We start from the raw sequence: 72089 nt of genomic DNA, 5'->3' as shown, positions 1-72089 counted from the left end.
CTTGGACTGCAAGGAGATCCAACCAGTCCATTCTGAAGAAAATTAGCCTTGGGATTTCTTTGGAAGGAATGATGCTAAAGCTGAAACTCCAGTAATTTGGCCACCTCATGCGAAGAGTTGACTCACTGGAAAAGACTCTGATGCTGGGAGGTATTGGAGGCAGGAGGAGAAGGGGCCGACAGAGAATGAGATGGCTGGATGGCATCACTGACTCGATGGACGTGAGTCTGAGTGAACTCTGGGAGTTGGTGATGGGCAGGAAAGCCTGGCATGCTGCGATTCATGGGGTCACAAAGAGTCGGACACGACTGAGAGACTGAAATGAACTGAGCATACTGCATGGTTACTATGGCTTTATTGTATATTTGAAAATTGCTAAGACAGTAAATACAAAACTTTTTCAACAAACACACACACATACAATTGTGACCATGGACTTGTTAACTAACATCGTGGTCGTCATGTTGTTATATAATATGTCAATTATATCACAGAGACAGTGGCAGTGTTAGTTGCTCAGTCATGTCTGACTCTTTGTGACTCCATGGGCTGTAGCCCTCTAGGCCCCTGTGTCCATGGAATTCTCTAGGCAAGAATACTGGAGTGGGTTGGCATTCCCTTCTTCAGCCAATGAGTGATAAAAAATAAAATACAGGAATGTCTAAATTCAACTATTTCATGACATGTAATTTCAGTTTATTTCCTATTTTCCCCATGGCTCTCAGTCCCTGGTTGTTATCTTTAGTATTTGTGCTTGATTGATGGAAAGTTTGGTCATGGATTGTCAAGATACAGTCAATTTCCTTCTATGTTTTTGTGTAGTTGAAGAGCTATGAATGGATTTTACAAGCTTACATCTTTTAACAGTGGAGAAAATGCAAAATAAGGAAGACATTTTTACCTATTATAAAATATAAATATATGATATATAAATTTTTGAATATATAAATATATATATTTTGATCTAATATAAATTTTACAAAATTCAAATTTAGTATCCATAAAAAAATTTAGTGGAACAAAGTCTCATACATTTGTTTATGTACTAGGTACTATTGGAACAAAGTCTCATACATTTGTTTGGTTATGTAATGCTTTTGCATTACACAGAAGAGTTGAGTTGCTCCAATAGAGATCATATGTCTTTGAAATCATAAACCAATGCATTCTAGAAAAAAGTTTGTAGATATCAGCTCTCTGTTAACTTCTATGGTATTTATTGATTTGGTCCAAATAATATTGTATCTGAATGATAGTTGGATTTTTTTAAATTTTCTGATTTCAAATTAGAGAAAGTACCCCCTTTTAAATTTTTACCTAATTGTGTCCAAGTTTATTCATTTCAGTATAGTGAAATATGCCAAAGTGTTCTTTACCTCTTTCTTGGAACTCGTACTTGTAATTTTCTAAATAGACTAAAATTATTGTAATCATTTCCTCTTTGACCCACAAGGTATTTAGAAAGCTTTCATCTTTCCAGATACTTCAGATGTTTTTTTTTTTAAATTTCTTATTCTGTTCTTATTAATCAGACTTATTTTGCTCTGAGTTCAGAAAATGAGGTTTGGATAATTTATCATCCTGTAAAAATAATAAATGATGCTTTTTTCAAAATGAGGAATTTGAAAAGAATTTTCAGTATGCATTTTCATTAGAGCTAGATTTATATATTAATTATATGCATATAGCCTGTAATCTTTCTTTAAATTTTGATTAACATCTCTCAAAGGTAGATGACATTATTTTAATGTTCTAAGTAAGCTTATTTTAATATCAGAGTTTACACACATAAATCATTTAAAATTCACTCACTGTATATTTTAGGAGGCCTTAAACTATAGCAGACAAAAAAATAAAAGAGAGAGAGAGAGCCCCTGTTCTCAAAAAGCTATCATGATGAGAAATATTTTATTGAAATCAAAGCAATGTAAAACAAGAACAGAAGGAAAATTTCAGTATCAGTTTGAAAAAGGATAAGTAGAAGATACTATAGTTTTCCTGGTAGCTCAACTGGTAAAGAATCTGCCTGTAATGCTGGAGACCCTGATTCTATTCCTAGGTTGGGAAGATCCCCTGGAGAAAGGATAGGCTACCCACTCCAGTATTCTTGGGCTTCCCTGGTGGCTCAGAGGTCACAGAATTCTCCTGCAATGTGGGAGACCTGGGTTTGATGCCTGAGTTGGGAAGATCTACTGGAGGAGGGTATGGCAACCCACTTCAGTATTCTGGCCTGGAGAATTCCATGGGGGTTTCACTTAATTCTTCTAAGTTGGTATTAAAAAGGATAAGTATAAGATACTATAGATATGCATTAGGGGGTTTTATTCTAAGGACATTTTTCCAATGTATTTTTATCTTAGGTGTTATTTGTATTTGAATGGTTTGGTTTCCTTTTGTATGGTTCTGTATGATTTTCTACTTAGTGTGTGTGTGAAAAGTGGTAGCTTGGAGAAGCAAAAGTGTGAAGGTGTTAAGTGAGGAGAGAACCAGAAACTGTGAATGAAAGGAGATAAATAGGGTTGGAGTGAACAGAAGAGAAAAGAGTGGCATGAGGCACCCAAGGCTGGTCCTCTGTCTGGAGGACCAGAGTACTGATGATTCTGCATTACTTCCTAAAAGACAAGGAAAGATTTTAAACAAGGAATACCACGGTCCTATTTAAAATTTCTCTCATTTCAAATACATTTGTTTTCTTCACTGGAAAGGCTGATCTGGAAATGTTGGGCAAGATTTCATAGAGGAATAAAATTCAGGACGCTAAACTCTACCACTGTTTACAAAAGGGAGGTATTTGCTGTTTCTGCTTGCAAACTTGAAATCTATCGGTTTTATAGTTAATGTTATGATCTGTTTTGCTTGTTTGTGTCTATAGTGAGATTCCCCTGAATTTTCCTTGTATTTGTCTGTATCTCCAGAGTCATCATTATTTTTTAAAAAAGTATATATATGTGAATGCACATTTTTATTTTATGTGAATAATGTTGTGTTACTTATTGATTGTCTTTTGCTGCTTTTAATCGCTGCCTAATTCTACATAATGTCCATCCATCTCATTTGACAGCTGGTGACTGCAGCCATGAAATTAAAAGGTGTTTACTCCTTGGAAGAAAAGTTATGACCAACCTAGATAGCATATTCAAAAGCAGAGACATTACTTTGCCAACAGTCTAGTCAAGGTTATGGTTTTTCCAGTGTTCATGTATGGGTGTGAGAGTTGGACTGTGAAGAAAGCTGAACACTGAAGAATTGCTGCTTTTGAACTGTGGTGCTGGAGAAGACTCTTGAGAGTCCCCTGGACTGAAAGAAGATCCAACCAGTCCATTCTGAAGGAGATCAGCCCTGGGATTTCTTTGGAAGGAATGATGCTGAAGCTGGAACTCCAGTACTATGGCCACCTCATGTGAAGAAGTGACTCATTGGAAAAGACTCTGATGCTGGGAGGTATTGGGGGCAGGAGGAGAAGGGGATGACAGAGGATGAGATGGCTGGATGGCATCACAGACTCGATGGACATGAGTCTGAGTGAACTTAGGGAGTTGGTGATGGACAGGGAGACCTGGTGTGCTGCGATTCATGGGGTCACAGAGTCGGACATGGCTGAGAGACTAAACTGAACTGAACTGACTCTATAGGAATTAAACAGTATATAATTTTAGAAAGGGCTGTGAAGTAAAAATTCAGGAGAGTGTCTGGGGCATGATACAATTTATCTGTGACCTATCAATCTGAGAAATCAAGCATGTTGAATGGCTAATATGATCCTGCAAAGAAAAAACTCATGTGGAGGTCTATAGAAAATTTCATTTCTGTGTTATGTTCTCTGTGGGTCTGATGCCATGCTTCTCTTGGAAGGCCTGGATCTGCTGTTGGCTAAGAAGGATGAGCATTTGGGAAGATCTGGACACAGAATAGAGGAGTGAGGGAGACTGCCCCTTCCCATCTATCTGTCACAATGCCTGATCTTGGTGACCATCAGAGAATAATGGCTTCTGCCTGAGTGCCACCTCCAAAATGTCCTGCAAATTCTTCTTTGGAAAACTATCTCAAAGACTTCCAGAGAGTGTGATTCTGGAGAAAGAACTAAACTAAGTCTACATACATCGTGTGAAATGCCAGATTGGATGAAGCACAAGCTGGAATCAAGATTTTCAGGAGAAATATCAACAACCTCAGATATGCAGATGACACCACCCTTCTGGCAGAAAAGAAGAGGACTAAAGAGCCTCTTGATGAAGATGAAAGAGGAAAGTGAAAAAACTGACTTAAAACTCAACATTAAAAATCTAAGATCATGGCATCTTGTCCCATCTCTTCATGGCAAATAGATGGGGAAACAATGGAAAGAGTGACATTTTATTTTCTTTGTCTCCAAAACTGCTTCAGATGTTGACTGTAGCCACCAAATTAAAAGACACTTGTTCCTTGGAAGAAAAGCTATGACAAACCTAGACTGCATATTAAAAAGTAGAGACAATACTTGGCTGACAAAGGTCTGTCTAGTCAAAACTATGGTTTTTCCAGTAGTCATGTATGGATGTGAGAGTTACCCATAAAGAAGGCTGAACACTGAAGAATTGATGCTTTTTAACTGGGGTGTTGGAGAAGACTCTTGAGAATTCCTTGGACAGCAAGGAGGTCCAACCAGTCAACCCTAAAGGAAATCAATCCTGAATATTCATTAGGAGGACTGATGCTGGAGCTGAAGCTCCAATACTTTGGCCACCTGATGTGAAGAAATGAGTCATTTGAAAAGACCCTGATGCTGGGAAAGATTGAAGGCAGAAGGAGAAGGGGGTGACAGAGGATGAGATGGTTGGATGGTATCACTGACTCAGTGCAAATGAGTTTGAGCAATTTCTGGGTGATGGTGAATGACAGGGAAGCCTGGCAGGCTGCCGTCCATGGAGTTGCAGGGAGTTGGACACAATTGATTGACTGAACAATAGCAAAACAGGAGGTTGACATGGGTAGCATATTGTGAGAGCACTTTAAGTAGTAAGATAAAGAAGGTAAAATGGTAAAAATTATGTGAGATTTTAATAAAAAAGAGGGATTATCAAATATATTTTTGAGGTAAATGCAGATAAAGAAAAATATTAAGTATTAGGATAGCATAAATTATGAGTTAGTTACTTTCGGTTCGTTTTTTCTGTTTCAATCAATTTTTCATTACATTACTGATAAAACAATAATAACTTGAATTCAGGACTATTTTTGCCTTTTTCAGACAGGTATGCTATCTGAGTGAGTTTAAGAAATGAGCCCTGAGATACTGGATTGGGCAGTGATGGAGTGTGTGTTCCTAATGCACTTGGCAATTGCTTTGAGGGAAATTACTTTGTTCTTACTCAGACAAATATCATTCTGTTCTCCCTAAATAAAATGTCTATAACCAGTCATTACTGTGTGAAGAAGAGGGATGGTCAGTATTGAATAAGAAGTATACATTGTTGAGATTTATTAAGAAGAGATCTAAGTGTTGAAGAGACACACACTGGTGCAGTTTTGTGTGTTTTTTTTTTTCCCCCTGGTAGCTCAGCTGAATTTTGCATTCAGAGATCCAATTGGCCTTATCGTGTCTATCCAAGGATGCCACATCATTAGGAAAATGCCTACGGCTCCTAGGAGAGGAGGGTGGAAGCTTGCAAGCGGAGAACTAGAGCTTTAAAAAAAAAAAAATGTTCTCATAGGAAATGCCACTAAAAGAAAATACCCTTCAGTAAAGCTGTGTTTCTTCCCACAACCAACTGGCAGTGTTCCATATTGTGCTTTCTGAAGAATATCCTACAGGGAAGAGAGGAATGAAGTAGGTACAGCTCCTACCTGTTAATTTTTTAGAAGAGTAATTTTATTTTATTATTTATTTATTTATGCCTGTGCTGGGTCTTCATTGCTACTCAGGCTTTTCTCTAGTTACAGCAAGTAGGGGCTACTCTCTAGCCTCAGTGCATGGACTGCTCCTTACAGTGGTTTCTCTTGTGGAACAGGCTCTAGGGTGTGCAAGGCTCAGTAGTTGCAGAATATGGACTCAGTAGTTGAGGTTCCTGGACTCTAGAGCACAGGCTCAATACTTGTGGCACAAAGGCTTAATTGCTCCTTGGCATGTGGGACTCTTCACAGACTAGGGATCAAACTCACGTCTTTTGTATTGGCAGGTGGATATTTTATTACTGAGCCACGAGGGAAGCCCATCTACCTGTGAATGATAGGGAAACACATAATTTAAGCCACAAGTTTTGCACCAGAGACTTTGCTCCTTCTACAGAAAAAGAATCCATATTTGACAGCTGGATATGTGTCTGCCTGAAGACTCTATATTATCCAGTGTCCCTTAGGGCTGGATGTGGCCACGCAATTAAGTTCTGCTAAGGAAATGAAAACAGAAGTGGTGAGGGTAATTTTCAGTATTTGCCTCCAAAGGAAGATAGCTCACTCTTTTCCCTTTGCATTTCACCTTCTGGTTAGGTGCAAACACAGGTTATCCTCAACCAACAGATTATATTAGGAAAGGATGCCAATCATACAGATAACCTTAAATTTAAAAAAAATCTGGATTCTTGTGGTAAGGGCCACAAATACATTCCCACTGCTCCCATCAAAACTTGAAATCTATTCTACATTTCCTTGAATGTAGGATTTTTCCAGTTTCAAGGAAACTGGAAAATGTCAGTTTTCATTCCAATCCCAAAGAAAGGCAATGCCAAAGATTACTCAAACTACTGCACAATTGCACTCATCTCACATGCTAGTAAAGTAATGCTCAAAATTCTCCAAGCCAGGCTTCAGCAATATGTGAACCATGAACTTCCATATGTTCAAGCTGGTTTTAGAAAAGGCAGAGGAACCAGAGATCCAATTGCCAACATCCGCTGGATCATAGTAAAAGCAAGAGAGTTCCAGAAAAACATCTATTTCTGCTTTATTGACTATGCCAAAGCCTTTGACTGTGTGGATCACAATAAACTGGAAAATTCTGAAAGAGATGGGAATACCAGACCACCTGACCTGCCTCTTGATAAATCTGTATGAAGGTCAGGAAGCAACAGTTAGAACTGGATATGGAACAACAGACTGGTTCCAGATAGGAAAAGGAGTATGACATCAAGGCTGTCACCCTGCTTATTTAACTTCTATGCAAAGTACATCATGAGGAACGCTGGGCTGGAAGAAGCACAAGCTGGAATCAAGATTGCCGGGAGAAATATCAATCACCTTAGATATGCAGATGACACCACCCTTATGGCAGAAAGTGAAGAGGAACTAAAAAGCCTCTTGATGAAAGCGAAAGAGGAGAGCGAAAAAGTTGGCTTAAAGCTCAACATTCAGAAAACAAAGATCATGGCATCTGGTCCCATCACTTCATGGGAAATAGATGGGAAAACAGTGGAAACAGTGTCAGATTTTATTTTTGGGGGGGCTCCAAAATCACTGCAGATGGTGATTGTAGCCATGAAATGAAAAGACACTTACTCCTTGGAAGGAAAGTTATGACCAACCTTGATAGCATATTAAAAAGCAGAAACATAACTTTGTCAACAAAGGTCTATTTAGTCAAGGCTATGATTTTTCCAGTGGTCATGTATGGATGTGAAAGTTGGACTCTGAAGAAAGCTGAGTGCCGAAGAATTGATGCTTTTGAAATGTGGTGTTGGAGAAGACTCCTGAGAGTCCCTTGGACTTCTAGGAGATCCAACCAGTCCATTCTAAAGGGGATCAGTCCTGGGTGTTATTTGGAAGGAATGATGCTAAAGCTGAAGCTCTAATACTTTGTCCACTTCATGCAAAGACTTGACTTATTGGAAAAGACTGATGCTAGGAGGGATTGAGGGCAGGAACAGAAGGGGAGAAAAGAGGATGAAATGGCTGGATGGCATCACAGACTCGATGGACATGAGTTTGGGTGAACTCTGTGAGTTGGTGATGGACAGGGAGGCCTGGAATGTGGCAGTTAATGGGGTCTCAAAGAGTCGAACACAACTGAGCGACTGAACTGTACTGAACTGAATGTAAGATGGCCCCATAGTTGGCCATAAGCGAGACACTGTGCTAGAAGTGACTCTATAATTTCTAATATCAACTTCTAAAGGAATCACATTTCAGCTTTTGCACTTTTGTGACATTCCCTTTTGGAAATCATTTGTGTAATACATCTTATTATCCAGACACCACCATTCTTTTGCACAAAAGTGTTAGTTGTTCAGTTGTGTTCAAATCTTTGAAACCCCTTGGAGTGTAGCCCACTAGGCTCCTTTTCCACAGGATTTCTCAGTCAAGAATACTTGAGTGGGTTGCCATTTCCTTCTCAAGGGGATCTTCCTGATCCAGGGATGGAATCCATGTCTCTTGCATCTCCTGAATTTGCAGGTAGATATTTTTTACTGCTGAGTGACCAGAGAACAGAGCCCCAAATAGCTGTGCTAGAGGCTCCATGGACACACAAAAAATGCTTGACTAACTCCTAGCTGTTTGAGCTACTCCAGGTGAAACACAAAACATGAGTGAGCAAGAATACTGGGACCTTCTATCCCTGGCATACACCACGAGAAACAGAAGACCAAATTAAAGAACTATGAGGAATTATGAGAAATAATAAAATGGTTGTTGCTTTAATTTCATAAAGGAATGTTGGCATAGTTTATTATGGAGTATAAACTATTGGAACACTTTTTCTTCTTCTTCTTTTTTTTTTAGTAATCCCACCTACATTTCACCCAGTGGCCACTGGGGCCTGACGCTATAAGGACAGACACTATGGAGCAGGATTTTACCTCCTTCCTATCCTCATTCCTTTCCTACTGGTTGGGAAATACCATATTTTGAACCTTAACAGAAACCCAATAAGAGAATTGGCTCTAAAGCATTTGCCTTGATATTCTTCTTCTTTTTTTAATTGAAATAACTTTGGTTTAATGAAGTAGCTATTATATAAGATTCATGTGTACACCAATATATTTCTACTTCTCTGTACATTACAGCATCCTCACCACCAAATTAGTTTTAATTCCATCACCTGATATAACCACACTACTTTCTCTTTGAAAACCACTCAGAGAATATCCGCCTGAACCACAAAGTATTAGGTAGGAAGTTAGGCATGAGCAAGGAGAGGTGGCCTAGCAGAAAAAGATTCAAGCTAATCTCTAAACCCCAGCCCAGACACATTTCAATGTGGCCCAGGGGAGCTCACAGACCTGCATCAAACTAAGCATAGGGACTTCTCCAACTCTGGCACAGGCACCCTTGAACAGCTGTGCCCTCAAGTGACCTTAGGAAGCCAGGAGCCCATTAAAGATTCATAAATATTCTATACATACATATATATGATTATAACAGAATTAAGGGAAAGACGTGCAATAGAGGCTATTGTTATGTAACTTGTAACTATCAATCAAAACTGTCACTCCACACCCACCTAGATGAATATGTAAATGCCCTGTCTTGAAAAACCCGGTACCTCACCATTCTGGGGCCACTGCCTCTCTTGGCTTGGCCCACCTCTCCCTTGAGTTGTTCTTTCTATTATTAATAAACTTGCTTTTGCCACAAATAAAACCTCAGATCCTTCTTTGTGTCCTTACCAAGACCTGAGAGGCCTACAAGGGAGGGTCTTCTTCAGCACTCCCCAAATCAGGTAACAGAAGCTTGATTATCATGGTTTAAGCCATTGACTTGACAAGACCTATTTACAAATGATGATTGTAAATCTTATATTTCTCCCTCTTGACCTCAGATCTCAGGTCTCTTACTCTCAACCTACTTTTATTGATTCAAAAATATATATTACTTATGTTCCAATTCAGCTATATGACAACCAATGATTTTTTTAAAGCATGAATGATTTTACTGTTGAACTGTGAAGCTTATAATTTTTAGTTTAATTTGAACACATTTTAAAGATTGTACTGGGAATTTTAAATAGATGTTTTTACTGTCAATGACATCACAGGTTTTATTGACTATACTGGGGCTGCTGCTAAGTCACATCAGTCGTGTCCGACTCTGTGAGACCCCACAGATGGCAGCCCACCAGGCTCCTGTCCCTGGGATTCTCCAGACAAGAATACTGGAATGGGTTGTCATTTCCTTCTCCAGTGCATGAAAGTGAAAAGTGAAAGTAAAGTTGCTTAGTTGTGTCTGACTCTTCACGATCCTATGGACTGTAGTCTACCAGGCTCCTCCATCCATGAGATTTCCCAGGCAAGAGTTCTGGAGTGGGTTGCCATTGCCTTCTCCTTATTGACTATATTCTAGTCTATTTAATTGCTGAAAAGCAAATATGTTGAACTTGTTAAGTTTTTCGGTTCTGACATGAGCTGTACAAATGGCCAAATACTTCACTGTGCTATCTAGCATTTTATATATCTCAAAGCTTAACATTATTACTTATTTTATCATAATATATTAAATGAATGAAATTCCCACAATATTATTATTTCTATGGCAGATTTTAGTTTTTCTTAGGTATTGCATTCTTTTTTCCCATATTATAAATTTATTATTCTGCTCCTATGAGTTTTCTGGTGTCTCAATAATCCTACCCCATCATAAATGCATTATCTCCATTCTTGGAACTTTTCTATCCACCCTATGGAGAAGCAAGAATATTAAGGCATCAATAGTGATTCAATCCTTAGTGCTAAAGAAGGTATGATACATCATATAAAGAGAAAAATAAATATATGTTAATGCTCAACTTTCACAGTGAAATGCAACCAAAATCTTGAAGGAAAGAATGAGCACATGTGCATGCTGTCATGGCCAACTCTTCATGACCCCATGGACTGTTGCCTGCCAGGCTCCTCTGTCCATGGAATTTTTCTAGCAAGAATACTGGAGTGGGTTACTATTTCCTGCTCACAAGGATCTTCTCAAACCAAGGATCAAACTCATGTCTCCTGAGTCTCCTGCATTGGCAGGCAAATACTTTGCCACTGAACCACCTGGGAAGCCCTCAAAGAAAGAATATCTACACTTAAAAATGGAATTCATAGTATAATATTCAATGGCCCCAAACCTTTGAAAAATCAGTCCCTGAGACTCTAAATGTCCTCTTACTTCTTCACTGAAACAAACACAAAAACTCTTCCAAAACATTTATTCAAATGAAATTTAAGATTCTGATGTTTTGTGAAATATTTGCTATGTAACATCACTGAGTACTTTTCCTTTGTGTAGACATAAAAGTATAGCATTCAAAAGTTGTCAGATACTATACATACTGTCTTGTTCAAAGCTCTTTCTTTGTAAGGAAAAATACATGCGTAGCCTGATGCAAACAATGTTTTTTTCTGTTAACACACATACACATGCACACATGTGCACACACAGAGATCTTCTACTTAACCTCTACAAAACTCTAGATTCTAATTAGCTAATCTTTGAAATGTTTTATAGCAGTGAATTGCCTTATAACTATATTTTCTTTGCATCATATTTGTTATAGCATATTCACATACATAACTTCTTGAATAATCCTGCCAAATCCTCTTTTTGTTATATCATTTTCTACTCTCAAATGAAGTTTCCAGTACCAAGATGATCAAGGTCATAAGTTCTAACATTAAAGATGATGTAATAACTATTCTTGTTTTGAAATATTTTGGTTCCATTAATTTGAAAAGAAAGTTTCTGATCCAGAATGGTCAAAATGCCTTGTTATACACACCATTTTTAAACTTTTTAAATACCTTCAAAGATCTGAGTTATCCTCATCTTTATTTATAAATATACCTAATATGTATAGGGTGAAGGATGAGAGTGTAAAAAAAAGCTGAAAACTCAATTATCTAAAAAAAAAAAAAAAAAAGAATCCAAGATCATGGCACCCAGTCCCATAAATTCATGGCAAATAGAAGAGGAAAATGTGGAAGCAGTGACTAATTTCCTCTTCTTGGGTGCTAAAATCACTCTGGATGGTGACTGCGGCCATGAAATTAGAAGAGGATTCCCTCTTATCAGGAAAGCTATGACAGACCTAGACAGTGTGTTAAAAAGCAAGTTCAAGGGAAGTTGTGATGCTCACTGGCCTTGTAGGAGTCTACATTGTGAAGAAGTACTACATTGTGAAGAAGTACTGTGGGAAGGACATATTAGTAGCCATCATGTCTTAGGTCCTCTGGATGAGCTACTGCAGGAGAAACAGATTTTACAAATAAAATTTTCCATATATACTCTCAAAAAGTTTTTAGAATACATTCAGTAAGGTTGAATAATTTGATATCAGTGGTGTATCCATACACTAATAATAATCAGAAACAAAAATTAAGAAAATCCCATTTATAATTGCATCAAAAAGAGTAAAACATCTAGCAACAAACTTAACTAAGGATATAAAAGATCAATAGTCAGAAAACTAGAAAGCATTGATAAAGAAACCAGATAAAACACAAATAAACAGAAACATATTCCATGCTCAAGCACTGGAACAATGAATAATTAGAATGTCCATTCCAACGAAAGCCATCAGCAAATGCACTGACTACAATCACAACATAATATACAATGGAATTTTTCATAGAAATATAAATATTCCTAATATTAGCTTTCAGCAAACTAAGGACCTTGAATAGACAAAAAACTCTGAGAAAGAAAAACACACCTAGAGGCATTTTCCTCTTTGACTTCAAACTACATCATGGAGCTGTAGTAACCACAGCAGTAAGGAACTGGCACAAACACAAACACACAGACTACAGGAATAGAATAGAGAGCCCAGGAATAAACCCACATGTATGTGGCCAGTTAGTTCATGAAAATCAACCCCCAAAAATGCAAAGAATAAAGGACAGTCCTCTCAAGAAACAGTGACAGGAAAAATGTTGACAGGCCACCCTACACTAAAGAACATCACCTGTCATCCTCTAAATCATACAGAAATCTAACTAAAACCCCACAATTTTCCACATGGAGCTCTTTCCCTCCTGAGTCCTCTGAGATGGACCTCCAGTCAGCACTCAGTAGGACACAGGAAACATCTACTTTGTCCTCATTTTTCCCTCTTGCAGCACCTCACTGGTGGTGGGTACTAAGGCAACTGTGCTCCTCTCACCATGGACCCAGCCCCATTATCCAGAAGCCTGAGCCCTGATGGTCCTGAGGAGACAAAGCCCCTGCCAGCTGGTCACAGAGCCAAGTCTGAAGTCAAAACATGCCTGTGCCTGCTAGTCAGAGGAGGGTTTCGAGCCCACTGTGGGCCACCATGCTCGCAAATGCCAGAGGTCTCATCCAGAACGTAGCTCTGCTGTGTACACTAAGACTGGAAGCCCAAACTGAAATGGAGCTGAATATCTCCACGACCCTTCTCAAAACATGGCTAAGGAACAATTAAAGACTATATGGAATTCAGCCATAAAAGGAACATTTTTGAGTCAGTTTTAATGAAGTGGATGAACCTAGAGCCTTTTAAACAGTGAAATAAGTAAAAAAGAGAAAACAAATATTGTTTTTTAAAGCATATATATGGAATCAAGAGGGATGGTACTGACGAATCTGTTCACATAGCAATGGAGATGCAGAAATAGAGAACAGATTAAGGGACAAGGGTGGGGAACAAGAAGGAGAGGGTGAGATGAATGGAGAGAGAAGCATGAATGCATATGCTCCAAAATATGTAAATAGACAGATAATGGGAATTTGCTGCATGATTCAGGGAACTCAAACTGGGGCTCTGTAATAGCCTAGAGAGGTGGGAATGGGTAGGAGGTGGGAGGGAGATTCAAGAGGGCGGGGACATAGGTACACCTATGGTTACTCCATGTTGATGTATGACAAATCAAACTAATATTATAAAGCAATCATCAATCAACTAAAAATAACTAACTGTTTAAAAAACAAAAACAAAAAAAGCAAAGATATCACCTTGCCACCAAAGCATATAGTCAAGGCTATGGTCTTTCCTGCAGTCACGTATGGATGTGACAGCTGGACAATAAAGAAGGCAGAGCACCAAAGAATTGATGCTTTTGAAATGCGGTGCTGGAGAAGACTCTTGTGAATCCCTTGGAAAGTTAGGAGATCAAATCAGTCAATTTTAAAGGAAGTCAACCCTGAATACTCTTCGGAAAGACTGATGCTGTAGCTTAAGCTCAAATAATTGGTCACCTGGTGTGATTAGCTGACTCATTAGAAAAGTCCCTGATTCTGGGAAAGATTGAAGGCAAAAGGAGAAGAGTGTGACAGAGGATGGCATCACTGATTCATTGGACGTGAACTTGGTCAAACCCCAGGAAATGATGAGGTACAGAGAAGCCAGGGACAACTTGGGGACTGAAAAACAAGAAAAATATGTTGATTATAAAATAATACTTTCTATATACCAATGCAAATGCCCAGCCCCCTATAAGATTCAATTAATGATGAACCTTCATAAAACTCCCTTGCTCATAACACCCTTGATTTTCCCTTCTTTCCACATTTAGAGCTTTTATTACTTGCAGTCACTTGGAATTTACTCCATACTGCCTGGATCTGTTATATTTTTTCATTTATTTAAGCTTATGTCCTCAACTAGACTTCAAACTTTTTGTGTTGGATGGGGTATCACTAAGCCACATCAGTCTTTAGTTTCTATCACAGAGTCTAGATAAGTTTTCATAAGCACTGTTAAATAAGTTAGTAAAATATAAAGTTTAAGTAAAAACAAAACCAAACAGAATAACAGATGAACAATCAATCTGAGTGCAAACCAGTTCGAATTAAAAACACTGGTGTATTTATTGAGCACATACTATGAATTGAAATTTTTGCCTAGTACTTTACACATAGTTTCTCACTAAGCTAATTAAACACAGTCTGGCTTGAAATAAACGTTCTGCATTTAAAACAAAGTAATTTAATTTAAATTAATTTAAATTTAAATTAAAGTCTGACACTGTTTCCACTGTTTCCCCATCTATTTCCCATGAAGTGATGGGACCAGATACCATGATCTTCGTTTTCTGAATGTTGAGGTTTAAGCCAACTTTTTCACTCTCCTCTTTCACGTTCATCAAGAGACTTTTTAGTTAATCTTCACTTTCTGCCATAAGTTACGTACCCAGAAATTTCTTTGAACATAGATAAATTTAGAATTTATGAAATGAACTCAAAATTCTCAGATACTTTACCTTATTTATCTGAAGATAGTTTCTTAAGCAAGAACATCTTTAAGGAGATGTCAGAGATTGTACCAAAAAAGGGAACCACAAGGAAAGATCGATACCCAAGTGCACAACTATTAGGCTTCTCAGATTATGATGTCAGGCATGCAAATCTGCTCCTTAAATTCCATTTGCTGGTTGTGGTCTAAGCATAAAGTGAAAATTGAATTTCTGTTTAATCTGTTTCTCTCCCAGAGCCTAAATCGAAATCCTGCCAAGAAGCAATCATTTGCAAGTAATGTCCTCCTCATCTTTCTTGTTTCTTGGCTTCCGTGTCTCCTGATTATATTCTTAAAACTTATTTTGATGTAACTTTATGTCATGCTATGTGCTTCCTTTAAATCCACTTTGGTTCCCCAATAGTTAGCACTTCTAAATACTCAGGAAATACATTTTCCTAAAACAGTATAATAGCAAACATTTTCTAACCCTTCTGTGAGTTCCTCAGGACTATATATTCATTATAATGGAGTAAGCGAACTCCTGTATCTCGTGTCCATACATACCCCACCAAAATATTGATGTGCTGATTAACACATAATACAAATGCTTTGTGTTCCAAATAGCCTCCAGAGGAAAGAATGTGCTTTTGGATTTATTGCTCAACACTGTGTAAGATGAAAGGGGCATATGTATATAATTAAAAAGCTGCAAATGTCACTGACTCCATGGTCAGGAGGCTAGCTTAAGAAACTTCAGGCAATTGTGCATTTTATGACCTTGTCTACCTGCCAAAATAGAGAGGATTCAAAGTAAAACTGCTGAGCTGGAAACAGAGAAACAAATTTCAGGCACAGTGATTTCTCTCTGGCATAGAAAGATCAATGCATGGCAATTTTAGGGGTGTGGAATGGCCACTATCCCAATTTTGTCTATCTTTCTGTTGATGTACTAGTTTCAGAGAAGACTTTCAATTAAGGAGAGTGAAACTGAGGTCTGGGTCCTTTTGGTAGTGATCTATCTTTGTGTAGTAACCCAGAGTGCAAGTTAGGAACCGTTCTGTATTCAGAATGGTTCGGATTTCAGCTCCATCACTTCCCAGTTTTGTAAAACTAGGAACATACTTAAATTATCTGTACCTCATCTTCCTCATGTATAAACTAGAGTTGATAATGGCATCTACCTCCTAGGATTGTTGTAAGGATCAAATGAGTTAATGTATGTTAAGGGCTTAAAAAATTGCCAAGCATATAGTAAACCCTTATGTGTTACTTATTATTATTCACTGTAGACTCAGTCTATCCTGACGATTTTTGTTCTCAGATATTCAGATTCAGCTATTGCTCCCTTTCCTCAAGAAAACTTTCTCTAAAGACCTGCACAGGAAAGGAAGAAAACCAAGCAAATAATTAGCACTTTTCATCACCATAAGGGACAGGTCCTTATATTAGGTCAATAATATATATTTTTCAAAAGTAATTATTATAATATTCCCTTACATATAGATGACACTTTTCAGGTGAGGAAAATGAGGTTTGGAAAGGGAGAATTGGTTGTATAAGATTTCACAGCCAGTATGTAGCAAAACCCATCCTTTAGGGCAAGTATATTTAAATGCAATGATCAAAACCTTTCTAAAATGGCATGGTAGGTTTTCTGTTCCCCTCAAAAATCACATGTAATTCAATCTATAATAGGTAAAACATTTTTATAAAATTGACTTAGTTGATTTTTGCAGGAAATCTAAGTGATACATAGTAAAACTATGTCACTTTACAAATAACAAATGTAAGGTTAATTGAGAAAGCAAGTTTACTCACCTTCTACAGAAAGTATCTGGAGAAAAAAAGGCAAAAATAGGTTATCTTAATACTTTCCTGATATATTCTACCCAAGTGATTTATCATGACAGGCAAGATTCAAGTACAAACATTTCTGGAAGAATGTGCATTCAGTTCAGTTCAGTCGCTCAGTCATGTGCGACTCTTTGTGACCCCATGAATTGCAGCACGCCAGGACTCCCTGTCCATCACCAACTCACGTCCATCGAGTCAGTGATGCCATCCAGCCATCTCATTCTCGGTCATCCCCTTCTCCTCCTGCCCCCAATCCCTCCCAGCATCAGAGTCTTTTCCAATGAGTCAGCTCTTCGCATGAGGTGGCCAAAGTACTGGAGCTTCAGCTTTAGCATCATTTCTTCCAAAGAACACCAAGGACAGATCTTCAGAATGGACTGGTTGGATCTCCTTGCAGTCCAAGGGACTCTTAAGAGTCTTCTCCAACACCACAGTTCAAAAGCATCAATTTTTTGGCACTCAGCTTTCTTCACAGTCCAACTCTCACATCCATACATGACCACAGGAAAAACCATAGCCTTGACTAGATGAACCTTTGTTGGTAAAGAAATGTGTCTGATTTTGAATATGCTATCTAGGTTGGTCATAACTTTCCTTCCAAGGAGTAAGCATGTTTTTCATGGCTGCAATCACCATCTGCAGTGATTTTGGAGCGCCCCAAAAATAAAGTCTGACACTGTTTCCACTGTTTCCCCATCTATTTCCCATGAAGTGATGGGACCAGATGCCATGATCTTCGTTTTCTCAATGTTGAGCTTTAAGCCATCTTTTTCACTCTCCTCTTTCACTTTCATCAAGAGGTTTTTTAGTTCCTCTTCACTTTCTGCCATAAGGGTGGTGTCATCTGCATATCCGAGGTAACTCATATTTCTCCTGGCAGTCTTGATTCCAGCTTGTGCTTCTTCCAGCCCAGCGTTTCTCATGATGTACTCTGTATAGAAGTTAAATAAGCAGGGGGACATTATACAGCCTTGACGTGCTCCTTTTTCTATTTGGAACCAGTCTGTTGGTCTATATCCAGTTCTAATTGTTGCTTCCTGACCTGCATATAGGTTTCTCAAGAGGCAGGTCAGGTCAAAGGCTTTGGCATAGTCAATAAAGCAGAAATAGACGTTTTTCTGGAACTCTTTTGCTTTTGCTATGATCCAGCGGATGTTGGCAATTTGATCTCTGGTTCCTCTGCCTTTTCTAAAACCAGCTTGAACATCTGGAAGTTCATGGTTCATATATTGCTGAAGCCTGGCTTGGAGAATTTTGAGCATTACTTTACTTGCATGTGAGATGTGTGCAACTATGCATGTGAGATGAATGCAAATGTGCATTAGCGAGTAGCTAATGGTCATGGTATAAAAATCCAATAAAATTTCAAGCAGAAATCAGTGGGGTCTAGTGTGTGAAAAAGAGGATCCTGGAACCACATCTAATAGATCACACAGCCTACTTCTTATCTCACCCTTGGGTTCACCTGCCATGTTTAAGATAACACCTTTGACAAGAATAAAAGCTGTGTCTGCTTACACTGTACTAGACAAACTATAGAGCTAAAAGAACTAGACATTTCTAGTCAACTCTGAAATTCTAGTTGGAGAACTGCAAAATAGTGGGGGCATAGGTGGTATTTTTCCTTCCTTTTGTTTCATGTTTTAAAGTTTTCCACTTACATCTCTAAATATGATGACAGATTTTTTTTCTTTTTTCTTATTACACAGGTGAGGGACTCATGAAAAGTGCCAATTGTTCATTTTTCCAAAAGAAATAATTTGTTTTGCTTATGTTTTGATGATATAATCAAACAGAAGCAGTATTTTGTGGAAGATATTTAAAAGACAGCTTTAATGAAGGAACACTTCTCTAAAATAAATGCAATATCCACATAGAAGCTAGACCTGTGGTAGTGAAAGGATTTAAAAATTTTGTAAATTTATTGGAAATCTGTTTCATTTCAACTAACACTGTTGGCTAATTCACCTATCAGAATAAGGGAATAGGGAAACTGTTAATTTGAATCTGATTTATGTTGATGAGAATAAATACCAGGAATGATGAAAGATCATTATGGCAGTGTTCTGGACTGAATATTCATGCCCCCTCCCAAGTTCATATGTCTAAACCCAAATCTCCATTCCCAATGTAATGGTATTGGAGGTGGGGCCCTTTGGAGGTAATTAAGTTATGAAGGAGGCTCCCTCACAAATGGAATTGGAGCCCTTATGAGAAGAAACAGGAGTTTCCGCCCCTGACCACATGAGGACGCTAGAGAAGACAGACATGTGCAAACCAAGAAACAGGCTCTTAACAGACACTGGGTTGGCTGGACTTGATCTTGGACTTTCCAGGCTCTTGAACTATGAGGAAAAGTTTCTGTGGTTTAAACCACCTAGTTTATGGAAGTTTGTTATGGCAACCTGAACGGAATAAGACAGCCACTTTGAAGTTCTCAGTAGCAAAATACAGGAAAAAAAAATGCAATATAAATAAGCAGAGGTAATTAAGACATAATTCACCTGTGCTTTATTATAAAGACTTAAAACTATAAATAATCTCATGACTATCATCATGCTCACTATCTGTTTATTGAACATCTAGTTGGTACAAAAGATTTTTAAAATATTTGCATAAGCAAAACACTAAAAATCTCGTGGCTCAGTGGTAAAGAATCTGTCTGCAATGCAGGAGATGTGAATTCAACTTCTAGGTTGGGAAGATCCCCTGGAGAAGGAAATGGCAACTCAGTCCGGTATTCCTGCCTGGGAAATCCCATAGACAGAGGAGCCTGGTGGGCTACAGTCCATCGGCTCATGCATCATGAGAGTTGGACATGATGTAGTGACTAAACCATCACCACCACCAAAAATCTGCATAATCATTTGCAGGTTAGGAATATAAAATTTACAATGATCATGGAGATTGTCCAAGATTATATACATCAGAGCAGGGGACTGAACCCAGATCCATATCAAAGGCCCTGATATTTGTACTGTAACAGTAAATGAGATTCTCATGTGGAAGATCAACTAAAGGATAGCAAAGGGACTGAAGAAAGAAATCTGAGCCATATAGTAACAAATTATCCCAGGAAAAATTGGCCAAAGCACACATAAAATGCAGATGTATCCCTGAAAATTATGAGAGGAATTTTATTCATGGAATGAGGTATAGATAAAAAGTGCCAGTCCCTGGATTAAAACCAAAGAGACAATGACTGAAGTTATAAAATATTAAAAACATAAGCCACATAAGTTTAATTTGGCTGTTTTTATTTCTTAGTTCTGATTAATATAAAATAAGAGCGACAGGTCTGTTTGGAAAAAATTTTCAACAATGCAGCATAAATAAAGTTAGAAGGTAGTATGATTGAACTCAAACCTGCTTTAATCTTCCCTTGCAAAAATGCACTGAAAGCTCAAAGGATAGAAAAATATGATAAATAGTGCATTTAAATTCAAGAAAATTGGAATATTGTATAAAATTCCAACTTGATTTTACTGCACAAATTCAGACAAAAGTTAACCAGATTGCAAAATGAATTTGAAGATCGAAAGCTGAAAATACTGTTTCTGTTTCGAAGTGATGGGAGAAAAAGTCAAATATGACAACATATTTTATTTCTAAGCTTATAGAAATAGAAAACAGTCAAAAACAGGGTATTTATTTTGCAGAAGAGAAGATAAAGTGGGGACAATAATAATTTCTCACACATACCTGAAGGACAGTTGTATGGAAAACACAATGCATTTAATGATTTTCTCAGATAGAAGAAAAATAAAGGAAAAGAGATGGAATTTTTGGGAAAGAATAGTTTGCAAAGGCTTTACTCATGAGAAAACTTTGAAACATTTGCACAGTGAAATAACCATTTCTTATAAAATGAGACTATGTGTTTGGTGTGGACTTACTCATTTTTTAAATTTTCTATACCTACAAGCTTTCTTTTTCCTCTATAGACAAAATTTGAGGATCATTGATATTTGGAAACAAAAAAATCATAAAAGGCATTTAGTTAGTCATTTGATGCTTTGCAGAATCCAGGGAAGGGAGAACTAGAAAAATCAGGAGAACATTATTTCTAGGTGAAACAAATTGCATGTGTAAAGGCCCTCGTGTTCACAGGGATTTGATGTGTTTAAGGACTAGCCTGAAACCATGTACTGACTAAGGGAAAGGGTGAAACAATGGGGAGAGAAGGTTATAGATGGCTAAGCCATGATGGGAAGCATTGGCTTTCACTTTGACTGAGATATAAAGTCATTTATATAATTGGAAAGAGAAGTGGCTTGAATCAAGAGATATTTCCCCTAGCTTTCCTGAAGTATAATTGATTAATTAAAATTGTATGTTTAAGGTATACAACTTGTTATTTTTATATACATATATATGTACTTTGTGAAACAGCATGATCAGTCCACTCAGGTTGCTATATTTAGAGTGAAGTGAAGTGAACTGAAAGTCACTCAGTCGTGCTTGACTCTTTGTGACCCCATGGCTTGTACAGTCCATAGAATTCTCCAGGCCGGAATACTGGAGTGGATAGCTGTTCCCCTCTCCAGGGGATCTTCCCAATGCAGGAATCGAATCCAGGTGCCCAGCATTGAGGGTGGATTCTTTACCAGCTGAGACAGCAGGGAAGCTCAGAATACAGGAGTGGGTAGCCTATCCCTTCTCCAGTGGATCTTTCTGACCCAGGAATTGAACAGCGGTCTCCTGCATTGAAGGTGGATTTTTCACCAGCTTAGCTACCAGGGAAAGAAACTAAAAGCAAAAAGTTCATTTAGTAGACTGCCACGTTTTTCTGGGTGAAAGACTGTGATTACTTGGACTGGGAAAACAGCCTTGGGTGTATGATAATTGTATCCACTGTGAATATTTCACTAACAACCAATAAGATTTACTAAAAAAAAAAAAAAAAAAAAAAAAAAAAAAGGATGAAAGCTATTAGGTAAATAGAAGGACAAAAGATGACTGTAACATTTAAGCAATAGTTTAAACAATGGAAAACTTGGAGGGACAAAAAAAAAATTACAGACGAAACAGGCTTGAGAGAGTCAAACAATGCATGATAAGAGCTAACAATGAGGATTAAATTAGAGAGACTTCTTAAAAGTACAGGTAATTTTGGCAATTAATTTGATTCATAAATTCAGAAAGGTCTGTGAAGGAAGGGTATGCCATTTGAGAACTATTGGGGTGTATACTACTTTTAAATCAATTTAGCAGATGAAATCACACGGGAGTGGGCAGAAATAGAGAAGAGATTTAAAGACAGAGCTCTGGCTATGCCAGAATGTAGAGCTTGGAAGATAAGCAAAGTGAGTAATAATTGCGGAAGTAGGATAATCAGAAGAGTGCCATGTCCTTAAGAAGCTATCTGAAAACAACATTTCAGGAAAGTGAGAGTGATCACTGCTGTTAAGTCAAACCAGATGAAGACTGAGAATTGACTAGTGGACATGGAAACAGAGTTGTCAGTGGTGATCTCGTCTAAGTACACTTTAGTAGAGTGATTAAAGCAACAGAATTGTTGGGGAAGGTTTAAAAGAGAATCTAACATATGGAGTCAGTGAGGATGGACAGATAATTAGGGTCAAATTGTTTTGCAATAATGAAGAGAGTTGGGATAGTAAATAGAAAGGGATGTGGGGTTAAACAAACTCTTGTTCGTTTTCTCATTATTTCATGCTTTGTTTTAAATATTTATTTGGGATGGTGAAATTACACAAAGTTTGCATGCTGATGGGTGTGATTCAGAAGAAAAGAAAAGGGGTAAATTGGACCAATGTCCTCGTTAGGTGACTGGGCAGGGAGTGTCATGAACCCATGGAAAGGTTTTTTCCAATGAGTCAGCTCTTCTCATCAGATGGCTAAAGTATTGGAGCTTCTGATTCAACATCAGTCCTTCCAAAGAGTATTCAGAGTTGATTTCCTTTAGGATTGACCGATTTGGTATCCTTGCTATCCAAGGGACTCTCGAGAGTCTTATCCAGCACCCCAATTCGAAAGCATCAATTCATTGGTACTACTTTTTGTAGCTGTTTTCTGTTTGTCAAATAAAGACACTTAACAATCTGGTTTCTCTTAAGGTAAAAGAGACTTCTCTCTTATATTTACATCTATAAACCACAGATTCATTTCCATCTACAAAATACCTCTTTTTTTTTCTTTCTCTTAACATATTATGTTAGTCTTAACATTTTGGGGAGAACCAAATGTTTAATCAGACCTCTGACTGTGGATATCATGTAGAATACCCACGTTAAAATTAGCTTTTCACTAAAGAAACCCCAAATATTTGTATTCAGTTCAGTTCAGTCACTCAGTTGTGTCTGACTCTTTGTGACCCCATGAATCTCAGCATGCCAGGCCTCCCTGTCCATCACCAGCTCCTGAAGTTCAATCAGACTCATGTCCATCGAGTCAGTGATGCCATCCAGCCATCTCATCCTCTGTCATCCCCTTCTTCTCCTGCCCCCAATCCCTCCCAACATCAAAGTCGTTTCCAGTGAGTCAACTCTTCGCATGAGGTGGCCAAAGTACTGGAGTTTCAGCTTGAGCATCATTCCTTCCAAAGAAGCCCAGGGTTGATCTCCTTCAGAATGGACTGGTTGGATCTCTTTGCAGTCTTCTCCAACACCACACTTCAAAATCATCAATTCTTCGGCGCTCAGCTTTCTTCACAATCCAACTCTCACATCCATACATGACCACAGGAAAAACCATAGCCTTGACTAGATGGGCCTTAGTTGGCAAAGTAATGTCTCTGCTTTTGAATATGCTATCTAGGTTGGTCATACTTTCCTTCCAAGGAGTAAGCATCTTTTAATTTCATGGCTGCAGTCATCATCTGCAGTGATTTTGGAGCCCCTCAAAATAAAGTCAGACACTGTTTCCACTGTTTCCCCATCTATTTCCCATGAAGTGTTGGGACCGGATGCCATGATCTTCATTTTCTGAATGTTGAGCTTTAAGCCAACTTTTTCACTTGCCACTTTGACTTTCATCAAGAGGTTATTTTCAGGAGCAATCTAATATTCCACAGGAGTGTCTCCTAATGTCTTGTGTGGGGATTTGTGTGGTCCCCAGATGATGGCAGGAAGCCTGGCAGACATCAGCATTTAGACTTTCCCATACCCACCATATACTTTGAGCTTTCAGGATCACCTTTTTCATTGCTGGTCTGGAAACACCTGAGTTTAGAGCATTTCCAATTCAGACTCCCTTGATAATAAACTTATTTTTCCTCGTGACTTATTTTTGGGAGTTAAGACTATGAGTATATTTTAGTTTGAGCTCTTGTAGCCAGTCGTGAAGGAGAAGGTGATGGCACCCTACTCCAGTACTCTTGCCTGGAAAATCCCATGGATGGAGGAGCCTGATAGGGTGCAGTCCATGGGGTCGGGAAGAGTAGGACATGACTGAGTGACTTTACTTTCACTTTTCACTTTCATTCATTGGAGATGGAAATGGCAACCTACTCCAGTGTTCTTGCCTGGAGGATCCCAGGGATGGGGAAGCCTGGCGGGTTGCCATCTATGGGGTCACACAGAGTCAAATACGACTGAAGTGACTTAGCAGCAGCAGCAGCAGCAGCAGTAGCCAGTCATGAAGATCTTTTTCATATAGTTTTTCTGTGGATTCTTGCCACCTCTTCTTAACATCTTCTGCTTCTGTTAGGTCCATACCATTTCTGTCCTTTATTTTGCCCATCTTTGCATGAAATGTATCCTTGGTATCTCTAATTTTCTTGAAGAGATCTCCAGTCTTTCCCATTCTATTGTTTTCTTCTATTTCTTTGTGTTGATCACTGAGGAAGGCTTTCTTATCTCTCCTTGCTATTCTTTGGAACTCTTCATTCAAATGAGTATATTTTTCCTTTTATCCTTTGCCTTTTGCTTCTCTTCTTTTCACAGCAATTTGTAAGTCCTCCTCATAAAATCATTTTGACTTTTCCCATTTCTGTTTCTTGGGGATGATCTTGATCCCTACCTCCTGTACAAATGTCACAAACCTCTTTCTGAAGTTTTTCAGGCAGTCGGTCTAACAGATCTAATCCCTTGAATCTATTTGTCCCTTCCACTGTATAATCATAAGGGATTTTATTTGGGTCATACTTAAATGGTCTAGTAGTTTTCTCTACTTTCTTCAGTTTATGTCTGAATTTAGAAATAAGGAATTTATGATCTGAGCTACCGTTAGCTCCTAGTCTTGTTTTTGCTGACTGTATAGAGCAGATGATGACTATAGCCAGGAAATTAAAAGACACTTTGAAGAAAAGTTATGACCAACCTAGACAGCATATTAAAAAGCAGAGACATTATTTTGCCAACAAAAGTCAGTCTAGTCAAAGTTATGGTTGTTCCAGCAATCATATATGGATGTGAGAGTTGGACTACAAAAGAAAGCTGAGTGCTGAAGAATTGATGCTTTTGAACTGTGGTGTTGGAGAAGACTCTTGAAAGTCCCTTGGAGTGCAAGGATATCATAAAGGAAATCAGTCCTGAATATCCAGCTGAAGCTGAAACTCCAATACTTTCACCACCTGATGTAAAAAACTGACTCATTTGAAAAGACCCTGATGCTGGGAAAGATTGAAGGTGGGAGGAAAAGAGGACAACAGAGGATAAGATAGTTGGATGGCATCACCAACTCAATGGACATGGGTTTGAATAAACTCTGGGAGTTAGTGATGGACAGGGAGGCCTGGCTTGCTGCAGTCCATGGAGTCACAAGAGTTGGACACGACTGAGTGACTGACCTGAACTGACTTGTGTACCCAGTCTGTGGTATGTAATCTTTCTTGTCCTCAAGTCTTTAGGAGTCCTCCATCTCCAAGAGTTTGTTTATTTTAAAATATTTTTATTAACTTATTTATGCCTGTACGAGGTCTTCGGTGCTGCCTGGCTTCTCTCCAGTTGCAGCATGAAGGCTACTTTCTAGCTGATGTGCACAGCCTTCTTACTGCAGTGGCTTCTCTTGTTGCAGAGCATGGGCTCTAGGGCACATGAGTTCAGTATTAGTTGCGCCTCCTAAGCTTCAGAGTACAGTTCAGTTTAGTTCCATCACTCAGTTGTTCCAACTCTCTGCCACCCCTGAACCATAGCATGCCAGTCCTCCCTGTCCATCTCCAACTCCTGGAGTCCACCCAAACCCATGTCCATCGAGTCGGTGACGCCATCCAGCCATCTCATTCTCTGTCGTCCCCTTCTCCTCCTGCCCTCAATCTTTCCCAGCATCAGGCTCTTTTCCAATCAGTCAGCTCTTTGCATCAGGTGGCCCAAGTATTGGAGTTTCAGCTTCAGCATCAGTCCTTCCAATGAACACCCAGGATTGATCTCTTTAGGATGGGAAGGCTTAATAGTTATGAACCTCTGCAGCATGTGGGATCTTCCTGGATCAGGAATTTACCCAATTTCCTGGGGTGGCAGGTGGATTCTTTACCACTGATTTACCAGGGAATCCAAGAGAATATTACTTTGGATTTTTCTCTGTTAAGTCAGTTGTCCTACTTTAGCTGACTTCAGGCGTTCAAAAATTATTTAAATGACAGCTTCCTTTTTTTGTTCTCTTTGCATTAATTCATATAAAGTCTTTGTAGTAAGCTATGAGCAGAGGGAAATATTAAAAGTTTGTAGAATAGCCACAGTTGTAAACCAAACTGATTAAAAAATTTCTACAAAGTACAAGGAAAATTCTAAAAAATAAAATTTAGGATCTATGGAAATCTCTATAAAGTAAAAGATTCACAGGATAGATTCATCAAAAATTAAAACCATTTATAAATTTTGAAAGTCAAATAATGAAGTTAAAATTAGAGACAGACAAATATTATAATTTATTTGAGAGGACAAGTATTGTAATCGCTATGCACATAATCAGAATATACATAAGATAATAATAACAAACAATAAATGAAGTGTGAATAGGGAGTACACAGGAGAAAAAAAATGACTGATTAATACACAAAAGGTAGTCAGATGATTGCAGATAGGCAAGTCTATAGAATTCTACATTTATCTATTACATTTGCTTAGATGAAATGTTTGATAACATTTAGTATAAATAAGTTTGGAGGACTGATCTTTCTCACATGCCACTGGTAGAAGTGTAAATTGACTTAATGTATGCTGCTGCTACTGCCGCTAAGTCGCTTCAGTCGTGTCCGACTCTGTGCGATCCCATAGACAGCAGCCCACCAGGCTCCCCCGTCCCTGGGATTCTCCAGGCAAAAACACTGGAGTGGGTTGCCATTTCCTTCTCCAATGCATGAAAGTGAAAAGTCAAAGTGAAGTCGCTCAGTTGTGTCCGACTGTTAGCGACCCCATGGACTGCAGCCTACTGGGCTCCTCCATCCATGGGATTTTCCAGTCAGGAGTACTGGAGTGGGGTGCCATTGGAGACTTAAATGGTAACACTGATCAAAATCTAATATATCAAACACTTTAATCCAGCAACTACATTCCTATAAAGTAGTCTTTAGATATTTACATAAAAGCAAACAAAGAAACAAAAGACCTATATATGGAAAACTATAAAACTCTGATGAAAGAAACCAAAGATGACACAAACAGATGGAGATATATCATGTTCATGGGTCAGAAGAATTAATATAGTGAAAATGAGTGTTCTACCAAAAGCAATCTATAGATTCAATGTAATCCCTATCAAGCTACTAACAGTATTTTTCAGAAAACTAAAACAAATAATTTCCCAATTTGTATGGAAATACAAAAAACCTCGAATAGCCAAAGCAATCTTGAGAAAGAAGAATGGAACTGGAGGAATCAACCTGCCTAAATTCAGGCAATACTGCAAAGCTACAGTCATCAAGACGGTGTAGCACTGGCACAAAGACAGAAAATAGATCAATGGAACAAAATAGAAAGTCCAGAGAAAAATCCATACACCTATGGACATCTTATCTTTGACAAAGGAAGCAAGAATATACAATAAAGAAAAGACAATCTCTTTAACAAGTGGTGCCGGGAAAATTTGTCAACCACTTGTAAAAGAATGAAACTAGAACACTTTCTAACACCACACACAAAAACAAACTCAAAATGGATTAAAGATCTAAATGTAAGACCAGAAACTATAAAACTTCTAGAGGAAAACATTGGCAAAACACTCTCCAACATAAATCACAGCAGGATCCTCTATGACCCCCCTCCCACAGTAATGAAAATAAAAGCAAAAATGAATGGAATCTAATTAAACTTAAAAGCTTTTGCACAATGAAGGAAACTATAAGCAAAGTGAAAATATATCCTTCAGAATGGGAGAAAATAATGGCAAATGAAGCAACTGACAATTAAACTCAAAAATATATAAGCAGCTTCTGCAGCTCAATTCCAGAAAAATAAATGACTCAATCAAAATATAGACCAAAGAACTAAACAGACATTTCTTCAAAGAAGACATACAGCTGGATGACAAACATATGAGAAGATGCTCAACATCACTCATTATCAGAGAAATGCAAATCAAAACCACAATGAGGTCAAAGTAGTCAGAATGGCTGCTATCAAAAATCTATGAACAATAAATGCTTGAGAGGGTGCGGAGAAACTGGAACCCATTTACACTGTTGGTGGGATTGCAAACTAGTACAGCCACTATGTGGAAGGAATGATGCTAAAGCTGAAGCTCCAGTACTTTGGACACCTCATGCAAAGAGTTGCCTCATTGGAAAAGACTCTGATGCTGGGAGAGATTGGGGGCAGGAGGAGAAGGGGATGACTCAGGATGAGATGGCTGGATGGCATCACGGACTCGATGGATGTGAGCCTGAGTGAACTCAGGGAGTTAATGATATACAGGGAGGCCTGGCATGCTGCAATTCATGGGGTTGCAAAGAGTCGGACATGATTGAGCGACTGAACTGAACAGCCACTATGTAGAATAAGTGGAGATTCCTTAGAAAACTGGAAATAGAACTGCCATCAGTTCAGTTCAGTTGCACTGTTGTGTCCGACTCTTTGCAACCCCATGAACCGCAGCATGCCAGGCCTCCCTGTATATCATTAACTCCTGGAGTCCACCCAAATCCGTGTCCATTGTGTCGGTGATGCGATCCAACCATCTCATCCTCTGTCATCCCCTTCTCCTCCTGCCCTCAATCTTTCCCAGCATCAGGGTCTTTTCAAATGAGTCAGCTTTTTGCATCAGGTGGCCAAAGTATTGGAGTTTCAGCTTCAACATCAGTCCTTCCAATGAATACTCAGGAATGATTTCTTTTAGAATGGACTGGTTGGATCTCCCTGTTGTCCAAGAGACTTTCAAGAGTCTTCTCCAACACCACAATTCAAAAGCATCAATTCTTCAGCACTCAGCTTTTTTTGTAGTCCAATTCTTACATCCATACATAACTGCTGGAAAAACCATAGCTGGACCTTTGTTAGCAAAGTAATGTCTCCACTTTTTAATATGTTGTCTAGGTTGGTCATAAATTTTCTTCCGAGGAGCAAACAACTTTTAATTTCTTGGCTGCACTCACCATCTGTAGTGATTTTGGAGCACAAAATTATAAGATCTGTTACTCTTTTCATTATTTCCCCATCTATTTTCCATGAAGTGATGGAACTAGATGCCATGATCTTAGTTTTCTCAAAGTTGAGTTTTAAGCCAACTTTTTCACTCTTCTCTTTCACTTTCATCAAGAGGCTCTTTTTACTTCTTCTTTGCTTTCTGCCACAAGGGTGTACTCTGCATATAAGTTGAAAAAGCAGGGTGACAATATACAGCCTTAATATACTGCTTTCCTGTACATCAAGTCTGTTGTTCCATGTTGAGTTCCATGTCCAGTGCCAGAAATCTGCACACAGATTTCTCAGGAGGCAGGTCAGGTGGTCTGGTATTCCTAGCTCTTTAAGAATTTCCCACAGTTTTTTGTGACCCACACTATCAAAGGCACAGTCAATAAAGTAGAAGTAGATGCTTTTCTGGGATTCTCTTGTTTTTCGATGCTACAACGGATGTTGGCAGTTTGATCTCTGGTTCATCTACCTTTTCTAAAACCAGCTTGAACATCTGGAATTTCATGGTTCATGTACAATTGAAGCCTGGCTTGGAGAATTTTGAGCATTACTTTGCTAGCATGTGAGATAAGTACAATTGTGTGGTGGTTAGAACATTCTTTGGCATTGTGTTTTTTGGGGATTGGAATGAAAACTGACCTTTTCCAGTCTTGTGATCACTGTTCAGTTTTCCAAATTTGCTGGCATATTGAGTGAGCACTTTCACAGCATCATTTTTTAGGATTTGAAATAGCTCAGCTGGAATTCCATCACCTCCACTAGCTTTTTTACATCACCTCCATTAGCTTTGTAAGAAGTTAAAGTAAATAATATCTAAAATGTAATTACACTATACATTGCAGTGCTCCTTCATGGATTATCTCACCTCTAGGATCTATTCCAAGTTCTGTGATATGGTAGACACAAAACAAAGCCACTATCACTGACTGCCTCTGTAGCCTCATCTTCTGCTCAGTGTACCTCCAGTGCTCTATCAGGACCACTAGTTATGGTGCAGCAAGACATAGTTTTGTTTTGTATCTTTTTGCCTCTGTTAGGTGTTTTTGTGACCTGGAATGCTTCTTTCCCTCTTCATCCAATGGCCTGAATTCAACACTGTCTCTGTGAGATTCTCTTTCCCATTCCAAACTCTGCAAAGTTGTCACTTTTGATAGAATCTTCACTTGCATCAACCCACTTCTCACGACTAGGCAGAAGGTTACCTGTCCCTGTCACTTCTTGAAATACAGATGTACATTTCAAATTTTTATTGACATGTACATTTTTTCTAGAATGGTATAATCTTAAAATTAGTCTCCTTATTTATTTATCATTATATTAAAATTTTACATATGGTCTTTGGAAATATTAGCACATTTATATACAGAATATATATACCAAATATAATTTAATGACTAGTTAGCATCCTCTATAAACAGAACCATTAGCTCAAATTTATATCTTTATTCCCACAGGTATCTATTGTAATTTTTTCAGCTTATCAGCTTATGTTTTCATTTTCTTTCCTGAAAATTAAAAAAAAAAAAAAATCTCAACTGGGAATTTAATGTGAACCACTAGGACAATTTCAACTGAATGGTATATTACATCCTCAGAAATCTGAGTATATAAAATCTAACTTTTTTTGGTACTATCATTTGTATTTCTTCAGTCAACTTTAACTAGCATGCCGGAACTAATGCTCATTCTTTCTTTTTACTAAGTAATAGCATCTTTTAAAATACTTCAGTTCAGTTCAGTTCAGTCGCTCAGTCATGTCCGACTCTTTGCGACCCCATGAATCTCAGCACGCCAAGCCTCCCTGTTCATCACCAACTCCCGGAATTCACTGAGACTCACGTCCAAGGGACTCTCAAGAGTCATCTCCAGCACCACAGTTCAAAAGCATCAATTCTTCAGTGCTCAGCCTTCTTCATAGTCTAACTCTCACATTCATACATGACTGCTGGAAAAAACATAGCCTTGACTAGATGGACCTTAGTTGGCAAAGTAATGTCTCTGCTTTTGAATATACTGCCTAGGTTGCTCATAACTTTTCTTCCAAGGAGTAAGCATCTTTTAATTTCATGGCTGCAATCACCATCTGCAGTGATTTTGGAGCCCCCCAAAATAAAGTCTGACACTGTTTCCACTGTTTCCCCATCTATTTCCCATGAAGTGATGGGACCGGATGCCATGATCTACGTTTTCTGAATGTTGAGCTTTAAGCCAACTCTTTCATTCTCCTCTTTTACTTTCATCAAGAGGCCTTTTAGTTCCTCTTCACTTTCTTTCATAAGGGTGGTGTCATCTGCCCTTAGAAAGGATCACTACGAACAAAGCTAGTGGAGGTGGATAGCTCCAGTAGAGCTATTTCAAATCCTGAAAGATGATGCTGTGAAAGCGCTGCACTCAATATGCCAACAAATTTGGACAACTCAGCAGTGGCCACAGGACTGGAAAAGGTCAGTTTTCATTCCATTCCCAAAGAAAGGCAATGCCAAAGAATGATCAAACTACGGCACAATTGCACTCATCTCACATGCTAGTAAAGTAATGCTCAAAATTCTCCAAGCCAGGCTTCAGCAATACGTAAACCGTGAACTTCCTGATGTTCAAGCTGGTTTTAGAAAAGGCAGAGGAACCAGAGTTCAAATTGCCAACAGCTGCTGGATCATGGAAAAAGCAAGAGAGTACCAGAAAAAACATCTATTTCTGCTTTATTGACTATGCCAAAGCCTGAGCTTCACATATTGAGTGAAGCAGTTTCACAGCATTATATTCAATAAGCTTCACATATTGAGTGAAGCAGTTTCACAGCATTATCCTTTAGGATTTGAAAAAGCTCAGCTGGAATTCCATCACCTCCACTAGCTTTGCTCTCAGTGATGCTTCTTAAGGGCCACTTGACTTCAAATTCAGGATGTCTGGCTCTAGGTGAGTGACCACATCATCGTGATAATCTGGGTCATGAAGATCTTTTTGCACAGTTCTTCTGTGTATTCTTGCCACCTTTTCTTAACATCTTGTGCTTCTGTTAAGTCCATACCATTTCTATCCTTTATTTTGCCCATCTTTGCATGAAATGTTCCCTTGGTATCTCTAACTTTCTTTTAGAGATCTCTAGTCTTTCCCCTTCTATGGTTTTCTTCTATCTCTTTGTGTTGATCACTGAGGAAGGCTTTCTTATCTCTCCTTGCTATTCTTTGGAACTCTTCATTCAAATGGGTATATATATATATATATATATATATATATATATATATATATCCTTTTCTCCTTTGCCTTTTACTTCTCTTCTTTTCACAGCAATTTGTAAATCCTCCTCAGAAAACCGTTTTGACTTTTCCATTTCTTTTTATTTGGTATAGTCTTGATTCCTGCCTCCTGTACAATGTCACAAACCTCTGTCTGTAGTTTTTCAGGCAGTTGGTCTAACAGATCTAATCCCTTTAATCTATTTGTCACTTCTACTGTATAATCGTAAGGAATTTTATTTAGGCCATACCTGATTAGTCTGGTGGCTTTCACTACCTTCTTCAATTTAAGTCTGAATTTGGCAATAAGGGATTCAAGATCTGAGCCACAGTCAGCTCCCAGTCTTGTTTTTGCTGAATGGATAGAGCTTCTCCATCTTTGGCTGCAAAGGGTATAATCAACCTGATTTCAGTATTGACTATCTGGTGATGTTCATTTGTAGGGTCTTCTTTTGTGTTGCCGGAAGAAGGTGTTTGCTATGATCAGTGTGTCCTCTTGGCAAAACTGTTAGCCTTTGCCCTGCTTCATTCAGGACTCCAAGGCCAAGTATGCCTGTTACTCCAGGTATTTTTTGGCTTCCTAAAGAGAAAAGAGCATAACAATTCAGTAGGGAATAGAAAAGATGCTCACTCCATATTAGATGCTATACAATGAGAACTGTATATGATTTGCAAAGAATTAAAACACAGTTTTCATTATTTCTTAATTTTTACTTTGCAGTGTACTAAATAAATATTATTTACTATTTAAAATTTTTATTTATATACTCATAACTAACAATAAGAGAGTTTATAATGTTTTGGTACATATTTTTAAAGGTCACAGAATAATCATAATTTCCCATTGATTAAAATCACTTTGCCCAATTTCATGGTATGTACCTTTTTCTGATCTGGCACTACTTTAGAAGTGGGAACTGCCTGTGCATATTGCTGTCATCATCATCATCACTCAAAATAATCATATGTGGACAAAAACATTATGCTACATCACACAAATTTAACAGAAAGTATCAACAACCTTCTGAATGAATCACTTGTAATTGTTTTAAATTTTATAAAATTGGAAGAATGCAGAATTTTCTACTTTGAAAAGATATCTGTGGTCACTTAAGGCAACTAGAGATCAGGGGGAACCTTTTTGCATAGCAATTCAAAGGAAAACTATGACTGTATTTATTTATATTTACTGTACTGCTTATTTTAATTAACAAAACTATCATGATTGTTGTTGTTGTTGCTTTAAAATGCCATTATGAGCTAGCACAGGAAACTATACTCAATATTTTATAATAACCTATAAGGGAAAAAATCTGAAAAATAATGTATATATATTCTTCATATAAAGAATATATACACACATATGTTGTTGTTTAGCTACTAAGTCATGTCAGATTCTTTTTCAACCCCATGAACTATAGCCTGGCAGGCTCTTGTTTCCATGGGATTTCCCAGAAAAATATACTGGAGTGGGTTGCCATTTCCTTCTTCAGGGAATCTTCCTGACCCAGGAATTGAACCTGTGTCTCCTGCATTAGCAGGCAGATTCTTTACCACCAAGTCACCAGGGAAACCATATATATATATAAATATATATATGTGTATATATATATATATATATATATATATATATATATACACACACACACACACACACATAATCACTGTGCTGTACACCTGAAACTAACAAGACATTGTGTGTTAGTCCACTATACTTCAATAAAAGAAAAAAGACAATTTTTGCAGAATTCAACCTGTAAAGGCAAGTCAGCCAACTCAAGTAATCATTACAGACTGAAGTTATGCAGGTTTCACTAGAGTTTCAGTCATACTTTCAGTAATAGATATATGAGTTTAACATTTTAAAAAATCTGAATAACCCATGGTCTTTCTCCAATTCTTTGAGTTTAATATCTGAGTAAACAAATTCAATAGCGATCATAGAGTACATTGCATATGGTGTTTTCTCTCATCTCAGTCCATTCAAGCATACAAATGATTCAGTCTTACAGTAACAAAATGTCTACTTGAAGTTTTGTCCTAAATTTCTCTTTGAAAAAAAAGAGTTGCACTGCTTAGCCAGTTTTAATTGATTGATTGACAAGTATTCATAGATTCCCATTTCATAAAATCCTATAGTTACAAAATTTCAAAACAGGAAGTACTTTGGAGTAAGGAGTTTCCTCTCCTTTCAAGCCCTGCTTTCTTTCATACTTATTACAAGGCCAAAATGTGTAAATGCTTCTAGTTGCTAAATACATGACCAAGAGTGATTTCATTAAAAGAATTGCACAAATTGTTGACATTTGGGTTGTTTGGAAATTATCACAGTTAACCTTCCCAGAAATCTAATAAAATATCTTATTTATTGGTCAACTGAATATACATATACAAAAATAGCTTTCTTGTTAAATAAATGAGAAGGTCAGTGAATAAATAGCCCCTGACAGGGGTAGGAGGGTGGTGGGGCGGGGGGAGGCACGGGGGTGGAGGAGGTAGAATGTGTTCTATTTCTTTCTGTATCTTTGCTATTAAAAGAAAGAAAGAAAGAAAACCTTTGCATCTATCAAAGTTAGTTCATTTTGAAGCTTGAAATTGAGAGGAAACTGCAATTCAAGAAACAGTAAAAGAACACTCTGTACTCTCCTTCAACTTCTATGTCCCAGTCTCTACATGTATTTTCATTTTGCCCTTAGTCTTTGGAGAATGCTTTTGAGGAATTATATGGGCTCCCTCTGGTGACTGATTTCACACCTAAACATTCCCATGGCAGTTAATTTAGAGACTGAAATCTCTAAAGCCTGTGACTTGTCTTATGCAGAAAAGTGCGTGAGGCTATAAGCCTACAGGGATGGATGAATTTTAAAAAAAAAAAATACAGTTTAGTACAGGTTCTTTATTGAATGCTTAAAGAGTATCTAACTTCATCACATTAAATCCCCAGTTGTGTGCTACTGTTTTTTCTCTCTTTATTGTTGTTATCATATAGAGTGAGAATATATTGACACATTCAGGCAAAATAATTCTAAAATAAAGACAAAATTCAACTGTTCTAAAACAATATACTTTTTTCCAAGGCATTGTTACACATAGAAATTGGAGAAAAGCTCCATTTGAGTGACTTAATTGAAATGAACTGAAGAGACCAGAATGAAGCTTTGACATTTTTCAGGTCAGTTCAGTCGTTCAGTCGTGTCCCACTCTTTGTGACCCCATGAATCTCAGCATGCCAGGCCTCCCTGTCCATCACCAACTCCCGGAGTTCACACAGACTCACATCCATGGAGTCAGTGATGCCATCCAGCCATCTCATCCACTGTCGTCCCCTTCTCCTCCTGCCTCAAGTCCCTCCCAGCATCAGAGTCTTTTCCAATGAGTCAATTATTCGCATGAGGTGGCCAAAGTACTGGAGTTTCAGCTTTAGCATCATTCCTTCCAAAGAAATCCCAGGGCTGATCTTCAGAATGGATTGGTTGGATCTCCTGGAAGTCTAAGGGACTCTCAAGAGTCTTCTCCAACACCACAATTCAAAACCATCAATTCTTCGGCGCTCAGCCTTCTTCACAGTCCAACTCTCACATCCACACATGACCACTGGAAAAACCATAGCCTTGACTAGATGGACTTTAGTCGGCAAAGTAATGGTTCTGCTTTTTAATATACTATCTACGTTGATCATAACTTTTCTTTCAAGGAGTAGCGTCTTTTCATTTCATGGCTGCAATCACCATCTGCAGTGATTTTGGAGCCCCCCAAAATAAAGTCTGACACTGTTTCCACCGTTTTCCCATCTATTTCCTATGAAGTGATGGGACCGGATGCCATGATCTTCATTTTCTGAATGTTGAGCTTTAAGCCAAAATTTTCACTCTTTTCTTTCACTTTCATCAAAAAGCTTTTTAGTTCCTCTTCAGTTTCTGCCATAAGGGTGGTGTCATCTGCATATCTGAGGTTATTGATATTTCTCCCGGCAATCTTGATTTCAGCTTGTGCTTCCTCCAGCCCAGGGTTTCTAATGATGTATTCTGCATAGATGTTAAATAAGCAGGGTGACAATATACAGCCTTGACGTACTCCTTTTCCTATTTGGAACCAGTCTGTTATTCCATGTCCAGTTCTAACTGTTGATTCCTGACCTGCAAACAGATTTCTCAAGAGGCAGGTCAGGTGGTCTGGTGTTCCCATCTCTTTCACAGTTTTCCACAGTTGATTGTGATCCACACAGTCAAAGGCTTTGGCATAGTCAATAAAGCAGAAATATATGTTTTTCTGGTACTCTCTTGCTTTTTCCATGATCCAGCGGAAGTTGGCAATTTGATCTCTGGTTCCTCTGCTTTTTCTAAAACCAGCTTGAACCTCAGGAAGTTCACGGTCACGTATTGCTGAAGCTTGGCTTGGAGAATTTTGAGCATTATTTTACTAGCATGTGAGATGAGTGCATTTGTGTGGTAGTTTGATCATTCTTTGGCATTGCCTTTCTTTGGAATTGGAATGAAAACTGACCTTTTTCAGTCCTCTGGCCACTGCTGAGTTTTCCAAATTTGCTGGCATAAGGAGTGCTTCACTTTCACAGCATCATCTTTCAGGATTTTAGTTCCATTTATATAAAAAAACCTTGGCCTGTGGTATAGGCTGTGAGCTGATAATGTGAGAAATAATATATTCAGTATTTTTTAAGAAAATCCACAGCTTACCAGAAGGATAATGAAATGAAACTTCTCCAAAGTATTCCAGAAAATCTATTAAGAAATAGGTAGAAGTTTGTAATGTGTTCTCAAATTGAGATTTATTGATAGATATTATAATTTCATGAGGATCAGAGCCAATTAGAGTTTTAGTCCTATTTCTTCCATTGATAATGATTAAAGCAATTAAATCAAGGTAGGGTGTAAGTGACTTGATCCCCCTAAAATGGGTATAGACACATTCTACTGGGTGTTCTTGTTGGGCAAGAAGTCCTATGGGACAATGAGGAGAGGGGAGTATAAACAATTCTAGAGGTAAATCTAGTTTGATGTGAGCAAGAAATTGTTTCTGTAATTTATTTTGCAACAAATAGAGTTCCTCTCATGCCTCTTAAGAAATTGAACTAGGTCTATTTAAATCAGGATCTCCTTTTAAGATATTAAATAGGTTATTCAGTTGATGATTAGCAATGCGTAAAGAAGGTCTACACATGGACATCACCAGATGGTCAACACCGAAATAAGATTGATTATATTTTTTGCAGCCAAAGATGGAGAAGCTCTATACAGTCAGCAAAAACAAGACTGAAAGCTCACTGTGGCTCAGATCATGAACTCCTTATTGCCAAATTCAAATTTAATTTAAAGAAAGTAGGGAAAACCACTAGACCATTCAGGTATGACCTAAATCAAATCCCTTATGATTATACAATGGAAGTAAGAAATAGATTTAAGGGACTAGATCTGATAGAGAGAGTGCCTGATGAACTATGGACTGAGGTTCATGATATTGTACAGGAGACAGGGATCAAGACCATCTCCATGGAAAAGAAATGTGAAAAAGCAAAATGGCTGTCTGGGGAGGCCTTACAAAAATCTGTGAAAAAAAGAGAAGTGAAAAGCAAAGGAGAAATGGAAAGACATAAGCATCAGAATGCAGAGTTCCAAAGAATAGCAAGAAGAGATAAGAAAGCCAATTGCAGTGATCAATGCAAAGAAATAGAGGAAAAAAGAAAAAAACACAATGGGAAAGACTACAGATCTCTTCAAGAAAATTAAAGATACCAAGGTTGCACTTCATCCAAAGATGGGCTAGATAAAGGACAGAAATGATATGGACCTAACAGAAACAGAAGATATTAAGAAGAGGTAGCAAGAATACACAGAAGATCTGTACAAAAAAGAGCTTCACAACCCAGATAATCACGATGGTGTGATCATTCACCTAGAGCCAGACACCTTGGAATGTAAAGTCAAGTGGGCCTTAGAAAGTATCACTATGAACAAAGCTAGTGGAGGTGATGGAATTCCAGTTGAGCTATTTCAAATCCTAAAATATGATGCTGTGAAAGTGCTGCACTCAATATACCAACAAATTTGGAAAACTCAGCAGTGGCCACAGGACTGGAAAAGGTCAGTTTTCATTCAAATGCCAAAGAAAGGCAATGCCAAAGAATGCTCAAATTACCACACAATTGCACTCATCTCATATGCTAGTAAAGTAATGCTCAAAATTCTGCAAGCCAGGCTTCAGCAATACGTGAACCGTGAAATTCCTGATGTTCAAGCTGGTTTTAGAAAAGGTAGAGGAACCAAAGATCAAATTGGCAACATCCTCTGGATCATTGGAATAGCAAGAGAGTTCCAGAAAAATATCAATTTCTGCTTTATTGACTATGCCAAAGCCTTTGACTGTGTGGATCACAATAAACTGTGGAAAATTGTGAAAGAGATGGGAACACCAGACCACCTGACCTGCCTCTTGAGAAATCTGTTTGCAGGTCAGGAATCAACAGTTAGAACTGGACATGGAATAACAGACTGGTTCCAAATAGGAAAAGGAGTACGTCAAGGCTGTATATTGTCACCTTGCTTATTTAACTTCTATGCAGAATACATCATTAGAAACCCTGGGCTGGAAGAAGCACAAGCTGAAATCAAGATTGCCGGGAGAAATATCAATAACCTCAGATATGCAGATGACACCACCCTTATGGCAGAAAGTGAAGAGAAACTAAAAAGCCTCTTGATGAAAGTGAAAGAGGAGAGTGAAAATGTTGGCTTAAAACTCAATATTCAAAAAACGAAAATCATGGCATCTGGTCCCATAACTGCATGGGAAAAATGGGGAAACAGTGGAAACAGTGTCAGACTTTATTTTGGGGGGCTCCAAAATCACTGCAGATGGTGATTGCAGCCATGAAAATAAAAGACGCTTACTCCGTGGAAGGAAAAATATGACCAACCTAGATAGTATATTAAAAAGCAGAACCATTACTTTGCCAACAAAGTTCCATCTAGTCAACACTATAGTTTTTCCAGGCGTCATGTATGTATGCGAAATTTGGACTGTGAAGAAAGCTGAGTGTGGAAGAATTGATGCTTTTGAACTGTGGTATTGGAGAAGACTCTTGAGAGACCCATGGACTGCAAGGATATCAAACCATTCCATTTTAAAGGAGATGAGTCCTGGGTGTTCTTTGGAAGGAATCACGCTAAAGCTTTAACTCCAATACTTTGTCCACCTTATGCGAAGAGTTGACTCATTGAAAAAGATTCTGATACTGGGAGGGTTTGGGGGCAGAAGGAGAAGGGCACGACAGAGGCTGAGATGGCTGGATTGCATCACGGACTCAATGGACATGGGCTTGAGTGAACTCCGGAGATGGTGATGGACAGGGAGGCCTGGCATGCTGCAATTCATGGGTTTGCAAAGAGTCGAACATGACTGAGTGACTGAACTGAACTGAACTGAAAGAAGATTTAATCCAATTTATATCACCTAAGAGCTTTTTAAAATCATGTAACATTGTTAATTTATTAGTACGGATCTGAGTTAGTTTGGGAGTAATACGTTGTCTATTACCAACAAAACCCAAATAATGGTAGAGGTGTAGAGGTTTGAATATTTCAGGGGCAATGATTAAACCAGAGTTTCTTAAGCATAGTTGAGCTTATCAAACATATGTTGAGTTTCTAAGATAGATAGTTTCTAATATATCATCCATATAGTAAAGAACAAGAAAGTTTGAAAATTGCTTTCTCACAGGCTCAAGAGCTTTGGCTACATAGTACTGACACATGGTGAGCGAATTCATCACATCTTGTGGCAGTACAGTCCATTGGTACCATTTATGAGATCCAATATGATTATGATAAGGGAGAGAGAAAGCAAATCTTTCTCAGTCTAAAGGGTGTAAAGGTATATTAAGAAAGCAATCTTGTAAATCAATAATAATAATATGCCAATTTTGAGGAATAGTGGTAGGTGATGAGATTCCTGGTTGTAATGTACCCATAGGTTTCATAGATAGATGCATTAACTTTTCTAAGGTCTGTTAGGAGATGCCATTTGTTAGATTCCTTTTTTATAACAAAAATAGGAGAGTTCCAAGGAGAACAAGATTCCTCAAAATGCTTTAATTCTAGTTGTGTACCTATAATTTCCTTAGCCACCTGTAATTTCTTTTTTGTGAGGGGCCACTGCTCTGTCCAAATAGGCTCGTCATTCTTCCAAGTTATTTTAATAATTGTGTTGTTTGGTAAATGAACTGTGGCCCCTAGGAAAAATGTGGAATGTATATCTGAGTTTGCCATTGCAAAAATAAGTCCCTTCGTATTAGATTAAGGGGTGCATCTATCACATAACATTTTAATGTTGCAGGCTGGCCTTCTGATCCCTCACACGGATAAATTTGAGTACTCTGATAAACCTCTTGTACTTTTTTTTGAGAAATCCCTGCAGTTTGGCAAGAAATTTTTTGTACAGGCCAGGATTTGGGCCATAAATGTTTGGAAATAATAGTGATCTCAGATCCAGTGTAGAAGAGACCAGAAAATCTTTTACCATTAGTTTTGATAATTATAGTTGATTGGGCAAATTCAGATACTAATGATGTCCAAAAGGACTGTCTTTGATTTGTACTGCTGAATCCGCCCTTCTGTACATCATTTGAGGAGTTAATAGAAACGTAAGGTAAAAGGAGTAATTGAACAATTTTATCCCCCCTTTTAAATTGCCATAAAATCTGAGATGACATCATAATTTGAATTTCTCCTTTATAATCTGAATCAATTACTCCAGAGTGAACAACAATTCCTTTAGAAGTCAAACTAGATAGGGGTCCCCTGCTTGAAGTTCCTTGGAATAGGTTTCCCTTCAATGTCAAATTTAGATTTACAATCTTTGGCCCAATGCATTCCTCTATGGCAGCGATGGCAGATTTTGGGAGGTTTTTTATTAACTTTCTCGGGGCAGTCCCTTTTGAAATGGTTCTTATCTCCACGTGTAAAGCGTCCTTCATTTCCCTTTCTTAAGGCAGTAACAATTGCTTCAGCTAGCATTTGCATCGTTTGAGTTTCTGATCCTAGATTGTGACAAGCCTTCAAATAATCAATAATAGTCCCTGTCTCAGGAATTGGAGCTATAGCTTTTTGACATTCCTGATTTGCATTTGCATAAGCAAGTAATTTCCCTAGTTGTCTTTTGGCGTCTTCTCCAATTACAGTACAGGAAATAGCAGTTTGTAATCTAACTAAAAAATCAGCATACGTATCATTGGGTCCCTGTAATATTTTAGTATAGCTACCTGTAGGCTTCCCTTGAGGAGTAATTCGATCCCAAGCTTCAAGGGCTACTGTTTTTATTGTTCATGTAACAAGGGAGGGCACTGTATTTGAGCTTCTATAGCGTCAAATTGTCCTGTACCAGTTAGCATTTCAAAAGTAATTTGATTTTGGGGAGCGCCAGCTCGAGCATTTCTATTAGCATGATCTCTGGCTATATCATGAAACCACATACTCCATTGAAGATATTCTCCTGGTTTAAGGAGAGCTTTTATTAAAGTTCGCCAATCATGGAGAATAAAATTTCCAATAGAGGATGTTATAGAATTTAGAAGTACTTTAGTAAAAGGTGAATATGGGCCGTACATAGTTATAGCTTTTTTAATTTACTGCATGTGATAGAAGTTACTACCCTCATATTGAGGGATTTTGTGCCCTTGAGCATCAGGATTTCTTAAAATTGGAAAGGCAGAGAAACCATCGGTTTCAGAGACCTGTGATTGCAAAGCCAGCAATTCAGAAAGCCTCTGTCATGAAGGAGAGTGAGTAGGTAGATTATTTTTATTTAGAAAGGTGTTGTTGGTTTTAATGTCAAAAGATGTCATTGCCAGAATCATTAGGTTCTAGCAAGGGAGATACTTTGGGATTTGTGCCTGCTGGCAGGGGAGGAGCTCTTGGAACAACCAGGCAGGGCTTGTAGGAAAGTTCTGAAATATTTCATGTTGTTCTAATTGGGCCTTTCATAAGGTTTTGTCATCTAATTCATATTTATTTAATAAGTGTTCTGCCTGTTGCCAAATATTAGAAGGGCTAGAATTACCTTGAAATGGCAAAATAATGGCTTCAATAAGAGTCCATAGAGGCCAAAAATCTATTGGGATATTTTTCCCCTGTCTGGCAGCATGTTCAACATTCTCTTTGGCCCAGTGCCAAATTTCTAAATCAAAACTACCTTCGTCAGGGAATCAAAGGTTGCATTCAACCACTGTCTGAAGGCGAGCCTTTATTCGCTGAGGGAAAACTGAAAATCCCTGAATTTTAAATAAGTGCTGAAGAAAAGAAGAAAAAATATGGGGCTTTCTAGCCGTTTGACCCATGTCTTAGTACTTACTGGCCTCAATAGGACCTTGAGGTCACTCCATCTGAATCTACCACATGTACCAGGTACCTGTTCTGGGTGCCACTTGTTGAGGTCCTTTAATGGACCGGAACCTCATGGTTCAGGGTCATCAATAAGAAAATAAAAGAGAGAACGAGGCTGATATTTCTTGGTTTATGCAGAAAATCAAGTAAGTGCTTTGACACAGGGCTTGCATCGCTCATGAAGGGCACCTTCTCAAGAGGGTCTTAGAAGCCTGGGCAGGAGAGTGAGCGTGACGGGTCTCTGCACTCCAGAGAATTAGCCTGAGAGAGAGAGAGAGAGAGAGAGAGAGAGAGAGAGATGGGGACAAAAGCTCTGATGGAGCAAAGGTGTTTTATTCAACATTGTGTGGGTATTTATACTGTCTTACAAGGTAGCTATTTTCAGCAGAGATAAAATCAAAACTTACAAGTTATCAAGGAAACATGAGGTCATCCATATGAAAGAGAAAGTGTTGTAAATAATCACTTTTACCTCACTTTTACCATATGGTTCATAAAAAGGAAGAAGGTCGTAAATAGTTACCTATTACCATATGGAAAAACTAAAGAAGGAAACGCATGCATTCCTAAGTCCCTGGGAGTAATTTGTTACTCCACTTAATTCCTGAATTCAGGAATTAATAAGGGACAGAGGATTCATGACAGATCCAAAACAGCACACAGGAAGCCTTCTTTTCAATGCTTCCTGACAATCTTTCTTTTCAACATTAGTTGTTCTGCTTAAGACTCTTTTTATGCTCACTATCAGCTTCTTCCTCACTGGGATATTTCCCTCATGAAACCTGAATTTAATTATTTCCCATTTCAACTGTATCCCTCAGCACTTCAAATTCTAATTATATTCTTATATTTCCTTCATGAATTAAGAAATTCTAATCATTAATTTATCAGTCTTCATGCTCGTGCTCATTGCTCAGTCATGTTTGACTCTTCGCAACCTCATGGTTATAAAGACTATACATGGACTGTAGCTGCCAGGTTCCTCTGTCTATGGGAATTTCCATGCAAGAATATTAGAGTGGTTTGCCATTTCTTCCTCCAGGGGATCATCCCACTCAGGGACAGAACCCACGTCTCCAGTGTTTCCTGCATTGGCAGGCAGATTCTTTACAACTGAGCCACCTAGGAAGCCCCCTTTCCAGTCTATTCCTTATATAAATAATAATTTTCAATAAAATAACAAAAATATGTTTATTTTATTAAACCTTGATGTGGAGAAATTTGGAAATGAAATTGCAATTTGTTGCAAGCAGTGATTTTATCTAACTCTTGCTAATAACTCTACTTTTTGTCTAAGGGTACTGAAGAGGTATCACTTTGTAAAATGTTATTTTGTATACAAAAACTGTATTTGTTGTATAACTTTAGGACTGGAATAGGGGATCTTTTCATAGTGGGAGATATCAGTAAAACTAAGTTTAAAAATATTTTGCAAAAGAGGAAGTCTAATATAAAAGAAAATGGATAGGGAGACCATACAGACAGAAGTGAAATGATAAGCTTCTCACTCTGGTCAAGTAAACTGTGGCTTAAGAATACACATCAGCTTTTTGATATCCGTTCATCCTCCAGATCATAAACAACTGAGAAAGTAAAACTGTGAATTAATCATTCAAATATCCAAACATGAAACAACTTTATTGATTATTTTCCACGTTGACATTCAGAGCAGATCACCTCTTACTTAATTTCTCTTCCGTGTCTAAGACTCAGACAATCCTTCATATTTGTCATATGGCATATTTTGGAACTAAGAACAACAAAAAGAAAATAAAGCAGTTTTTGTCTCTTTTCCTTTCCTTCTTATATTATTAATTTTTGCTTGATTTTTTTTTTTCCTTTTGGTAAATAGAGGAATGAACGATCATTTGCAAAAACCACTGAGTCAATATTATGGCCCTGGTTTCTCAGTAGATTTTGGGAAACTTGTCTATTGCAAAAGAAATCCTTAAGAATGTTAATCAGGGATTTTGAAATTAAAACAAAATGCTTGTCTGTAATATCAGCTCTAGGTCAATCTTTTTCATTCGTTCTTAGTTATACTAATTCTTATTTTAAGCTATTTTTCCCCAAGCAACTCTTTAAAATATGCTCCCCTCCCCCGGCAAACCTTCGACCTTAAATTCACCTCCAGCCTTAATCAAGGTTTTGCCTTGTGCATCTTTGAGAAAACTGAGGCATTGTTGCATGAAATCTCTTAATTATGCCATTACTCACCCCAAATTATAGAAAAATTAACACGTTTTATTATATTCTCATGATTCAAAGTAAGATAGAATGTATTCTATTCTTATCAGAATTGCAAAATTAACATATCAGTGTAAAATGGTGTAACAAACTCATCAAACATATTTCTCTGGAGATAGAAGCAGAATCAGTGCAAGAGAAAATAAAGTATCTTTACTAGTTGTAGTGTGTGTGTGTGTGTGTGTGTGTGTGTGTGTGTGTGTTCAGTCATGTCTGAATCTTTGTGACTCCCTGTACTGTAGCCCACCAGGCTCCTCTTTCCATGGAATTTTCCAGGCAAGACTACTGGAGTGGGTTGCCATTTCCTTTTCCAGGGGATCTTCCTGATTGAGGGATCCAACCAGAGTCTCTTCTTGCATGTTCTGAATTAGCAGGCACATTATTTACTGCTGAGCCACTTGGGAAGCATCTTTTCTTTTAGACTCAATGAAGTTCCTTGAGGACTATTCTGGGCCAGTCTGGGACTCTTAAATAAATATCTAATCTTTATTTTAATATATAGAGAGCATTTTTTGAGTTTAGAAATAAAAATTAAAAATAAACTTCAACTCTCAACTCTTTAACTCTTTTTCCAATCTAAGACTATAGTTTTCTAAAAATATACCACGTTTCAACAATACACTTTTTACACTCTTCTGAAACTTGAGTTTCTACCTTAAAATTCAAGGAATGAACTTAGTCTCCCTGTATTTTCTTATGGAAGAAATTTTGAATATCTAGATATAATTGATTTTAGCCATATTTAAATCTTTATTACTTTTTTATAATTGTCAGAACTTATACTCTTCTCCCAGCATTTTCTCATGGGAATACATTTATCTATTATTCAGTATCCAATTTCAACTAACATGAGTGGGACAAATAATTTGGCAAGACACAAGAGAAAGTCACCGGAATAACATTAATCACGGCAGTACCATAAAAATTTGATTTAGGTCATGCCTGAATGATCTAGTGGTATTCCTACTTTCTTCAGTTTAAGTCTGAGTTTGGCAATAAGGAGTTCATGATCTAAGCCACAGTCAGCTCGCAGTTTTGTTTTTGCTGACTGTATAGAGCTTCTCCATCCTTGGCTGCAACGAATATAATCAATGTGATTTCGGTGTTGACCATCTGGTGATGTCCATGTGTAGAGTCTTCTCTTGTGTTGTTGGAAGACAGTGTTTGCTATGACCATTGTGTTCTCTTGGAAAAACTCTGTTAGCCTTTGCCCTGCTTCAGTCTGTATTCCAAGGCCAAATTTTCCAGTTACCCCAGGTGTTTCTTGACTTCCTATTTTGCATTCCAGTCCCCTATAATGAAAAAGACATGTTTTTAGGGAGTTAGCTCTAAAAGGTCTTGTAGGTCTTCATAGAACCATTCAACTTCAGCTTCTTCAGTGTTACTGGTTGGGGCATAGACTTGGATTACTTGTGATATTGAATGGTTTGCCTTGGAAATGAACAGAGATCATTCTGTCGCTTTTGAAATTCCATCCAAGTACTGCAAAGGCAAGAGTGAAAAAGTTGGCTTAAAGTTCAACATTCAGAAAACGAAGACCATGGCATCTGGTCTCATCACTTCATGGGAAATAGATGGGGAACCAGTGGAGACAGTGTTGGACTTTATCTTTTTTGGCTCCAAAATCATTGCAGATGGTGACTGCAACCATGAAATTAAAAGACACTTACTCCTTGGAAGAAAAGTTATGACCAACCTAGATAGCATATTGAAAATCAGAAACATTACTTTACCAACAAAGGTCCATCTAGTCAAGGCTATGGTTTTTCCAGTGGTCATGTATGGATGCAAGAGTTGGACTGTGAAGAAAGCTGAGTGCCAAAGAATTGATGCTTTTGAACTGTGGTGTTGGAGAAGACTCTTAAGAGTCCCTTGGAGACTCTTGGCAAGGAGATCCAACCAGTCAGTTCTAAAGGAGATCAGCCCTGGGTGTTCTTTGGAAGGAATCATGCTAAAGCTGAAAGTTCAGTACTTTGTTCACCTCATGCAAAGAGTTGACTCATTGGAAAAGATTCTGATGCTGGGAGGGATTGAGGATAGGAGGAGAAAGGAACAACAGAAGATGAAATGGCTGGATGGCATCGCTGACTCAATGGACTTGAGTTTGAGTGAACTCCAGGAGATGGTGATGGACAGGGAGGCCTGGCGTGCTGCGATTCATGGGGTCACAAAGAGTCAGACACGACTGAGTGACTGAACTGAACTGAACTGCACTGCATTTCAGACTTTTTGTTGACCATGGTGGCTACTCCATTTCTTCTAAAGGATTCCTTCCCAGAGTAGTAGATATAATTAGTGGTGATTTGAGTTAAATTCACCCGTTCCAGTTTATTTTAGTTCGCTGATTCCTAGCATGTCGATGTTTACTCTTGCCATCTCCTGTTTGACTACTTCCAATTTGCCTTGATTCATGGACCTAACACTCCAGGTCCCTATGCCATATTGCTCTTTATAATATCGAACCTTGCTTCTAACACCAGTCACATCCACAGCTGGGTATTGTTTTTGCTTTGGCTCCATCCCTTCATTCTTTCTGAAGTTATTTCTCCACTGATCTCCAGTAGCATATTGGGCACCTACCGACCTGGGGAATTCCTCTTTCAGTGTCCTATCATTTGCCTTTTCATACTGTTCATGGGGTTCTCAAGGCAAGAATACTGAAGTGGTTTGCCATTCCCTTCTCCAGTGGACCACATTCTGAGAAATAGATTTAAGTGACTAGATCTGATAGATAGAGTGCCTGATGAACTATGAATGGAGGTTCATGACATTGTACAGAAGACAGGGATCAAGACCATCCCCATGGAAAAGAAATGCCAAAAAGCAAAATGGCTGTCTGGGGAGGCCTTACAAACAGCTGCAAAATAAGAGAAGTGAAAAGCAAAGGAAAAGAGGAAAGATATAAGCATCTGAATGCAGACTTCCAAAGAATAGCAAGGAGGGATAAGAAAGCCTTCCTCAGTGATGAATGGAAAGAAATAGAGGAAAACAACAGAATGGGAAAGACTAGGGATATCATCAAGAAAATTAGAGATACCAAAGGTACTTTTCATGCAAAGATGGGCTCGATACAGGATAGAAATGGTATGGACCTAACAGAAGCAGAAGATATTAAGAAGAGGTGACAAGAAAACACAGAAGAACTGTACAAAAAAGAGATTCAAGACCAAGATAATCACAATGATGAGAATGCTCACCTAGAGCCAGACATCCTGGAATGTGAAGTCAAGTGGGCCTTAAAAAGCAGCACTATGAACAATGCTAGTGGAGGTGGTGGAATTCCAATTGAGCGATTTCAAATCTGGAAGATATTGCTGTGAAAGTGCTGCACTCGATGTGCCAGAAAATTTGAAAAAGTTAGCAGTGGCTACAGGACTGGAAAAGCTTAGTTTTCATTCCAATCTCAAAGAGGGGCAATGCCAAAGAATGCTCACATATCACACAAGTGCACTCATCTCACATGGTAGTAAAGTAATGCTCAAAATTCTCCAAGCCAGGCTTCAACAATATGTGAACCATGAACTACCAGAAGTTCAAGCTTGTTTTAGAAAAGGCAGAGGAACCAGAGATCAAATTGCCCACATCCAATAGATCATCGAAAAAGAAAGAGAGTTCCAGGAATACATCTATTTCTGCTGTATTGACTATGCCAAAGCCTTCGTCTGCGTGGATCACAATAAACTGTGGAAAATTGTGAAAGAGATAGAAATGATAGACCCCCTGACCTGCCTCTTGAGAAATCTGTATGCATGTCAAGAAGCAATAGTTAGAACTGGACATGAAACAACAGACTGGTTCCAAATAGGAAAAGGAGTCCATCAAGGCTGTATATTGTCACCCTGCTTATTTAACTTATATGCAGAGTACATCATGAGAAACGCTGGGTTGAAAGAAACACAAGCTGGAATCAAGATTTCTGGGAGAAATACATCAATAACTTCAGATATGCAGATGATACCACCCTTATGGCAGAAAGTGAAGAGGAACTAAAAAGCCTCTTGATGAAAGTGAAAGAAGAGAGTGAAAAAGTTGGCTTAAAGCTCAACATTCAGAAAACGAAGGTCATGGCATCTGGTCTTATCACTTCATGGGAAATAAATGGGGAAACAGTGTCAGACTTTATTTTTTTGGGCTCCAAAATCACTGCAGATGGTGACTGTAGCCATGAAATTAAAAGATGCCTACTCCTTGGAAGAAAAGTTATGACCAACCTAGAGAGCATATTCAAAAGCAGAGACATTACTTTGCCAACAAAGGTCCATCTAGTCAAGGCTATGGTTTTTCCTGTGGTCATGTATGGATGTGAACGTTGGGCTGTGAAGAAAGCTGAGCGTTGAAAAATTAATGCTTTTGGACTGTGCTGTTGGGAAAGACTCCTGAGAGTCCTTTGGACTACAAGGATATCCAACCAGTCCATTCTAATGGAGATCAGTCCCGGGTTTTCTTTGGGAGGACTGATTCTAAAGCTGAAACTCCAATAACTTGGCCACTTCATGCGAAGAGTTGACTCTTTGGAAAAGACTCCAATGCTGGGAGGGATTGGGGGCAGGAGGAGAAGGGGACGACAGAGAATGAAATGGCTGGATGGCATTACCAACCCGATGGACATGAGTTTGCATGAACTCTGGGAGTTGGTGATGGACAGAGAAGATTGTTGTGCTGCGATTTATGGGGTCACAAAAAGTTGGACACGACTGAGTGACTGAACTTAAATGAAACATATAAATGTATTACACTTCACACTTAACTCAATTTTCATTGGAACTTAAAATAATACATTTGTTACTGATAGTCATTCTAAACAAGTTTTCTTAATAGAGATACTTTTCCTAAGGATAAGTTTTTCTTCATTTTTTTTTTTTTTTTGAAAATTCTAAATCGATGTTTAGGGACACTTAACATCTGCTATAGGATAGTGGAGATAGTAATTAATGTTAAGAATCATTATAGTGTATCAGAAATGCAAAAGTGTAGTTTTAATTATATCATCTTTGCAAAAAATAATCTATTCTAACTTGCCAGATGCAATAAAAAGAAATATTATATTTGTGTTGATAAGGATGAGTTTAGATTCAGCCTTTTTACTCTGCCAAAAGCAACAGATGGAAGCCCCAACTCAAACAAACACCCATTATTGATACTATCTAATCCTCAGAATTAAGCATAATTTTATCCTTTGAGTTGAGTCGATTTTAGGATCCTTTTGGCTATGATGAAGGTATTAACAAATTTTTTTTCTTTAGCATATTGTCTGTTATTTATTTATTTATTTATTTTTCCCCCCACACACATCTTTGAGTATCAACTTTTGGGTTTTAAATAGTAACACTTCAAAGGATTCTCAGCTCCTACTCCCAACCACAGTAAATTAAATGAATATGAATGGGTGCATTTTAAAAAGGCTCTGAATTTGTTTTCATATGTATGGAAGCAGCCTAATTGAGTATCAGAAACTAGTAATTCTACATCTTTCAAATATGAAAAACAAAATGGTCTTCCAAACACTTTAGAATGAACATGTATCTAGTAACTGCTCTTGTAAAGTAAAAAGAAACATATTGTTCTTCCCAAGGAAAATAATTTAAACAATTTGTTTACAAATGCAATCAGCAATAATAATTTTATGTAACCACCAAATAGCTCAACAGTTACGATTATAGGTTGGACATAATTCTTTTTATTTTTTAAATAAGTGAAGAGATAATATAATTTTATGAATTGGCAGAAACAATATTGATAAAATAACAACTATTCCCAACTTGATTTACAGATTCAATGCAATGCTAATCAAAATCCCAGCAAATTGTCTTTCAATATTGACAAATTACAATTTTGTAGAAATGTAAAAGGCCATCCAAATACTGAATAGGTGAAACAAAGTTGGATGACTCATAATACCCAAATTGAAGACATAAAGACACAGTGTTCAAGACAATGGAGTGCTGGTGAAAGAGCTTACCAACTGACTCGCACAAATACAGTGAACAGGTCTTTGATAGAGAAATCAATGAAGAGAGCATAGTGTGTCAACACATTTGTGCTGGAAAAATCAGGCTGCCTGATACAAAATATAATCCAAGAAACAGAATTTATATATCACGCAGACATTAGATAAAAATGAGATATAGAAATTAAGAATATAATACAAATCTATAAGCCAGAGAAAGCTTTTGGGGTAAAATTGAGATGACATTGGATTTGGCGGTGGAATTTTAAGTAAAACACCACTAGTATGACACATGAAAGAAGAAAGTGATAACTTGGATGTTATTAAAATTAAAAACTACTCTGTGAAAGATACCAGTAAGATATTGTAAAAAATGAGGAAAACATTTTCAAAACATATATCTGATAAGGAACTTGTATTCAAAATATACAATACTGGACTTTTAAAAATAACTGTTAACATTCAAGAATGAAAAATAAACAAGCCAACTGAAAATGGCAAGATAGCTGACTGAATACTCACCAAACAAGGTATATAGATGGGTAAATTATCAAATAATTTGCTATAGACAATTGGAAATGGAAACAACAATTAAATGCTACTTATCAAATGCCATTTATTAAAGTGACTAAAATTTGAAGCACTTTCAAAACATTCAATTAAAATTTGAATCCAGGAATGGTGCAGAGACTTTTGAAGATTGTTTGGCAATCACTTGCAAAGTTAAATGTAGTTTTATAATATGATTCACCTCTCAAGCTCTTAGCATTTACCTAATTGAATTAACAAGTTATGCCTACCTAAAAACCTGTGCATGAATGTAAATAGCGACTTCATTCACACTTACTATAGCCAAAAGCAACCAAGATGTCCTTTGACAGGTGAATGGATATAAGCTCTGATATATCCTTACAATGAAGCATTATTCAGTCGTAAAAATAAGTGAGCTAGTAAGCCACAGAATTATATGGAGGAACTTAAATGCATATTGTTAAGTGAAAGAAGTCAGGATGAACAACTCCATATAATTCCAACTCTATGACTTTCTTGAAAAGGCAAAATGGTAAAGAGAGTAAATAAATCAGTGACTAATAGGTTTGGCAGAGGTAGAAGTGGATGGAGAGTTGGATAAGTATATCACAGGGAATTTACAAGCATTTCAGAGATATTGTGGGTTTGATTACAGATGAACAGAATAAAGCAAATATCTCAGTAAAGTGAGTCATACAATTTTTTTCTTGTTTTCCAATTCATACAAAAGTTATGTTTACTCTGTGCTTTAAACTACTATGTGTTTCATAGCATTTTATCTAAAAAAAATAGTATATCTTAATTTAAAAATATTTTTCTTGCTAAAAATGCTGTCATCTGAGGCTGTAGTAAGTTGTAAACTTTTTGTTGAGGGAGAGTCTTGCCTTCATGTTGATGGATGCTGACTGATTAGGTTGCTGAAGTTTGGGGCCAATGTGGCAATTGTTTTTTTAAGTAAGAAAACAATGTTGTTTGCACCATCAATTGACTGTTCCTTTTATGACTGATTTCCCTGTGTCATACAATGCTGTTTGATGACATTTTATCTATAAGAGGACATCTTTTAATTAGAATCAAATCTTTGGAGCCCTACCACTGTGTTATCAACTAAGTTTAAATAATGTTCTAAATTCTGTGTTGACATTTCAACAGTCTTCACAGCATCTTCACCAGGAGTAGATTCCATCACTAAAAATCAGTTTAATTGCTCATCCAAAAGAAGTAACTCCTTTGTTATCATGAGATTATTTAGTATGAGATTGTAGGGATTCCGTCACATCTTTAGAGTCCACTTCTAATTCTAGTTATCTTTCAATTTCCACCACATAGTAGTTACTTCCTACACTGAAATCGTTAACTCCTCAAAATCATCCATTAGGGTTGGAATTAACTTCTTCTAGATTACTATTAATGTTGATATTTTTATATCTTCTCATGAATCACAAATATTCTTCATGGCATCTGGGAAAATGAATGCTTTCCAGAAGGTTGTCAATTAACTTTTCCCAGATCCATCAAAGGAATCACTATCAATGGATGCTATAGTGTTAGAAATGTATTTCTTAGGCAATGACACTTGAAGGCCAAATATTTTCCTTGACCCATAGGCTACAAAATGGATGTTGTATTAGCAGGCCTAAAAATACTCATCTCATTGTACATCTCCGTCATGGTTCCTGGGTCAAGTGCATTGACACTGATCAGAAATATATCGAAAGAATTTTTTTTTTCTTCCCTGAGCAGTGGGTCTTGACAGTGGGCTTAAAATATTTAGTAAACAGTGTTATAAACAGAGTGCTATAATCAGGCTTTGTTGTTCAATTTATAGAGCACAGACAAAGTAGATTTAGCATAATTCTTACAGGTTATAAGATTTTTGGAATAGTAAATGGACACTAGCTTCGACTTCAAGACACCAGCTGCATTAGCCAGTAACAAGAATGTCAGACTGCTTTTTGAAACTTTAAAGCCAGGCATTGATTTCTCTTCTTTAGCTATGAAAGTTCTAGATGACATCTTCTTCAAAAAGAAGGCTACTTTGTCTACATTGAAAATATGTCATTTAGTGCAGCTACCTCATTAATTGGCTTAGCTAAGTCTTCTGGACAACTTACTGCAGTTTCTACATCAGCACTTGTTGCTTCAGTTCAGTTCAGTTCAGTTGCTCAGTCGTGTCTGACTCTTTGTGACCCCATGAATTGCAGCACGCCAGGCCTCCGTGTCCATCACCAACTCTCGGAGTTCACCCAAACTCATGTGTCTCGAGTCGGTGATGCCATCCAACCACCTCATCCTCTGTCGTCCCCTTCTCCTCCTGCCCCCAATCCCTCCCAGCATAAGGGTCTTTTCCAGTGAGTCAACTCTTTGCACGAGGTGGCAAAGTACTGGAGTTTCAGTCTCAGTATCATTCCTACAAATGAACACCCAGGACTGGTCTCCCTTAGGATGGACTGGTTGGATCTCCTTGCAGTCCAAGGGACTCGCAAGAGTCTTCTCCAACACCACAGTTTAAAAACATTAATTCTTTGGCACTCAGCTTTCTTCACACTCCAACTCTCACATCCATACATGATCACTGGAAAAACCATATGGAGATGGAGTCGTTCCATAAACCATATGAACCAATCTCTGCTGGCTTCAAACATTTCTTCTGAAGCTTCCTCAGCTCTCTCATCCTTCAAAGAATTGAAGAGATTTAGGGCCTTATTCTGGAGAAGGCAATGGCAACCCTCTCCAGTACTCTTGCCTGGAAAATCCCATGGACGGAGGAGCCTGGTAGGCTGCAGTCCATGGGGTGGCGAAGAGTCAGACACGACTGAGTGACTTCACTTTCACTTTTCACTATCATGCATTGAAGAAGGAAATGACGACCCACTCCAGTGTTCTTGCCTGGAGAATCCCAGGGATGGCGGAGCCCCATGGGCTTCAATCTATGGGGTCGCACAGAGTCAGACACGACTGAAGGGGTGTAGCAGCAACAGCAGGGCCTTGTTCTGGATCAGGTGGGGCTTCCTCTCTGGCTCAGATGGTAAAGAATGTGCCTGCAATGAGGGAGACCCGGGTCCAATCCCTGGGTCAGGAAGATTACCTGGAGAAGGGAATGGTTACCCACTCCACTATTCTTGCCTGGAGAATTTCATGGACAGAGGAGCCTGGTGGGCTACAATTCATGGGGTGACAAAGAGTCAGAGACGACTGAGTGATTAACACTTTCATTTTTTCTGGATCAGGCTTTGACTTAAGGGAATCTGTTGGCTTAATGTTGATCTTCTATCCAGATTAAAACTTACTCTGTATCAAATTTCTTTGTATTACAATGAGGCTCTTTTTCTTTCTTCTCATTCATATTTTCACTGGAGCATTACTTTGCATTCATAACTTGGCCAACTGGCGCAGGAGAACTTGCATTCAGTCTACCTTATCCTGGCTTTCAACGTGCCTTCCTCACTGAGGTTAATCATTTCTAGCTTTAGATTTAAAGCAAAAGACATACACCTGTTTACTTTATTTGAACATTTAGAGGCTATTGTCGAGTTGTTGTAATCCACACAGTCAAAGGCTTTGGCATATTCAATAAAGCAGAAATAGATGTTTTTCTGGAACTCTCTTGCTTTTTCCATGATCCAGCAGATGTTGGCAACAGCAGATGTTGGCAATTAGATCTCTGGTTCCTCTGCCTTTTCTAAAACGAGCTTGAACATCAGGAAGTTCACGGTTCACATATTGCTGAAGCCTGTCTTGGAGAATTTTGAGGATTACTTTACTAGCATGTGAAATGAGTGCAATTATGTGGTAGTTTGTGCATTCTTTGGCATTGCCTTTCTGTGGGATTTGAATGAAAACTAACCTTTTCCAGTCCTGTGGCCACTGCTGAGTTTTCCAAATATGCTGGCATATTGAGTGTAGCACTTTCACAGCATCATCTTTCAGGATTTGAAATAGCTCAACTGGAATTCCATTGCCTCCATTAGCTTTGTTCTTAGTGATGCTTTCTAACGCCCACTTGACTTCACATTCCAAGATGTCTGGCTATAGGTGAGTGATCACACCATCGTGATTATCTGGGTCGTGAAGCTCTTTTTTGTACAGTTCTTCTGTGTATTCTTGCCACCTCTTCTTAATATCTTCTGCTTCCGTTAGGTCCAGACTATTTCTGTCCTTGATGGAGCCCATCTTTGCATGAAATTTTCCCTTGGTATTTCTAATTTTCTTGAAGAGACCTCTAGTCTTTCCCAGTCTGTTCTTTTCCTCTATTTCTTTGCATTGATCACTGAAGAAGGCTTTCTTATCTCTTCTTGCTCTTCTCTGGAACTGCATTCAGATGCTTATATCTTTCCTTTTCTCCTTTGCTTTTTGCCTCTCTTCTTTTCACAGCTATTTGTAAGGCTTCCCCAGACAACCATTTTGCTTTTTTGCATTTCTTTTCCATGGGGATGGTCTTGATCCCTGTCTCCTGTACAATGACATGGACTTCATTCCATAGTTCATCAGGCACTCTCTCTATCAGATCTAGGCCTTGAAATCTATTTCTCAGTTTCACTGTATAATCATAACGGATTTGATTTAGGTCATATCTGAATGGTCTATCGGTTTTCTCTACTTTCTTCAATTTAAGTCTGAATTTGGTAATAAGTAGTTCATGATCTGAGCCAGAGTCAGCTCCCGGTCTTGTTTTTGTTGACTGTATGGAGCTTCTCCATCTTTGGCTGCAAAGAATATAATCAATCTGATTTCAGTGGTGAGCATCTGGTGATGTCCATGTGTAGAGTCTTCTCTTGTGTTATTGGAAAAGGGTGTTTGCTATGACGAGTGCATTTTCTTGGCAAAACTGTATTAGTCTTTGCCCTGCTTCATTCCACATTCCAAGACCAAATTTGCCTGTTAGTCCAGGTGTTTCTTGACTCCCTACTTTTGCATTCTAGTCCCCTATAATGAAAAGGGCATCCTTTTTGTGTGTTAGTTCTAAAAGGTCTTGTAGGTCTTCACAGACCCATTCAACTTCAGTCTTCAGTGTTACTGGTTGCCTGCCTCTTGAGAAATCTGTATGCAGGTCAGGAAGCAATAGTTAGAACTGGACATGGAACAACAGAATGGTTCCAAATAGGAAAAGGAGTACATCAAGGCTGTATATTGTCACCCTGCTTATTTAAATTATATGCAGAGTACATCATGAGAAACGCTGGGCTGGAAAAAGCACAGCTGAAATCAAGATTGCCGGGAGAAATATCAATAACCTCAGATATGCAGATGACACCACCCTTATGGCAGGAATTGAAGAGGAGTTAAAAAGCCTCTTGATGAACGTGAAAGAGGAGAGTGAACAAGTTGGCTTAAAGCTCAACATTCAGAAAATGAAGATCATGGTATCCGGTCTCATCACTTCATGGGAAATAGATGGAGAAACAGTAGAAACAGTGTCAGACTTTATTTCTTTGGGCTCCAAATCACTACAGATGGTGACTGCAGCCATGAAATTAAAAGACGCTTACTCCTTGGAAGAAAAGTTATGACCAACCTAGATAGCATATTCAAAAGCAGAGACATTACTTTGCCGACTAAGGTCCACCTAGTCAAGGCTATGGTTTTTCCAGTAGTCATGTACGAATGTGAGTGTTGGACTGTGAAGAAGGCTGAGCGCTTAAGAATTGATGCTTTTGAAGTGTAGTGTTGGAGAAGATTCTGGAGAGTCCCTTGGACTGCAATGAGATCCAACCAGTCCGTTCTGAGTGAGATCAGCCCTGGGAATTCTTTGGCAGAAATGATGCTAAAGCTGAAAACTCCAATACTTTGGCCACCTCATGCGAAGAGTTGACTCATTGGAAAAGACTCTGACGCTGGGAGGGATTGGGACCAGGATGATAAAGGGATGACAGTGGATGAGATGGCTGAATGGCATCACTGACTCGATGGACGTGCTTCTGAATGAACTCTGGGAGTTGGTGATGGACAGGGAGGCCTGGCGTGCAGTGATTCATGGGTTCGCAAAGAGTGGGACATGACTGAGCAACTGAACTGAACTGTACTCTAGAGTTGCTAATTGGCCTGGTTTCAATACTTTTGCATCTCACATGTTAGAGGAAGTTCTGAGGAGAGGCACAGAGTTGCGTGAACAGCTGTTTGTGGGATAGACAGAACACACACAACATTTATCCATGAAGTTTGTTAATTCACCTGGGTGTGGTTTGTGGCACCCCAAAACAATTAAAATGGTACCATCAAAGATCACAGATTACTATAACCATATGAAAACAATGAAAACGTTTAAAAATTGTGAGAATTACCAAAATGTAATGCAGAGACATATAATAGAATGAGCGAGTCAGTCAAAATCAGTAGAAGTTAACAACAGAAGAGATAAATCTTAATGCATGCAAATTAAAAATACTTTGTGGTTTGGCCATCCCAGCATGAAATGCAGAATGTGAAAAGTAATCTAAATATACTGTGAATGTGTTTGACAATGTGAAGGGGACAATGTGATAATGTGCTGACTTAAGTAACTCTGGAAACGATAGATTCTGCAAGACAAAACGCAAATAGAATATACAAAGCACTACACTCTAGTTTTTTTTTAAAGTCATTCTTACTTTCTAACTTGCTAATATGGTGTATCATATTGATTAATTTGCATATATTGAAAAATCCTTGCATTCCTGGGATAAATCCTGCTTGATCATGATGCATGTTACTTTTAACATATTAATGGATTCCATTTGTTAGTATTTTGTTAAGAATTTTTGCATCTATGTTCATCAGTGATTATTGACCTATAAGTTTATTTTTCTGTGGCATTTTTGTCTGGTTTTGGAATCAGGGTGATGGTGGCATCGTAGAATGAGTTTAGGAATGCTTTTCCGTATGCAGTTTTTGTAGAAGAATTTGAGGATAGTGTTAGCTCTTCTCTAAATGTTTGATAGAATTTTCTGTAAAGTCATCTGATCTTGGACTTCTGATTGATCTCATTCGTGAAACAGAAATAGAGATACAGACATAAAGAACAAATGCATGGACATCAGTGGGGGGAGGGAAGATGGGATGAATAGGGAGATTGGGATTGACATATATACACTATTGATAATTGTATAAAATAGCTAACTGAGGAGAACCTCCTGTATAGCTCAGGGAACCCTACTCAGTGCTCTGTGGTGATCTAAATGGGAAGGAAATCCAAAAGAGGTGAAATATATGAACACATAAATTTGATACACATTGATGAATAGTAGAAACTAACACAACATCTTAAAGCAACTATACTCCAGTAAAAATTAATTTTAAAAAAAGCAATTTTCTCTTGCCCAATGGAGTTACCAGGTAGATAATTCTGAAACCACTACACCTGTGTACTGGAATTGAGCATTGAACAAGCGAATATCAAGTGGTAGTGTTAGCGGAAGAATACTGACTGAAACTACCCACCCTAGCCAGGCATCATAGTAACCATTTGCATGAGGTCTAGTAAGGAACCCGGAACTAATAAGCCACCATCAACTGAGGGAGTTTGGGAAACGTCAAAAGGAGATACCACATGTCTGAGCACCCCCAGAATCCTTCTCGAGGGCATCCATCATAGCTGAGCAAGGTGTACACCACCAGGAAAGACTCTGAGTCAGAATGATTGGCTAAAGACAACCCAGAAACTAATTCCATCACCATAAAAACCTGTTAGCCATAAAACCCTGTGGCATAGCAGTTCTCCTGGGTTCCCTTACCCTACTGCTCTCTGTCCAGGTGCCCTGAAGTGAAGTCGCTCAGTCGTGTCCGACTCTTTGAGACCTCATGGACTATAGCCTATCAGGCTCCTCTGTCCATGGGATTTTCCAGGCAACAGTGCTGGAGTGGATTGCCATTTCCTTCTCCAGGAGATCTTCCCAGCCCAGGAATCGAACCTGGGTCCCCCGCATTGCAGGCAGATGCTTTACCGTCTGAGCCACCAGGGAAGCTATAATCAAATATAAGATCACTTAAATGTGGATGAGCAACAGTAAATGGTAGAATCCAAGAAAACAGAATGGAAATGTGCCTAAGAAAGATATAAATGATGAGGGCAGAAGATTCACTTTGCAAAGGAGCAGAAATGAGCCTGCATAGGTACTTAACATAGGTACTTCACTTAAAGTGAAGTCACTCAGTCATGCCCAACTCTTAGCGACCCTGTGGACTGCAGCTTACCAGGCTCCTCTGTCCATGGGATTTTCCAGACAAGAGTACTGGAGTGGGGTGCCACTGCTCAATAAAATCTCTTGCTTTGTCAGCAGATGTATCTCCCCGGACAGTTCATTTCTGAATGTTAGACAAGAGCCCAGTTGTAGGCCCTGGAAGGGGTCCCCCTTCTTGCAACAGTAGAAGTCAGTTATCACACTTTTAGCGTGGGAGGCTACAGAGAAGCCTGATAGAGTGTTTCATGTAGTATTGGATTAGAGCAGGAGACCTCAGTATGCATTCATTTTAAATGTAATAAACATGAAGATGGTAACAAATAGAAATATAGATCTGTAAGTACCTTGGTTACATTCCACATATAGATTTCCTTTCTCTGTCAGCTGAAAGGGCCTAGACGCATTGACACTCAAGTTGCATGAACAAACTTAGTGCCATGATTTTTAATTAAAAAAAAAAAAAATGTATACAATTTAAAGGTTACTCTCTCCCATTATTGCAAAATATTGCTTATATTTCTCATGTTGTACAATAAATCCTTGAGCCTATCTTACATACAATAGTTTCTCCCTCCTGCTCCCCATCCCTTTACTGTCCCTCTCCTCCTACACTGGTAACCTCTACTCTACTGTCTATATTTGTGAGCTTCTTTTTCATTATATTAACTAGTTTGTTATATTGCTTGAATTCTACATCTAAGTGATATCATATAGTATTTGTATTTCTCAGTCTGACTTATTTCACTTAGCATAATGCCCTCCCAGTCCATTCCTATTGCCGGAAATGGCAAAAATTTCACTGTCTTTTATAGTTGAGTAGTGGTTCATTGTAAATATATGTCACATTTCATTGATTTTAAATACTATTTCCCAATAGAAAACAGGGTTCATAGAGAAATGGCTTCTTTTAGGACTCAGGAAAGAAATATGTAAGAACAGCTTACAGCACCCTGTAATGCCAAAAAAAAAAAAAAAGGTGTTAAAAACAATCAATTAAAGGAACAAACAGAAGAAGAAAAATGATGTTTATATCAAATGGATACTTGTGATAATCAAAAAAGACCTATTGGCAAAAAGAGGAACAATATGAGGGAAAAATTGTAAAGTTGTATTGGATTTTCACCTACAGTGTAAAACAAATATCTGTATGTCTACACTGGCATAAATAAAATCTTGAATAAATAATAAATGGGGGAATATAGGAAGGTATCTCTTGCAAAACTCCAAATAATTTTTTAGACCCTTCACATTTCAAAATCGTGGCACATAACTCCTTACTTCTTAATTGTGGCCTGGGCACATTGACTTTCTTGAAAAGAATACAGTGTGGAAGAAAGGAGGAAAAATCAGTAATTTCATGATATAGAAAATTGATATTCTTCTTGAAATTTGTGTTATATCAATATTGTTTTAGTGTTTTAGGTGTTACCGCAAAGCATAGTAAAGAAAATGCAATGTCATTAAGTAATTCATTATTATAATTCTGTGGGTAGTTCTGCTTCACATTTTGTTTGAAGTCATTCAAGAAACTGTCTTCAAACAGAAGCTCAATTGATGTTGGAATATCCAGGATGGTCTTTCATCCTTCAAGGTCTCCTTCTCTCTGTGTCCCCTCTCACTATTCAGTAGTCTAGTCTGAGCTTCTTTGCAGAATGGTAGCTGTCTTTCGGGAGAGGAGGTTCTAAGATGGCAAGCCCCCATATGCAATTACTCCTTAAACCTCTTCTTTTGTTGTCATGCTAATATCCCATTCATAAACCAAACTGTACAGCAAAGCCCAGAGTTAACATAGGAGAGGATTGATTACATAAGTACCTGGGTACTGGAAGACATGGTTTAGAGGGAGCAACCAATTTAGAAGCCTCTCATAATTAGCATTTCAAAATAACAGATTCCAGCAAACTGAATTTAAATTATTTTGCCTTAGGTAGTGGAGAGGGTACATGGAAAACAGGGGTCAAGTAACATTCCAGCATTTTTTAAACAAAAAATATTAGCTTTTAGTAATTACTGTTTGGGGCCCAATTACCACTTGAACATACCAAAGCAATAACTTTAGTTATATTTTATTACATGATATATCAACAACTGTATTTTGCAGAATAAATTTATTTTCTGTGTATATTCTCTGCTAATGTGATTATTTCCAGAAAACAAAACATTTCTTCCCTTGTATACTCACCAACCTTGCTCAACACAATAGACCATCTGAGCCACCAGGGAAGTCAGACACACACACCTGAAATTAAATTTTAAAAACAGCATGAAAATCTTCTAGATTTGCTTGCATATTTTATAGGGTTGCTCCCTGAATATTATTATTTACTGAATATTAATATTATGTTCTCGTTTCATCATCATTTTTAAAACTATGTCATTTAAAATAGTTGAATGGCTTTCATGAGGGGGTATAAAAGAAGATAGGAGTTATTATTCTTTAATATGGGTAATATTTTTAAATTTATAATTTCTTGTTATTTGTTATGATTTTGTTGAAATTTCAACCATATTAAGAATTTTGACACGAGCTATTGTTTCTGTGCTATGAGTGATGAAATTCAGGCTCAGGAAAAGGCAATGAAAATCCACAGTGGACAACAAAAAAAGGGAATCATGTTCAGAGTAGAATTCTGATTTTTTCAGTAGAATTCCAGTGTTTCTTTATAATAGAATAAATGTGAGTTGCAGGGGTTTATATATCTAGTTTTTAGATTTTAATATCAATACTTAAGTAAATTATATAAATCTGTGAAATGCAGATTCATGTTTTAAATGTTATAATTGTGGTACTTTACACAATTAGTATGGTTGCTTTAATATTCTACCACACCAGGTTATCTTTTTGATGACATATCACTGTTTTTATAGCCTTGCAGGCTAGATAAGCAATAAGGTATGCCATCTAAACCAGTAACATAAAGTATAAAAACGTTTTTAAAAGAAAAACAAATACTACAAAAAACGATTAAATGTTAAATCATGCAGCAGTGAGGGAAGCAATATGCAGTGTGTGTGCTCAGTCATGTCGGACTCTTTGTGATCCCATGGACTGTAGTCCGCCAGATTCCTCTGTCCAGAGAATTTTGGAGGAAAGAATACTGAAATGGGTTGCCATTTTCTTCTCCAAGGATCTTTCCCACCCAGGGATTGAACCCGTGTATCTTTTATCTCCTGCATTGGCAGGCAGATTCTTTAGCACATCGCCACCTGGGAAGCCAAATAGATATGCGAAACTTTGTATTACAATCCAGAATGTTGGCAATCGTTCAGTTTGCTGAGTCATATCTGACTCTTTGCGGCCCCATGGATTCTAGTCCACCAGGCACCTCTGTCCATGGAATTTTTCAGGCAAGAATACCAGAGTGTGTTGTCATTTCCTTCTCCAAGGAAGCAATATACAAGCTCATTTAAGAGAAAGACTAGTGAGGGCTGATGGAGTCAGAGAGGACTTGATAGAATAGGTAACATTTGAACTTGGCCTTAAATCTATTATACTCACTTGTAGCTTTTGTCCTTTGCCTTCAAACTCAGCAGAGTTCACATTCATTCCCTCTCTAATGACTGTTCACAGACATGAAGACCATTATCAATCACATATCAACCATGAAGATTTGACCTTTTTGCCACATTGATTAGGCATCACATTGATCTGCCCTGCATTATTTCAGTTCACCATCCTCCCTCTCTATTAGACAAGTGCCTGCACTCTGCCCTTCCAAGGTCTAAGTACCCATTTCCAGCTTATTTTGCCTGGATTTCTTGTACTGAAAAGCACCAGCTTCTTTATGATAAGTACTTACATTGAAGAAAATGTGCTCTCCAAAATACAAGTGCTGGTACTCTAACTACCTGAGGTGAAAGAACAATCAGGAAATTTAATAAAGAAGAAATGAAATGTTCAATTGGAGACCAAAATTGCTTTACAGCAGTACAATAAAATAAAACACAAGCCAGTTGCCCTCAGCACCAGGCTATTATTCACACAGCAAAACAGGAAGTAGCCCTCAGGGTTGCTTGAGCAGAAATATATGAGTGATGAGAGTTTTCTTTCTTTCCTTTTAACCTCTGAGGAACTATGGAGAAAGAGTACAAAGACACATTCAAGCAAAAGGTAAAAATATTTTCTGTCCTCTTCTTACCAACTTTCTCATATTTTATTCCGACAAACTGGTACTAGATTGAATATAATATAAACCTTCTTTATTCTCTTAGATAAGGCAGCCACTGAGGGGTAGAGATTTACACTTTTCTTCAGAAATGACACAAATTATTTCCCATAGGTATTGGGATAAGGCAATAATTCTAGATCCCTGAAAAAAATGACAAGCGTCCAAACTGAATCCTTCACTTCAAAATCCTACTTTGTACCTAACACTGTGACTGGCTTACCATAGTGCAAAAGGCTGACTGTTGAATAAACAGACAGAAGATATTTATGTAAAGGGAGATGACAGTTTAAGTAGCAGATGATGAGGAATAGTGGAGGATTTTTCTTACAGCTTTCAGTTCAGGAAAGCACACTAATTTTGCTATATATTGTTTATTTGAAGTGGCTTAAAAGAAAGCTGATGGAAGATTTGTCTTTGCCTTTCTTCTGTGTTTTCTGCTTATTGAGCATTTCTTTGAAATTAACATACTGTCTCCTCATCTTAGACCTATGCTTTGACTGGTTTTGTTTCAAACAAGAGGCAAAAGAGAAGTTGACAGAACAATGAATGATCTCTAGTTGACTTATTATGACATCTTTTTGTTATTGTTCAGTCACTAAGTCATGTCTGACCTTCACTTTGTGACCTCGTGGACTGCAACACTTCAGGTTCCTCTGTCTTCCACTATCTCCTAGAGTTTACTCAAAAATGGACTGATGCCACATGGAAGATATTTTGGGAAAGAGAGAAAATGAAAGTGAGGAGGCAATGCAAGTTCTTCATTTCCACCATTCTGCAATGCTTCTTGAATTACTTTTGATGTATATATCATGTTTCTACATAGGATTTAAAATGAAAAAAATTTTGATCAGACAGAAAATGAAAACTGTTGTTTTATATAATCTGCTAAATTGTTGGTAAGAAAACACAAAAGGATTATTACCAGGAAGACATTCATTTTAGCATAGTAACATGAGTCATTTGCAAGTAATGGCTCCCTTGTTCTCCAGCTTGACCATTTTTCATTGGCATGGTGGAGATTTGGAGAGGGAAGAAAAGGAAAACAATTCTATGTGAAGCTCATCAGGAGAATATTTTTAATTAGGAAAGAAGGCATCAAAACAACAGCATCAAGAAAGAGTTGGTCATATGCAAGTATACTTCTTTTCATTGAGCTTTGCTTTATTGTGCTTCATGGATACCGTGGGTTTTTCTTTTTTTTCTAATACATTAAAAGTTTGTGGCAATGTTATGTCGAGCAACTCTATCACCACCATTTGTCCAAGAGTATTTGCTTATATTTGTGTTACTCTCTCACATTTTGGTAATTCTTGCAATATTAAAAAAAAAATCATTATTATAATATCTGTTTTTGTGATCTCTGATCAGTAATATGTGCTGTTACTATTGCAAAAAGATTACACGTCACTGAAGTTTCAGTTAGTGTTTTTTAGCAATAAAGAATTTTTAAATTAAGGTACCTTTAATGTTTTTTATTGTGATAAAAGTCACATAAGACATGCAGTTTTAGCTGTAGTTATCTGTACAATTTAATAGCACTAAGTAGTTTCACACTGCTATACAACTCTCACCATTATCTATCTCCTGAATTTTTCACCTTATTAAACAAACTCTCTCTCCAGTAAACACTAACTCTCTTTTCTCCCTCCCCAATTCCCTAGCTCCCAGCCCCTGGCATCTACCAGTTTACTTTCTGACTCTATGAATTGACTGTTCTGCCTCTTGAGAAATCTATATGCAGGTCAGGAAGCAACAGTTAGAACTGGACATGGAACAGCAGACTGGTTCCAATTAGGAAAAGGAGTACCTCAAGGCTGTATATTGTCACCCTGCTTATTTAACATCTATGCAGAGTACATCATGAGGAATGCTGGACTGGAAGAAACACAAGCTGGAATCAAGATTGCTGGGAGAAATATCAATCACCTCAGGTATGCAGAGGACACCACCCTTATGGCAGAAAGTGAAGAGGAGCTAAAAAGCCTCTTGATAAAAGTGAAAGAGGAGAGTGAAAAAGTTGACTTGAAGCTCAACATTCAGAAAACGAAGATCATGGCATCTGGTCCCATCACTTCATGGGAAATAGATGGGGAAACAGGGCCAGACTTTACCTTTGGGGGCTCCAAAATCACTGCAGATGGTGACTGCAGACATGAAATTAAAAAACAGTTACTCCTTGGAAGAAAAGTTATAACCAACCTAGATAGCATATTCAAAAGCAGAATATGCCATATTCAAAGCATTACTTTGCCAAGAAAGGTCTATCTAGTCAAGGCTATGGTTTTTCCAGTGAGAGTTGGACTGTGAAGAAGGCTGAGTGCCAAAGAATTGATGCTTTTGAAGTGTGGTGTTGGAGAGGACTCTGGAGAGTCCCTTGGACTGGAAGGAGGTCCAACCAGTCCATTCTGAAGGAGATCAGCCCTGGGATTTCTTTGGAAGAAATGATAGTAAAGCTGAAACTCTAGTACTTTGGCCACCTCATGCGAAGACCTGACTCATTGGAAAGACTCTGATGCTAGGAGGGATTGGAGGCAGTAGGAGAAGGGGACGACAGATGATGAGATGGCTGAATGGCATCACTGACTCGATGGACATGAGTCTGAGTGTACTCCAGGAGTTGAGGATGGACAGGGAAGCCTGGCATGCAGCGATTCATGGGATCACAAAGAGTTGGACACGATTGAGAGACTGAACTGAACTGAGGTATCTCATATAAGTGGAATCAAACATTATTTGTCTGCACTTGATATATATTGGAATACATTTTTAAGATTAACTTAATATATGTCCTACAAATAAATTGCTGAGAGGAGAGGAAATTTTTCCCCAGTCCTTTTTAGCCCAATCCCTCTCCCATCCTTAGGAAAACATAAGAGGCAAACTATGTGAATAACCAAACTTATCTGTTCCAAAACACTTTGCTATTTTCTGCCCTAAAATTCAGTTTAGTTCCTTACCTGTTAATCTGATTTTTAAGTAATTGTCAACCTTTCCTTCCTTTTCAATATCAGTTGATGCGTCCCTGAGAGTGTCAATGAACCAGCCACACACCTGTGGGCTTCTGGCCTTCTACAATTCTCTCTGCAGTTGAAAGGTTTATTTCACTGTCCTGTTAAAAGCCAGCCAGTGCCTCAAAATTTCTATAAGCATTTCTATCAACTTTCAACTTTCTAAATTGAAGTTCTCCAAATATTGGTCTTTTTCTCAGTCCTTCATACTTGACCCCATCTCAGTTTATTGTTACAAAACAAGCACCTTAGTTTCTCTATGTGAAAAACAAAACTGTATTTATGAAGCATGTTTAAGACAATCACATTTGTGTTTTCTCCTGTTTAACCAGGAAGTTCAGACATGTTGTTCATCACTCATGGCTAAATTACCAGCCCTGTCCTTAGTACTAGCTTAGAACTATAAAGTTCACTGCAAGCAGAAATGGTAATTCTCCTTCTGAGATAGATGGAAAGAAAAAGAGAGGGAGGAAAGATACTGGCAAGAGGAGAGGGAGTGATGGTAAAGATAGAAAATAATCTGAAAGACTGAGAGGAAATGAAAAAGAAAGAAAAGAGGAGTACAGTGAGGGATGTAGGAAGTAATTTTTTTTTAAGGCTATGCAAGTTAAGAAGATAGGAAACAGCATTTATTTAGAATTTTGTATCTGTTAAACATAACAGCAGACACTATATTTGAACCCAAATGTTATCTTTTTCCTGTTACTTGACAAATATAACTAATCAAATGAAAAGAAGAACACAAAATAACAGAAAGTTAAAAGTCCTGAAGCTTGAAAAGTTTGTGGACCAATTAAGAAATGAGACCATAAGAAAGTATCAAAAACAGAATTCCAGACTTCTTTGCAAGATTCTAAAACAGAGATTTTTCCGAAAGATAAGGAGGAAAAGAAAGGATGTTATTTAGAAAGGGTGTACGCATCTTTCCAAAATATGGTTTTATTCAGATATATGCCCAGCAGTGGGATTGCTAGATCATATGGTAGATCTATTTTTAGTTTTTTAAGGAGCCTTCATACTGTTCTCCATAGTGGGAGAACCAGTTTACATTCCCACCAACAATCTAGGAGGGTTCCCTTTTCTCCACACCCTCTTCACCATTTACAGTTTGTAGATTTTTGATAATGGCCTTTTTGACCTGTGTGAGGTGGTAACTTCACTGTAGTTTTGATTTGCATTTTTCTAATAAATAGTAAGGCTGAGCATATCTTCATGGAAATTTTTTGCCATCTATATGTCTTCTTTGGAGAAATGTCTATTTAGCTCTGCCTAGTTTTTGATTGAGTTGTTTATATATTTTTAACTCTTTGTATATTTGGAGATGAATCCCTTGTCAGTTGCTTCTTTGTAAATACTTTCTCCCTTTCTGATGGTTGTATTTTTTTGTTTTACATCACTACTTACAATAACCAGGAAATGGGAGCGACCTAAATGTTCTTCAATAGTGAAATGGATAAAGAAATGTGGTACATATATAATGGAATAATACTCAATCATAAAAAAAAATCAAAACAATGCCATTTGCAGTAAACAGCCTACTGTATATCACAGGGAACTCTACTCAATATTCTGTAATGGACTATATGGGAAAGAATCTAAAAAAGACTGGATATATATGTTTATATAAATGATTTATTTTGCTGTACACCTAAAACTAATACAACAGTAAACTCCAATAATTTTTTTAATAAAATAAAAAAAAAAAGATGGGAAAAGGTGAATTTTTTAATTGATTCACACTCTAAGGCTAACATTTCACTAATATTTTGCTAAGATATAGTGTTTCATTATATATTAATGGCTTCCTTAATTAAAGCAAGCTTTGGCATTTTTTCAAAAGTTTTCTTTTATTTTTATGAAACAAACTACTCTTTTTTGAAAAAAAAAAAAAAAACTTTAAGAATTGACTCTTATGTGAATGAATGTGATGGGTGTCAAAATTCCTAACCCTCCAAAAACAGGCTCCCTCATATATTAAAGAAACTTGAATTCTTATCTTAAATTCACCTCAACTAAGAAGATAATTCACAAAACTCAGAGTGAAAAAAAAAAAAAAAAAAAAAACACCTCTGGTTTAAATCAAAGGAAGGATGGATACAAGCTTTTCCAACTCAATCTCCTTAACTTATGAGTAATACTTATAGGATAGGAAAGGAAGTGAGCTGTTATTAGTAAACATAGTAATTTATTCATCCTTTTAAATGAGGCTGAATTGGGTTTGTGTTGAGGAATGGAAGGGTAGAGTCTAGCTCATAGAACATGATCTGTGAATGTAGGCTAATGGAAGTGGATCACTTGTATACTGGAGAAATGCAGAAAAGAGATGCTAGATACTCGGAGATAAACATGAAGTTGGCTGTAGAAGAATAGGGCAAGTTGTGAGTTTGCAAATCCTAAAAAAAATAGACATTTTGCCTGGAATGGGATAGTCACTGGAAAATGAATCTAACTTCAAATACTATCGGGTCACCTCATAAAAAGCTGGCAGACCAGAATATCAGGGAACACCAGGGAATGGCTCACACTGGGTAAGAAAATCTTGATACTGAATGCTAGTTCTTTCAGGCTGAGTCCTTAAACAATTCTGACCTCAAATCTCAAACTTGAACAGTGCCACGTTGTAGGAAAGGAATCTGAACGCTGCACATTAGGCAGGGTCTCATTAAGGGTGCTGAAGAGGTTTTTAACAACATCCACAGGCTTACCTAGAGTAGATCTTGTCTTGAATAAGCTTAATGATTAAACACAAAATTTTCTCAACATCAAAGACACTTCTAATCCAATTAAAGTACCAGCAAATTCAGGGCATTCTCTTTGCTGTCTTTGTCTCTAGTTGTAGTTTCTGGAAATAGAAGAATAAAGGCATTTCACCCATTAAAGAAAGAATAAAGCATGCAAAATGTCAGGTATGACTATGACAATAAAGAGACTTTATTATTTATATGTTTCTAATACTTCAGAAACATCCTCAGAAATAATAAGTCCTTACATCCTTTATTCTTACTTAGAAAGATTACAAGTTTTCATTCACTGAGGAAAAATAAAAGTCTGTACCTCTTTTAATGTTAGCTCAGCTTATGACCAAATAGTAATTATTATTATTTTGTTACTAAGAGTTCAGAGCTTGAACTCTGTATAAAACATCCTCTGAGTACTAACAGGTTTTTATTTTTTCTTACCACTTATATTTTGTAACTCAGAATAATTTGTCATGTTATGTATTACCATTAATAGTTTTATAACATTATGTCTCAGGTCAATATTACTTGAAAAATTAAAAGTAAACCCTCCCGGTTATAATTTTTATGAAAATGTCATATATAAAACTCCTAATTTACAAAATAAGTAAATAAAGAAGTGGTAAATTGCAGTATAAAATGAGTCTTCACTTATAAAAAGCCTCACCTGGGATTCATGTAATGATTTTCTTTACTGTCATTTAATCACTCACAGATAAATAAAGGAACTGCAGTGAAGTGCTGAGAGGCTAAGATAATTACATCTAGGCTGTTTATATATGTGCATGTGCTAAATCGCTTCAGATGTGTCTGACTCTATGTGACCCTATGGTGTGTAGCCCTCCAGGCTCCACTGACCATGGGATTCTCCAGGCAAGAACACTGGAGTGAGTTGCCGTGCCCTCCTCCAGGGGATCTTCCTGACCCAGGGGTTGAACCCGAGTCTCTTGCATCTTCTGTATTAGCAGGCAGGTTCTTTAGCATTAGCACCACCTTGGAAGCCTGTATGACATATAATCCATCCAAAATGAAGATGGGGTATTACAAATGGAAATTTTGTTTCTGGTAAAACAGCACAGTTGAACCATCACTTAATTTATATAAAACCCCCCTTTTTTTCCCCCTGGAATATCTGATTCAGTCATTTCAGTCACTCAATCGTGTCTGACTCTTCGTGACCCCATGGACTGCAGCACACCAGGCTTTTCTGTCCACCACCTACCCCCAGAGTTTGCTCAAACTCATATCCATCAAGTCAGGAATGCCGTCCAACTACTTCATCCTCTATCATTCCTTTCTCCTCCTGCCTTCAATCTTTCCCAGCATCATGGTCTTTTTCAGTGAGTCAGTTCTCTGCATCAGGTTGCCAAATTATTGGAGTTTCAACTTCAGCATCAGTCCTTCCAATGAATATTCAGGACTAATTTCATTTAGGATTGACTGTTTGGATCTCCTTGCTGTCCAAGGGACTTTCAAGTGTCTTCTTCAACACCACAATTCGAAAGCATCAATTCTTTGGCACTCAGCTTTCTTTAGAGTCCAACTCTCACATCCATACATGACTACTGGAAAAACTATATCTTTGATTAGACGGAGTTTTGTCGACCAAGTAATGTCTCTGCTTTTTAATATGCTGTCTAGGTTGGTCATAGGTTTTCTTTCAAGGAGCAAGTATCTTTTAATTTCATGCCTGCAGTCATCATAAGCAGTGATTTTGGAGCCAAAGAAATTTGATTGCTGAAATAAAATCTACTTTGCAATGACATGAATACTATCTCATAGTGTGACCATAAACATTCTGTCTACATATTTATGGAATCCCTAAATGACCTTCTAGCTCCCTGGCCTCTTGCCTGTATATTCCTTAGTTGAAATAAAGCTTGAAGACTATGATAGAGCTTTTTCCCATTTTGAGTACTAGAAACTCACCTCAGAAATTTCAGCTTCGCTCCAAGTTTCTGCATCTTAATATAGGTAGGAATATTTCCCACATTTTCTCTAAGATATTAGTATCACTGAGAACAATTCCTGGCTATATATTATGTTATTATATATTAAAGGGAAGTTGCTCAGTTGTGTCTGACTCTTTGCGACTCCATGGACTGTACCCAACCAGGCTCCTCTGTCCATGGGATTTTCCAGGCAATAGTACTAGAGTGGATTGCCATTTCCTTCTCCAGGGGATCTTCCCAACCCAGGGATC

The sequence above is a fragment of the Budorcas taxicolor genome, chromosome 11 (genome assembly GCF_023091745.1).
Source record: "Budorcas taxicolor isolate Tak-1 chromosome 11, Takin1.1, whole genome shotgun sequence".
Lineage (NCBI taxonomy): Eukaryota > Metazoa > Chordata > Mammalia > Artiodactyla > Bovidae > Budorcas > Budorcas taxicolor.
Note: the sequence above shows the minus strand (reverse complement) of the source record.